At 33.1% G+C, this 72,089-nt stretch overlaps 1 protein-coding gene across 1 annotated transcript; it reads left to right on the top strand.

Moving 5' to 3' along the window:
- Positions 1 to 46,485: 46,485 nt before the first annotated feature.
- LOC128244057 (GTP-binding protein REM 1-like) lies at positions 46,486 to 50,534 on the top strand. Its single transcript, XM_052962073.1, has 5 exons — positions 46,486 to 46,562; positions 46,671 to 47,351; positions 48,482 to 48,570; positions 49,082 to 49,265; positions 50,245 to 50,534. The coding sequence occupies exons 2-5, from the start codon at positions 46,673 to 46,675 to the stop codon at positions 50,523 to 50,525; spliced, it is 1,233 nt and encodes a 410-aa protein (XP_052818033.1). The 5' UTR covers positions 46,486 to 46,562; positions 46,671 to 46,672; the 3' UTR covers positions 50,526 to 50,534.
- The last annotated feature ends 21,555 nt before the right edge of the window (positions 50,535 to 72,089 follow it).

Genomic DNA, 72,089 nt, shown 5'->3' with positions numbered 1-72,089 from the left:
ACGTAGTGTTCAAGGTGAGCTTTTCCAATCGCAAGCCGTCCGGCGTCCGTCGGCCGTCCTTCCGTCGTCCGTCAACAATTGTTTCAAAATGAATCGCCTCCTAAACCGATGAAATCTTACTGGGGTGTTTTCTTGGATAATACCCTTTCAAATTGTTCAAAGAAATTAATTCCATGCAAAACTTTGGTTGCCATAGCAAGTGCATGTTAACTCACAAAAACAATGAGACCAATGGCTTAGACATTTGGCCAAGACCCTTAATATTTTATATGCAGCACCATACAGTAGTCCTTAACAAAGTTTATTCATATTATGCCCCTGGGAACAGAACAGGCCACGTCTTGGGGTTCCCAAGTTTCCTATAGACATTTAGAATGAATTTTTCAAGAATCATCTTTTCTAAAACTGCTATGCCCAGACCCTTGATAATGTGTGTGTAGGATCATGTAGTGGTCCTCTTTCATGTTTGGTCAAATCGTGCCCCTGAGGTTAAAACTGGCCACGCCACTTTTGTACTATATCCTGTCTAAAACCGCTTGGCCCAGATCCTTGTTATTTTATATGTAGCATCATACAGTGGTCATCCATTTTGTTTGTTGCCATTGGGAACTAAACTGACCATGCTCTTAGGTTCAAAAGTGTCAAATAGACTTTTATAGGGAACTCATTGAAAAAAATCTGAAACCGCTTGGCCCAGACGTTCGATTTTTTGTATGCATCATCATAGAGTGGTCCTCTATCAAGTTTGTTCAAATCGTTCTCCGCGGGTCACAGGTTTTCTATTGCTATAGAACTATTTAAGAAAAGGTTAAAAAAATATTCTTGTCTGACACCGCCTGGCCGAGACCCTTGATAGTTTGTATGTAGCACCATGCAGTAGTCAAATACTTAGTTTGTTCAAATTATGCCAATGAGGACAAATATGACCACAACCTTGGGTTTACAAGTTTCCTGTAGACCTTAAAAGGATACTCTTTGATTTCTTTTTTCTTAGACCACATCGCACTGAGCCTGATATGTGTGATGTAGCAACATATGATGGCCCTCTTCCAAGTTTGGTCAAACTTACAATGACCAGGGAAACACGGGTACACTTTCAGTTGCGAGGATAAAGCGCAATCGTCTGCACATGTTTAAGTAACTGCACTGAGGAAGAGGTTGACTCAAGAAGAGTGATCCGGTATCGTAATATATCAATTAAAAGGATCCTGACCGGATTTGCTTTTCTAATGTTCAAGAACACTCTTTAAAATGAGACATGAGTTATCCCGTCGGACACACCTTCTTCCTCATTAACATTAGTTTTTTTTTTACATAAATGATCTTTCAACTTATTCAAGAGTTTCAAACACATCAGATATCATTTCATGACACAACACCATTTTCAGTGGCTTCTGTTGTTTCAATTGCAAAGGGAGCGTGTTTTTTTATGTATTTTCTACCATTACAAAATGTAAGCTTGATATGATATATGATTCAACTTTATAAATTATTTACTTTTATATTTTTAGCAGCAGTGACCTTAGCAATGTTAACCAATGCGCGTGCTTGCATGTAAAATGCTAGGAATTCAAACAGTTTCTTATTGTTTTAACATGGTTTCACACGCGATTAACAATTATGCTGATCTCTCCGAATTTAATCAAGGAAAACAGAACATTAAACAATATGATTATAAATATAATTAAAGAGCATCAATGTCATCACAAATTTTAACATTTGAAAAAATACCATGTGTCAGTACTCCGATAAAACTTGTAAACTGGCTACTGTTCATGATTAGCCCAATGATCATTCCTTAACAGGTCCGTTACCATTCAGTGCCAAAGTGGGACTATGAACACACAAAAATGACTAGATATTTGAGACTAATGAACCCTGCCAGATTTATCATAGCCAGACATAAAATACTAAGTTGCGAGACTGACTTCCAAGATTACGGAATACGTATAATTTGGCAAAATCATTTCAGTCTGTGTGCAACCCGGTCAATAACGCCAAAATTAATTCTTTATGATTAAAGTTTTGAATGTGCCTGCCCAACTTGTTTGAATTCCCTTTTCATAGTATTTATTTATTGCTTTAATTTAATCAAACACATCGTATATCAAGCAACAAGCTCGCATACAAAACCTTAGTACAATTGTTTAGCTATAATTATTTGTCTTAGCATTATTTCTGCATAGAATTAATTGCTCTGTTTCTAATGAAGGGAAATAAAACATAACGATGTGCTATCATTACAGCTGTTTGATTTACTTCCCTTTGGTAGTATGCATAAAGCATGCTTGATAAAGATAGCCAGCCATTTGAGCCTCCCCGGGTAAACCCTAGCAGATCATCTTACTCCGTTTTCTCGCAATCTGCGTTATATATATCATCTCATGAATAGTAACAACTTGTACATGTCGTTCTATACAAACTAGTCACATTACTTATCCCGTTCACGTTTTGAGTATTTCACCTTCAAAGTGGTCTGCATTAGGTTGCAATATATCTGATGAAATCCGACCCATGTAAGGTTACTTAAATTCTCGTTTCGAGCATGCATGGGAACTCCTCTAGGGGTAAATACCAAAAATATTATTTTCCACTAATGGAGGACGAATTTGGGAACTGGAGAAATGGCCGCGAAAAGCTTAAATAATGAAAAACCGCTGAAGACATAGCTTAAATAATGAAAAACCGCTGAAGAACATATGTCGTATTCATTGGTACTTGTTTAATAGTAACTTTAAGACCTGAGAGGAATTACGATTGTACCTTTAACAAATGAAAATGGTTTTTGTAATGTACCTGATCTTGTTGTAGCGATGACAAAAATAATTTTTGTTCCTGCATCATTGACATGCATGACTTCAAAATATTAGGGTAAATCAACTGTTTGCTCTAGTGTTATCTATATACAGGGTACGCACACTTTATTTGTTGATTTACGATATTGTCGTATTTTGACAATCAATTTTGAAACATTTGATGGATGTGTAACTGGGGTTAAAATGCCTAATGCTCATTTGCATCGCCTGTCTTGGTTGTTTCCCCTTTGTTTGAAGAGAGTGTCTAATTGTTCCTTCGAGCATTAACTTCACAAATTGTGATTACTTTTTGCACAGGTTCGAATATTTTTCTGCATTTCTTGAGTTAGTCCGTTAATGGCATTTGGCATCACCCGTTTTTACTAATATTTGAATATAATCGTTCATTAACAAAACGTCTGATATTAATATGTCCGTTTGTTTTAGTTTGAGGTTCCTTGTCTTCCTATTTATCTTTAGTTCTTACAACGTGTTTCAACTGGGCAATGCTTTGTTTGTTCACATTAAAGGTGATATTTCATTTATAGGCCGACTTGAACCCGTGATCTGTGACTTTTTCGACACTGTTTCATTCCTTAACTATATTGTAAGTGTGTCAAGTTAGAATAATTTTTTTCCGAGTAACTTACCTTATAGGGTATAGCTACTAATTGAACTGCTAAACGCAATCGGTATTTAGGTAAAACAAATAGTCCATAGGAAACGTATTGAACTGTTTGAACTGTGAAATGATAACATTTTATTGGTATCTGTTGTCTTGTCTTTTTGACCTTCGTATTTTCAATTTAATTGATAACAAAGTTGTTTTTTTATTCAAATAATTCATTTTAGCTTTTTTTATTTATTTAATTGCTATTCGTTTTTTCAATGTCCATTCATTTATGTATTAATTAAGTCATTTTTAACAAATTAATAAGTAACACTTGTTTTATAAAACAATCAGTCGTCGCCTTCACAGACGTCAGGCTGAAAATTACAGGAATTTCCAGCTTGTCCAAAGCTACATCGAGTGACCAGTAGAGACTCCCAACATTAAAAGCGTGGTTTTAACAATTAGACCACTCTGAGGATGTTATACCTTCATGTAAAAGGGGTTTTATCCTTGTAGAACGTCATGTTTTTTATTCATTTAATATATTAGAACAAGAGACTCCAATTACTTATTGATATAACAATTTGATGCTTGCTTGATCTGTTTGTGATGTTTGTACGTTTGTGCCTCTCGTTCAGTATCGGTTGGGCTTTTACATTGTGTCTCTAAACGGGGCTTAAAGCATCTTTTTAATACATGGATACTGAATTATAAGGATATTTCATGGCTGAGAGTGTAAGATATTTTCATACCGAAACGAGCGTAGGGTGTTTTGCGTAAACGAGGTTTACCAAATTTCCGCAGAACACCATGCGCGAGGGTTGGGATGAACCTATCTTACACGAGCGGTTATGATAGATGTTTTTTCTCCCACCTCACAGAAACAAAAAAAAGCAAAACTGTATTTTTTCACTGGAACTCTTTTGTGCGTAGTGAAAATAATGTGCGTATAGATATTTGACTATTCGTGGTTGTCATGGATGTGCGCGTAGTGATTCAGATTACGTTAAAAGTCAAATCGTTCTTTTAATTGTTCTGAGGAGAGTGCTGCAATATTTCATGAATGGAGAGTGAAAACCTTTTTATGGTGCAATTGGAAGCGATAAATAATTAATTTGGATTTTAATATTGCCACGATACAAAGTTTCCATGATGCTACAGACGACGGTCTTCAACAAGTGAGGTAATTGTGTTATGACAATACAAGTTCCATACGGGCACTTGTTTTATCTTTGCCCGTGGGCAAGATTAATAACATTTGTCATGTGTTTCCGTTCTGGATAGAAAATCCGACCAGGGGGTACCCGGTTGTGGGGGGGGGGGGGGGGGTGCCAGATGGAGTTTTCCAGCACGACTGAATTCACCGGAAATGCCTATCCGGTGTACTAGAAAAGAATTTCCAGCATGGTCAAATTACTTATCTGAGGTGGGAGAAAATTATGTCTTCCGAACGTTTATTTCTCAGGAAATGGAATCGAAATGCTGTGCGTCTCCAGTTTATACGTCCAATTCTCATCATTGTCCAATGTTACGTTCTACCACTTATCTTCACAAAATGGCTTATTTTTGTTTAATAATATTAGTCACATATGAGTGCATTCTAGTGTACGTTGACGTGTAGGTAAAAATGAAGAATTCTTGCTACATTTCCAAACGATTTCCCTACAACTGGTATTCGACTTTATCAACGTACATACCGGTTGCTTATTCTTCATTCAAATTTTTTCGCATCTGTAGCACTTAAAACACAGCGTTTTTTTTGCATAAAATCGCCTCAAAAACAATGCATTTTTATATGTTTTTGTGTAGATAAATGATGTAGTTGTGTCGTCAAAAAGCTAGTAAATTCACACATGATATTTGATTGTTTTCAGTTCCTTCTGAATTTGCTGCAGATTTAAAACAGTTTAAACGCTAAGTCCCACTTAAACAGAAACGACATTTGTGTTAACGACTTTATGGACTTGCATATTAAATTCGACAAAAAGTAAAGTAATATATTGAATTCCGTCACGGAGTTGAGTACGTTTTAAAAGCACTTCATGACCTAAACAGAAAATTGAAGTTTGGTGCCTTTTTAAAAGTCTTTTAATATTAAATTTTGATTGAAACCTGATGTTGACCACTGCTGCATAGGTATCCCGTCAAAAAGGAAACGAAAACTTAAATTTCATCATTACAGTTTTGGGCATCTTTTCCGTTTTAGTGTTTTTAATGGCACGTGTAAAGCAACGCTATCTAGTTATTTCGTAAGAAAGTGAATAAATGCTTTAAAATTAAGCATAATAATTTTACATTCCTTTTTTCAAAATTTGTTGCGCTTTAAAAGTTATGTTCTGCTTTAATACGTTCTTAGGAACAACCCTCCAAAACCTATTCATTTGTTATGCTATCGGATCCTCTGTTTGTGGTTTTGACAATTACAATGGCAGCAATAATGTTCATAAAGGTCTTACTTTTATCACATACCAACGCCACTATTGATAAGTTTCACCGGTGCGAATAATGTCCTAGCTCTTGCTTGTCTAGATTTACGGCATATGGAAACATAATGCTAATACATATTTTCGGAAGTTGAAAATAAGAATTATTTGTTAGCTTAATGGAGAATACGACACAAAGTATTTACCTACCTATAACTAATACTTATGCGGTCATTCTCCATTGCTTATCTTTCTTAAAATGCAATTTTCGTTAATCAATATTGTTCGGATGAAAAATGTCCGAAACACGCATCAAGATTTTGTTTACATATATTGTTTAACCACGTGGTATGTATACTATGGGCAGGCATCCGTTTACAAAAAAAAATGTGTATGTGTATTTTTTGAGTGGATATGTAAATTTCTTTGGTTCTGAGCATGTTCATTTTTCCACCTTTGAAAAAAAATTAAAAAAGTCAATGGGAATCCAGCAAATTATCTTTAATTTTATTGTATCATAGTAGTGTAAAGATTAGTATTTTTTCGTCCTTTGCACTAAACTCACGTTTTGACTGCCCTAAATGAAGTCATACCAATGAAATAACAGGTTTTATCCTTTTGGTATGATTGGAAAATCATCAAAGCGTGAATTGTGCGATAGAGTGTAACTTACGTCCTTATGATAGTTTCATATACATAAAAAGATCTTTACAGATTTGGTAAGAAAATATCAAGACTACTAAATGTTGATTTTTTTTTCAATATCGGCAGTAACAGAACGTTGACATAAGGTATTTGGCAAAATGATGGCTTCGTCTTGAAATGTTTGGAAGAGATTAAATAATGTGGTTGTCAGCAAGATGGAGTCAGATCTTTGCAGATGCTACCTTTACCCGATATGCTTATACAATCGGTTCTTGAACACTAATATTCCTTTAATATTTTATGGAAAGTGTGAATTACATATTGCTCAATGTACACGTTCAATGGATATTCTTCATTTTGAGAAGCCCTGAAAACAATTGTTGAAAATATAAACTAATTAAGCGAAGAGGTGTTTAAGAATGTTTTTAAATGATTCAAATTCTCAAGTGAAAAAATACTTTTTTCACACTATGCTGTTCTTGTCAGCCTATCTGAGGAGATCGCAATACAGACTATCTGATCTAAATACAGATATCAGCATTGTATGTCGAACTGTAAAATAATCCACCTATGACATTGATAATGATTTGTCTCTAGTCATTATTATATAAATCGCATTATAAAACACAACGTGCCGTAATTCCATATGCAAAACCAAGTTAATTGCTTTGTACTGTTTATTTTTTGTTTTAGAAGTTCAATTTAATACTTTTTTATATACAGTTCTATAGCTGTAAAATCTTAAAGGTATAGCAGCCGCACCTCACATATTTAAACCCTCAACAATGTAAAGGATGATTTGGGGAACACAAAATTTCAGAACAGTATATAAGGTCTTTTTAATATGCTGAACGTATCATTTATTTAGTAAACCTCGCATAGAGGTTTTATTTCCGATTATTTTTCTCTGAAGTCAGTTTTAATACCCATTGTTATGATACTTGCATTTCTATTTTAAAAACCATGGAAGTAAACCCATCAGATTCAATCAGGTCTGATCAGTGTTAGACTTTGATAGCGCTTTTGACAACACCGACAAGAGACATGTTAGAATTTGTCGCATGATTATATTTTATAAGAATATTGACATGAGCCAGAAAGGCCATCGACGCAAATAACTCATTGGATTTTGACACCTGAATGCATTATTTATAAGCTGAATTAAAAAAAAATAGACAGTAACCAGTCAAAGTTACATGATCATCCATTTTATCAGACTCATTTCCCAGGCACCATTATTCTCGTCACTAATTCAGGTGTATGTCTCAACACCCATACCAACGTATCATTTCAAGTTTAATTCTATGTTTTCATGCGTACACGCAGTATAAACGCTCGACAGCGATTTGCAAATCGAACAAAACGTGTAGAGCAAGCATATTTAGTTAGAACACTTGTAACCCTTGGTGTTGAGAAATGCCTCCTTTTATTATCCGCATGATAAATACTCGTAGTCCAGAAATGATTTGCAGATAATATAAATAATCGAATATCTTTTAGTCATGCGGTTGTTACTGCAAAATACGTGTTGGTAATAATGACTTTTGTTGTAATATGTTTGATTTAATCGCGATATTATCTAGATTTTCTACCTCTTATTTTAAATTTGCATGACCCTTGTGAGTGGGCATAAAATGTGGTCACTGTGATTTTATGGATAACTTTCAGTTCAAGGTCAAAATAGCGTCATATTTTTTTCTGTAGACGTATAATGAATTGCTAGTCTTCTCGAAATGACGAGTTTTAGACGATTATTCTTATTCGACAAAAACATGACACGTGGACAATTTCCAATCATTTCATGTATTTAAATGTATTTTTTATAATTCGATTTGCAAATTTTAAATGTTCTAATGTTATAATAGATACGATTATATCATTCTTTTGATCAGAAAATTCACATCGTCTTTATTTGACGTGTATTTTTTTTAAAACTGGACACATTTAAGTCATTTTATTATTTGTTTATGTGCATGTGTCGTGCTATATTTAGCAATAAAAAAGATCTTAGTAAGATCACTACGCACGGTGATTCGCCAGCGCCCGATCAGAGCGTTGCTTTCTTGCCAAACTCCGCCTACAAGGGTCACTAAAGATCGACCTGTTCATGCAAAATTAACTCATATTTTATCGTTTAGGAAATCAAATGCGAATGTTAGTATTGTCATGTATGCTCAAACTTAGGAAAATAACTAACTAACGGAAATAAATGACTTTCTGTTGGATTTTTTGTCACGACAATAACTAAGGCAGAATGCCACTTCATCAGACAGAGTACAAATATTACACAATTATATTACATGTTCGTCTGTTACAGGTGTTAACACATTCTCAAACAAGGCACAGTGTAAATGCACTAAACTGTTTTTTCCTTTAAGTAAGAATATAATCAGAAATAGCACGATCCACGTCTGGAATCAAGTACAAGTACCCTTATACTTCCGATAAAGTAAATACATTGTTTTTTTTCCTTGTAATACGATATAAATATGTAAAATTACATGTCTAATCAAAAGAAAAGAAAGAATACATTGTTATCAAGTATTTCCGATGCAAATTGCAAACTCCAACCGGAAATAAACCGATTTAATAAAATATTAAACAATGAAGGGTTGTTGAGGTCATTTTTTTTGGTGCATATTGGACCAGTGCACGCGAATCATGCGCCGCTAAAAGGTTATCACTGCCGTATTGATTTGTTATTAATAATTTATACCAAATAGTTTGGCAAAGGAAGAGTGAAGATATTGCTTTTGCGCCCAAATCGAATTAAAACTCAATGAAAATAGCATTTAAAGAAAGTAATCTAGTTGTATACGGTGTTTTTAAGTGATGTTTTACACAATCGAGGACGACGTGCATGAAGTTCTACAGATAGTATTATTGATTTATGCTAAAACGTTAAGTAAAACTAAAATCGCAGAGTATCCAGTTGGACCAAAGGCATACTAATAAATCCAAAGAAAAAAGAATATCTTGGATTTAAATCTCTATTCGATACAACCTCTTTTTGCTAGCCTTTTAATGACACATTTTTATCTGTTATCTTGTCAATAGAGACAAATCCTACTTGCGTTGCAATTAAATGGTTCTTGATAAATAACAGCATTTTGCTTAAACTATAAGTACTTAACGACATATTTAGGAAGTCTGTGGTTTTATGTCGTTACAATCAATTCTAATGTAATAATCATTTGCAGTCATTTTCTGAAAGCTCCATTATCTTTATTTTTTAATTTTTAAGTCGTGTGACCCAATATACAGCTAGTGTTATTTGAGTGTTATTGGCCTTCTAATAATTAATCAATATGTAATATAATATAACAACATGAACATACAACATACAGTACATTAAGTCTTTAAAAAAGTATAGTTCATTTAAAATCGGATGTTATTTACAATCCATGAGCGCCAATAGTTGTTGTTTATTATTATTTTTGCATTTTTCTTTCATTTTTATTGTTTGCACACCACGAAAGCCTTTCAAAGGATATCAAAACAAACAATTGGAACACCTCGGCCTTTTTCATCGAAAACAAAATTGGATGTATACGTACGGTTAACAATGTCAGAATTATCGTAGTAATTTCAATTACTATATAAATGTTCACTCTAACATGTATCATTAATGCAATTTATCACTTTACTGTGAATTATTTTGAACATTGTCATTCAAATTTAATTTCAAGATTCAAGATTCAAACATATTTATTAAGTAACGTAAACATATTGTTTCTTGTATCATGAAAAGTTTAATTTACATTATATACCACGTGGCATAATCATTTCAAGTAAAAACAATGTAACGTGTTAATTAATACCATTACTAAATTTACAAACTACCTCTACTGACGACCGGCATACATTTGAGTTTGTTTTAGATGGAAAATGGCCGAGGTATTCTGATTGCAAAACCATATGGGGTCACCATGCATGCTAAATGTACCGCACATTTTCATGTATAGGAAACTTAAAAAACGTACTTTTATTTAGACTTCATAAAACAGCTCAATATCTCCAAAAAAATCGATCAGTGAAGAAAATATGCATGGTAGCATGTTATGTTCATGATTTTCATTGCACATTCTTGTACAAGAAAACTACATGTTATACATACATACATACATCTTCTTAATATGTGTTTTGAATTTGAATCATCCAGACAGTATTTTCATTCCTTGCCTGTTTTAATTTGTCAACGAAGATCCGAAGATTCGTTCAAATTGGTTTTATTCCATTCTTTCATGGAACACATGGTCACTAGTTGTCTGTACTGACAGGTACATAATAATTATATACACGAATGTGTTCTCGGCAGGTCAATGCGTCTTGACAATTACTTGATGTCAATACAATAGCTTGATGCGTTTATTGTGCTGACACTTCACGAGTTGATCTGTTTTTTGTGTCATTTGATTCGAATATAGAAAATAAATTCTCTAAACACAAAATATGGTATTCACATCATAGATATCAAAAACATGTGTTGCACATCATCACCATCATAACGTGAGAACTGTATTCCATTTGACTATTTCTGCGATGAAGCACGTTTTCTTATATTGTTTCATGACGCATGTATATGCTACATTAATAAAAATAAAAATAAAAATATGAATACTGTATCCGTCTGATCAATGAATTGAGAATATATAAACAGCAATTTCCATCTCCAGAACAGCATGCTCATATAAATATGCGCATAATTTTGCAGATAATTGCATATCGTTACTCAACAACTCATTAAACCAATGATGCAAATCGGATGAATGTTTCCAAGACAAAAGTTCAATATTTTTCACATCGATTTGAGCTCTCGGATATGAATTTGACTTCTTTTTCTAAGCAAACATCATACACACAGACCTCCTTGATATATGGTTATGTATATATGTGACTTAAATTAAACACAACGACTTACATATTGAAAGATTTATATTTGATGCATAACAGTGCTTATGTTATAATTATATAAAATTGTCGTAGAAGCCATGGTTGGTCGATATGTTTACGTTTGTGTTGATGATCTTGTTCCGTTACACGTGTTGAACTCGTTTGACAGTAATATGTAAGTAAAGTAAAGGGAAATATGTTTAATGACAAAACTTGATACACAAGAATGTCAAATGCCACGTCGTCATTAACTGTGTTATCGTTTTTACCAATGTCTCATCGTTTATCTGCTGTAAAGTCATAGAAGCTGTAGTAGAGTATGAATTATAATATGATATTTGAAACTACCGGCACACTCGATTCTAATTAAATCATCCATAATAGTTAATAACAATTATCTCCGTTATACGCATTATGTTTAAGCTAATTACTAATTCCGAGCATGTTAATTGTAAAACACAAATGGCGGTACGCATGAGGCTTCCAAATACGATTTACCACGATTAATATATAATTGTTTTAATATACCAAAAAGGATGGATACATGTCGAAAACAATTAAAGATACTGTATTTAATTTGAAAGAAATATAAAGAATCACGAGATTTCTATTGTATGAGACGATATTTGATCGCAGTAAATCTTTTAGCATTCATCAATTATTTAATATTTTTTTTAATTTTCAGCTATTTAATACACGGGTACAATCTTGTTATCAGTAATTATTATTTTCAATAAATGCATTATTTAGTAATTATTTTAAGGCTTATCACCCAAATTAATGTTTGTTATACATGTGTAACCATATATTTTGAATAAGAGTGTCACTTTAATAATAACGGAAAACACGGAGCGATGAGTTAAGGAATATAAAATATAAACAAAATTGATCTTTATCGATTTAGGTAAGACTTATTTTGACTATGTCGGGTTACACATGAAAGCCGACTTGTAGAATATCCTTCTTTTAACATACGATCGGGTTTGAAATTTAACATTTAAAACGTATAACATTTACATTAACACTTCATTCCTTAACTATGGTTGTTGTTTATCAATTTCACATCATATCTGTATAAAGTGCAATGGTATTTCCAATCGAAATCGCGTGCGTTTGTTCGATCCCTCTGTCCTATCCTGGGCGCAATAATACTAATTGGCGGGAAATATTTACTACGGAACTATTTTTTTTCAATAAATTTGTAGTAAAATTATTGGCAACAAGCAAAACTGTAATCTGCAGTAAAGCAGTTTAAACAAAATATGCAACGATAATTTTATTGATTTTAACGTAAATAATTTCATGATGGATGGAACAGTTGAAGAAATATTAAATTACAATGATGACGACATATTTCGGAATATTGGAATTGACATTTGGTAAAAATAAAGCATCTGACAAAACATTTATTCGAGGAAATGAAACAATAACATATTGTAGTGCACCCAGCAACGTCCAGAAGAAAAAGCTCAGATCAACACCAAGTCTTTTCGCGTCCTCTGGCTCTTTGTGCGAAAACTCACGTTACCCCACCCACCGCCACTGCCGTTTCCACAAAGACGTTTCATCCTCTTTGAATGTTTACTTCCAAAGAAATGACAATCCACTTACTGATTTGTCCAACACCGTATTCCAACATGATTCATACACCAACTGATCCTCCAAAATAACGCTCAACAAGTAAATCGACCGGAATTTCTCTCCAATTTGAAAACTCGTGACTTAACAAACGCTAGGATTGGGTATTATCGCGAGATATAATGTGAACTTTGTAAGTGGCGAAATTTATGTTGTTTCTTCTTATTGTTAATTTTTCATAACTCAAGTTGTATTTTTTTGTTGTAATACAGTTATAATGCATATTTATAATAGAATTGACCTTGAATACATAGAAAATAAACATATAAATAAGGAACTATTTTTTCTGTGCATTCATTATTGTATAACATTAGGTTACGATAACTGTTCTAATTTACCCTGCGTTGAGAACAACGAGAGAAAGGAAAAAGAGAAAATGCCCTTGAATATTCAATTTATTTAAGCAGAAATGTAGATTTAAATAAATGTAAATATAAGTATTAAAATTCGACATGTTGTATTTTATTGGGGTATGGTATGGAAAGGCGCTGTTCAAAATGCTGGTGGAGTTCGGACTCCACCCATTTTGAACAGCACCTTGCATACCGTACCCCAATAAAATGCAACATGTCGAATTTTAATCCTTTATTATTGATCATGCATAGAGTAAAATAAAAACTCAGATGTGTAGTACAACGTGTTATTGTCGTTACTCTAGCACACGGCAAAGTTTACCATATTCTAGTTCAAACATATATAATACCAAAATACTATGAATACCACGCAGAACGGCTGCAATTGGCTGCTATTGTATCGTAATATTTTAGACCGTTTCCACAAATGTTGGTGGATCGTTTTTATTCACCCTCGATTTTATTTTTTCGATGTCCTTTATCATGCAAAAATTGCCTATATCCGCTTTGATGATTGCAGGATCAGTATAGCATGAATTTGGCCATATAACAATAAGCATGTCAGTCCTTATTGTGTCTTATTACATCAGATGTAAATTGAGGCTTTGGTGTTTGGCCCGACATTCATGAAGAATTCTGGTTGAGTTCCCTTTATTGCCAAACGTAAAGCCAATTCAAATTACAAAATGATGAATTCTAATAGAAATACTAGGCATATTATAATTGTATCGTAGAATACATTTTCTTAGTTCAGCAAGACGTGTAAAATATATCTCAAAATTCGAACAATGTATTAAACGAGAGAGAGAGACAGAGAGAGAGAGAGAGAGAGAGAGAGAGAGAGATTACTACGAATCTTTTATAAAAAAAGTCATTGGTTTTTATTCCCGTCAGGTTGACATCGATCTATAAGTTTGTCTTGTCAAAGAGTCCCATCTTTTAAAGTTATTCCCAATGCTGCATATTCACTGTATTTAATACGTCTTTATAAGCCCGTCCTCAACGCGTGTTATTTATGTATAATACACATGTTAGTATAAACATTTTTCTATAGAAATTCGTTCCCGCAATAATGATTATCGTCTCCGCCCGTGGGATTATCAGGGCGATTTTGGCATAACTGCGTGACGAAGACGAGAACGTGCACACTGACGTCATATTCACGAAAATAAAATGGCCGCCGTATACTTGGTAGGCAAACATTTAAACGTTAAAAGCTTTAAAAGGATTAAAATGGATCTATCGGTGCCAGAATAGTGAAATTAGTTTTACCAATAATGACACATTCTGTGTTTCAGTAACGAGTACTACCCGAAACCGTACCGGATGTTTACGTTCGGTAAAGGTCACAAAGCAGTAAGACAATGAAATGTTTTGTTGAAACGTTTATTTGTTTACTTTATTCGCTGAGAAATTTTAATTATTCCAGCGAATGGGTAGGGTCGACCCTAGCTGTGCTCACCTATTGGTATGAACATCACAATCACCCGACGGCGATGTATTTAACAGGAAATATTTGAAGAATGGAAAAATGCAGGCTTATTCTGTAAACGCGTACGAAAAGGTTTGCTATTTTGATTTTCAGTCTCTCGTTTTTTTTCGCAGCTAATGCAGTTCAAAACAGTTTTGTTACATCTCATTTTTAAGACATTCAGACAACATGCTAATTATATGACATATCCCTAATTATTCCACAAGATCATGTTTTTCAATCCATTTGAAATCATTGACAAATGACAAAACATATGTTGATATTTTGGTTGATAATTGCCACAGTGAAAATAATTGCCTAAGCCCTCGGGCAATTATTCCTTTGACATAGGCAATTATTAACCAAAAGCCATGGTCCACCATGTATTATTCTATAAGTAATTTATAGTTTATATATTAATAAAACTTTTAAGAGCAGTGACAAAATAATACCAACTCTACACTATTATTGTGATTTATCTGAAAGGGAAAGATTCTACCTTATAAAGGATTTAAAGCATTTCTTGAAATATTACATCATTGACTGATACGATGAAGTAAGTTTTCTGTATCATCCATACGTATAATAGAATGTCACTTCATCGATAAGCAGCCTATTATAATAATATTTATATTAAAACGCTCAATAATGTAAAGGATGATTTGGGGAACACAAAATTTCTCACTGAAAGTATATAAGGTCTTCTTCATATGCTGACTTTATCATTAATTTAGTAAACCTCGCGGAAATGTTCTATTTCCGGACATGTGTCTTTGAAGTCAGTTTTAACTCCAATATTTATGATTCATGCCTTTCTATTTAAACAAAAACATGGAAGTAAACCCATCAGATGCAGGTCTGATCGTTGTTGCATTTTGATTGCGCTTTTGACAACACTGACAAGAGACATGTTAGAATGTGTCGCATAATTCTATTTTATAAGAATAGTGACATTAGCCAGAAGGGCCATAGACGCAAATAACTCATTTTCTCTCGACACCTGAATGCATTATTTATAAGCTAAATTGAAATAAAATAGACAGTAAGCAGTAAAAGTTACATGATCATCCAGGATGCTTTTATAAGACACATTTACCCAGGCAGCAGTATTCTCGTCAATAATTCAGGTATATGTATCAACACCTATACGTACGTACCATTTAAGGTTTGATTCTCATTTTTCATGCATACCTGCAGAAGGAACGCTCGGCCGCGATTTTGCAAGTCCATTAAGCGAACAAAGCTTGTAGAGCATACATATGTGGATGAGCACTTGTCATCCTTGGTGTTGAGTAAGACCTTCTTTTATTATCCGCATGATAAATAGTGAAGAAATGATTTGCAGATAACATAATAAATCGAATATTTTTTGCAATAATTTGGTTGTTACTGATCTTTCAGTTCAAGGTAGGAAAGCGTCATATTGTTTTGTTTTTTTCTGTAAACGTTTTCCCACACAATGAAGTTTAGTGATGTACTAGTCTACTCGAATTGACGATTGTTAGACGATTGTTCTAACTCGAAAAAAGTTAATTGGTATGTAATTATGGGTTTTGATACATAGCTTATAGCAATATACATTTTACATACATTTACGAACGACCTTATATAAGAACAGGTAAAGCACTGGATAGATATGTCGCGAACGTCGTTCTTTCTGAAAATATTATAACGAATTTTCTAGATAAAAGGCGTTTTTGTTCTGACCTTTCCATGTACCATTGCCTTCTTTTATCATACCAATAACGACAATTCATGCTGTGTTCAATTTAAATAATTCAGGAACTGTGGCCACCTTAGGGCTTTGTCTTGAGAACTCCAACCTTTTCGAATTATTTCTAAATTTGGCAGTTGTGATCGAGTAATTTGCATGCCATGTTTCCGTACTTTGAATGACAAATCAAGAAGGCACGCGCACTTAACATATTCGAAGGCAAACCTATCATATAAAACAACACAATGACGAAATTGATGATTGATTCATGCATTTGTATAATTGTACTTTGTGTCATTTGTTTAAAAACTATATAAAAATTAATATGTAAAAAATATTATCCTGTAAACACTTAATATGTTTTGTGTATACTAATGTTTCAATCAATACAAGAAGTCAGAACATTTTTAAAAGAAAAAAAAGAAAATAACAATATCAGCATATACAATGTTTAAAATTATAAATTTCGAACACTTCTCGGCAGGTCAATGCGTCTTGACCATAACTTTAGGAATAGCTTAGTTTAAACAAATTAAATTTTACAACGATTGTGAAAGGAAATATTGCAATTTATATTAATCACTCTCGTTGGCACGATGTTGCGCGAAAGTTAAGGGAAAACCTACTTGTTCGGCTTGGTGACCGCTAACCAAACACATATGTGCCCAGGCTGGAAATCGAACACGGGTCGCCTTGGTGAGAAGCGAGTGCACTTGATGCGTTTCTTGTACTAACTCTTCATTATTTTAACAGCACAATAACGAGATGATCTGTTTTATTGTCATTTGATTTGAAAATAGAAAACAAATTCTTTAAACACAAAAATTTGGTACTCACATAATAGCAATGCAAATCATCACCATTATACCCTGAGAACTGAATTCCATTTGACTATTTCTGGGATAAATGAAGTATGATGACGACGAGCTCCATTGCTCTGTTGATTGATTAGGAAAAACTTATTCTAATTGATAAAAAACCCACATTTATTTTAATATATAACTTTACTCCATTACATTTAAATTTATTAAATAAAACAAACGTTTATATTGCGTACACACCCAATGTCTTCTTTTAAAATTAAGCCAATTAACCTTATTCGGCTAAATTTTAAAAAAATACTTTATTTTATTTGCGCAAAATTTTGCAGATAATTGCAGATAATTGCATATTGTTACTCAGCAACTCGTCCAATGATGCAAATCGGATGAATGTTTCCAAAAAAAAGTTGAATATTTTTCACATCTTTTGAGCTCTGTGATATGAATTTGACTTGATTTTAAGTTTCTGTTATTGACTGTCTTATGTATTTATTTTCTAAGCAAACACTATACACACAGACCTCCTTGATGTATGGTTATGCATATATGTGACTTAATATAAACACAACGACTTACATAATGAACTATTAATATTTGATGCATAACTATGCTTATGTTATAATTATATAAAATTGCCGTTGAAGCCACCGTTGGTCGATATGTTTACATGTGGTGTTGATGATCTTGTTCTGTTACACATGTTGGACTCGTCTGACAGTAATATGTAAGTAAAGTAAAATATGTTTAATGACAAAACTTGATAACACAAGAATGTAAAATTCCAAACTCCCACCACGTCGTCATAAATTGTGTTATCATTTTTACCAATGTCTTATCGTATCGTTTATTTGTTTATCTGCTGTTACGTTATAGAAGCTGTAGTAGAGTATGAATGATAATAAGACATTTGAAACTACCGGCACACTCGATTCTAATTAAATCATCCATAATAGTTAATAACAATTATCTCCGCTATTAGCATAATGTGTTAACATGTTTAAGCTAATAACTTATTCCCGAGCAAGTTAATTGTTTCAGTTTCAGTTTTTATTTACTCTCATCACATAATACAAATATGTGTTTTGAGGTCATCAACATGAATAATACAAAATGTTGTATATAAACATGTAAAATAATAATAATATATATTGACCAGGCTGTATGGTTAGTAATGTAGTACTAAGTAGGTTCAAACATTAAATTTTGAGTACATAAACAGATAGAACTATATATAAGGACAGTGGTTGCTAAAATTAGAGAAATAAAGTAATGTTGGTTAAAAGTTGCCAGGTGGGGTTTTAAAAGCTTGACATATAATTTTGACAAATTTGCTCAAGTTATTCAGCTTCAAAAGATCATTTTCACACATAACATTTTTGAAAGTAAATATATTAGTAGTATGCATGTTTACATAAGGTAAGTATCTTTTCCTATCATTAACAAACTATGGGCACAGTAAAAGATAGTGGAATTCATCACAATTTCATTTAGAGTACATAATTGACATTTTCTATCATTTCTGTCTATGCCGAGGCATCTTCCTTTTTCAATTGGTAAATGATTTTTACAAAGTCTAAAACTAATTAGAGATTGGACAAGGTTCTCATTATCTTTAAAGATAACACTTGTCAAGTTCCAATTCAATTTTATAAATTCTGTAATTGGTACATTTGGAGGAATTCAAGACATCACTATTCCAGGCTTTTTTGAACTGGTCCTTTAAACAAGTTTCGACTAGATTTAACAAAGATTGATTTGAAGCAATATAATCTTGGTTCTGCCATATATAGTTCAAACCACATTCATCAAGAATAGCTTTGACATTACTTAACCATCCATAATAATGTTCATGAGCAATAAAATCTTTCAATATAAATTTATACAAAATGGATGACATATTGTATTGGTTATGGGTCAGTTTCCTAAATCCTAATATGCGTTTTTTAATCATTATACTTAAAGGGTATCGGCCAAGATCACCATATAACATTATATGAGGGGTGCTTTTTTAACATTTAAAATATGTTTCATAAATCATCGTGCACCTCTTCTATTAAATTAAGGTCGCCGTAACCCCAAACTTCACAAGCATAGCGTAAAATAGGTGCAACAGTGCAATTGTAAAACACAAATGGTGGTACGCATAAAGCTCTTTATGATTCAAATAAAACTAAGTATTTTCTTTATTTTGCCGTTGACATAGACCTTGAAGACGAGAAACGGTAAACATATTTTCAATGCGGATGCCTTCTTAAAGATGCACTCTTACTCCCAAATACGATTTACCACGATTAATATTATTGTTTTAATATACAAAAAAAGGATGTATACATGTCGAAAAAAATTAAAGGTACTGTGTTTACTTTGAAGGAAAGATGCAGAAAACACGAGATTTCTACCTTATGAGACGATAGTAGATCGCAGTAAATCCTTTAGCATTAACCAATATTTAATATTTTTGCATTTTCAGCTATTAAATACACGGTTACAATCTTGTTATCAGTAATTATTATTTTCAATAAATGCATTATTTAGTAATTATTTTAAGGCTTATCACCCAAAACTAATGTTTGTTATACATGTGTATGTATAGATTTTGAATAAGAGGGTCGCTTTATTAATAACGGAAAACACAGAGCGATGAATTAATTAAGGAATATAAAATATAAACAGAATTGATCTTAATCGATTTGGGTAAGACTTATTTTGACAATGTCGGGCTACGCATGAAAGCCGACTTTTAGAATATCCTTCTTTTAACACACGATCGGGTTTGAAATTTTACATTTAAATCGTATATTATTGATCATGCATAGAGTAAAATCAAAAATCAGGTCAACACTTCTTAGTTCGCAAACCTAAGTTGTTGTTTGTATTATAACATGTTTTTGTCGTTAGTCAAGCAATCGGCAAAGTTTACCATATTCAAGTTCAAACATATATAATACCAAAATACTATGAATACCACGCAGAACGGCTGCAATTGCCTGCTATTGTATCGTTTTATATTAGACCGTTCCCACAAAGATCGTTTTTTATTCATCCTAGATTTTCTCTAATTGATGTCCTATATCATGTAATGACTATATCCGCTTTGATGATTGCAGGATCAGTATAGCATGAAGCTGGCCATATAACAATAAGCATGTCAGTCCTTAATGTGTCTTATTATATTAGTTGTAATTTGTGGCTTTAGTTTTTGGTCTGTTATTCACTAAGAAAGCTTAAGGTTGAGTTCCCGTTATTGCCAACCGTAACAAACTTCACTTATACCAAAATGATGACTTCTTGTAAAACTATCAGGCATATTATAGTTGTATCGTAGAATTCATTTTCTTAGCTCAGCAAGACGTGTAAAATAGTCTCGTTTACATTTTGGCATTCAATATTTCACTGAAACACGAAAAAATAATATTTCATTTCAAAAAACACTTTTTTTCTTTAAATATTGTTGAATTTAGACAATAAATACCTAGTTATAAGTCTACAGGAAAACACATTTAAAAATTTAGTGCAAGCACCTATATTGGCTGCGGATAGGTACGTTATATTACAGATAGGAATATTGTTTGGAAAATGTGTGATAACTATATTCCGAAATTCAAACAACTCATTATTTTTTACCAAATTAGGATTTTTTTAGTAATATTTTACCTTCCATAAGGATACTCTGTCTTGTATGCGAATTACATTTTTAATTTATTTTGCATTTGCCACGGTAACGTAATATTTTGCTTTTCTTAAACCTCACCTAAAGTAATATATACCTCATGTATACCAATTGCGTTACTTAGGCATTCCAAACTCGCATTAAACGTTTTCTTGGAGGTTGCAAACCTTCACAAACTTAGTTCTCAGACTTCAAATGAGTTGCCGTACTTGATATTGTCGGTTGTTCTGTCAGCGAAGTGGTCAGCGCATCAGAATAACTAGAATAACTTGTCCCGGATTTGGCGCATCTGGGTTTGGAAGGTGGTCACCAATCCGGAAAAGTGTGATTCCTCCAGGTACCCCGGTTCACATCACAGCATCATACCACACTCTCGGATAATATCGTACAAACAAGTAATAAAAAGTATAAATTTGTAACAACATATTAAACCATAATTATTATTTCATTCTATCAAACTGTCCATTGCGGTAAATATTCTTGTCAAGAAAGCCACTTCCTAGACAGTTCGTACTGTACATTAACATTATACTCAAAGAAATGATTTTTTCATCCGTATTAGTTTTTTTTAAAGTAACTCTTTTTTAGAAACGAAAAAAGACGAATGAGAGAAAAGCATTATTGGGTTCAATAACTATTTATAGTATAACAAGTATTACGATAAAGTGCTTATCAGATTTCGGTAATATGTAGCATAGCGCACTGTTCGATTGATATCATTTCGACAATTATTGTTATAAGGAAGTTCCAAGTCTTCGTTTCCCTTTCGGAATTCGTTTAAAATTATTATCGTGTTGATAGTTGAGGAAAGTTTGATTTGTTTTCCGAAATTGTGGCATCAATACTGTAGATTATCAATGGGTTTATATTCCGTCACTTTTTTATAGTTTATTTAACGAAACAAAGAAAAACAGTCTCCAAAGACTAAAATGGATTGTCCTAAAAACCACAAACAGACCAATTGATTTGCATGTACGTATTTATTAAATACTTAAACGTTTATTTTTTATTCTAAACGTATTTTCCTTGATCCAAGAAGTGTAAAAAAAATTCATGTAAGTTTACCAAGTTTGTCGTTAATGGAAGTTTACATGGGAAATAAAAAAGAATAATGCGCATGCTCACAACTCGGTTATTTCCGTATATTTCCGTTCCGGTCGACAATATTTTTGACAGAGAAAACTGAGTCAGCTTGATAACGAAAATTTCTGAAAGTTCCGATTTCTATCTATCCCATATTAAAATAAGCATAGCCAATGTCGTTGTTAACAATGAGTGTATATTGGTTATGACAAACGATTAATGCGCATGCGCACACACTTTGGTAGCCTAAGTATATTCCGTAACTTTCGACAGTATTTTCGACTGTACAAATAATCCCGCTAGGAGTACTTTTGATAAGAACTATCGACTAAATCTGTAGATTTTTTTTATTGCGAATGTAATTGAGGTTGCCCACTGTAGTTTTTTCAGTGTATTAAAATGATAACTTAAGGCGAGATATAAGGTAAATATAAGTTATATGCTTAACTCTCGTATTTATCAATTCGTTGAAAAACTAAAAAAAGGTGTTGCAAAATAGAAGATTAGCCTAAAATAATTCATATGAAGTTTGTAAAATTACTCCCTTGCTGTAGGTGACATTTTCTCAAAGGTCAATAATAAGTCTAGTGCATTGACGGCAGCACTGACAGGAGCTATATTCGTAGTTTTCTTAGCTAAACGTCGTAGCCCTGATTTTATCCAAATATATTACAGAGGAAAATAACGGCCCTGATACATTTTGTTCGTAAATCAAGATTACAAAAGTTCATGATAATTTGAAAATCATTTATCAGGCACTTTTAATCTTCCTCTATGAAATGGCACTTATTCTCTAATTCTAGAAAAAAGATGTGCCAGTTAATATTGTTCATGCAAATGAGAGAAAGAAGGAGGAAAGACAGACAAACAGAGAGAGAGAGAGAGAGAGAGAGAGAGAGAGAGAGAGAGAGAGGGAGGGGAGAGATAAAGAGAGAGGGAGAGAGAAAGAGAGAGAGAGAGAGAGAGAGAGAGAGAGAGAGAGAGAGAGAGAGAAATAGAGAGAATACTACGAATCTTTTATAAAAAAAGTCATTGGTTTTTATTCCCGTCTGGTTGACATCGATCTATTTATTTGTGTTGCCAATGAGTCCCATCTTTTAAACTTATTCCCATCGCTGCATATTCACTGAATTTAATACTTCATTATAAGCACGTCCTCAAAGCGTGTTATTTATGTATAATTTATAGTGTATATATTAATAAAACTGTTTAGAGCAATGACAAAATAATAACAACTCTACATTATTATTGTGATTGATATGAAATGGAAAGTTTCTAGCTTATGAAGGATTTAAAGCGTATCTTGAAATAAAACATCATTGATTGATGAAAAGAAGGTTTTTGAAGAAGAAGTTTTCTGTATCATCCATACGTATAAAAGAATGTCACTTCATCCATAAGCAGCCTATAATAATTGCACAATGTTCGATATTTAAAACAAGTTATTTTGACATACAATTTAACACATTCTATTACATATAAGGCTTAAATGTACTTAACTATAATTTCCAATAGAGTAAAATTGTAATCTGACAGAACTAGCTTTATCAACGTCTAGCAGCGAGTTGATTACAAGTGTTTAGATATATTTATCCCGCAAAAGCTGCTTATAATTGCATCCGATGAAGCCTTAAATCCGTATTCATGCCACAACTCTTTCAGATAAAAGGAATACTAACATTTGTCCCAGATTCTTTGTAACGTTCATGTGCTGCCGGGGCGACTTGAACAATACTACCAACTAGACTTTTAACTTGAACATTTTACCAAATAACACTTGCTTCGATGGTTTCTGAATTCATAACACACAATAAATTTAATCATAGGTTAACGTCGATTTTCTTATAATAACTATTAATTTAAGTGAGTTTGAATATTTTTGTAAGTCTATCTGTCATTTTTGTTTAATTTTCCTGATTTAAATATCATTTAAATAAATTATACATTAACATACTTTGAGATGGCGCGTTGTTGCACGTGACTCATCATCAGTAGCTGATGTAGGAGAATATCTTTCCGCATTCGTCACGTAACCGGAAACACAATGAACACATTTTCAGCAGTCCTTTTAAACTATTTTGTTGACATGCTAAAAGTAACGCAGTGGTTATAAATATATTCCATGACCGAGAGTGTAGGATAGGTTTAACCCGACCCGAGCGTATGGTGTTTTGCGGAAGCGAGGTTTAAAGAGTTTCCGTTGAACACGCTGCACGAGGGTTTGGATGCACCTGTCTTACACGAGTGGCCATGGTAGATGCTCTTTAACCTCTTCCGTTAAACAAAATATAGTAAAATGTATTTCAATATATATTTTACGTTATTATTATTTAAAACAGCAGCATCACATTACTAGAACGTCGCTAGTATTGCATTAATAAATTATAAATTCAATAAAGCTTTGATATGTAGGTATTATCACATACTTATAGTTAAATAGCTTTTTGGCCGAAGTTTTAAAATATTTGATCGTTTTGGCGATGTTTAGACGAAGTAAAAACGTGTTTGAGTGTATCGACATTTTTTTAGTACAAACTTATTGGAATTTTCAGAAAAATTATAGTCGTAGACTTATTTACTTGTTAACGTATTTTCTGGTTTTGTTTAAACCTATTGTATCGTTAATGCCATTTCCGGTCATTATATTGAATTTCTGTTCGCAGTATAATCTTTTGTTTTATAAAGGCAAAACCTGGTCATTGAATACACGTCTTTTATAGTTAAGCCAATTTCTGGTCGTAATATAAACTGGTTTGATTGTTTTAATCAACATACAGTATTTGAATTATCACACTGTGCTATACAACCATTCCATCTTACAATACATAGACTGGTTTTCATTCCTTTAGAGGAACGTCACATGAACATTTTTCTAGATTTAAGGTATTGTTTTTCTGAACTTTGAACGAACCATTCTCCTGTCAATAAAGACAGTTCATGTCGTCGATTTTTATAAATAATTCAGGAAAAGTTGATGCCCTAGAGAATCATCTTTGAGAACTTAACGATTTGTTTTGTACAAGGTCTGATTTATAGTTAAATGTCGTAACGGTTAATTGTAAAACATTTATTTTAGGTCCTCTTAAGCCGTCGTGTATTCCACTGTGGAAAACCCAAAAATTACAGTAGCACCGGGAGGCATCCCTGTCTGATCAAACAATGCCTTTGCTAAAGCAAAAGGTAACCTAGTTGTTAACTGTAGGGTTTGTTCGTTAATGTTTTGTTGGTTCAGATTTTAAACAACTGAAGTCAATTGTATTAGAATTGGATAAATTGTCCAAATCTTATCTTTGGGCAAAATGTAACATTTAAATGATTTGATTGGTTACTATTAATGTTTGGATACATATTGGCACAATAATACAATTGCCAACATTAACCAAACCCAAGACTTGACCAGTATTATTCAATAGGTTGCAGATGGATAATGGTCATGTTCATTATTTAACCCCGGCCATAGCTAACTTTGTCCACATGTTAGCAGTGCCCATGATTCTGGGTCACTTTTTACATCATATTGCTTTGCTCTTGTTCATCTTCCATCCTTATGTTATGTATGTATTTCTCCCTGATTGACTTAAAAGCATCCACTACCTGATTTTGGGATGAACCAACATCAACCTTTTCACTTATACCACCAACATGACGCAATTATTAAGCAATAATTTAAAACAATATAATAATAATAATAATTATTATGTAACACTATTGAGTTCTGTTTTGTTCTAATAAAAAAAACACCTTTTTGTCAAGCTTTGTATCTGGGGATTAATTGTTTGGCTTAAAAATGTTTAATGACTATTTTGCAGTATTCGATATATGTGTTTTGTTGATACACATATTATTTTGATGTCCAAAACAAGTGTTTGAGATTGAATGAACATATTAGATTATTGAATGGATATTTGGTTGCATTAAATACATTTTTCTATTTTACAATTACTATTTCACGGCATCGATTAAATATATAGGAATAATCAATACTTATCAACGGTATTTCTTAACAAAACAGACTGAATCAATTGACATGTCAAGATTAAAAACAAAATCATTTATAATGATGGAGGACTTAACACTAACACTACACTGAATGATTATAATTGTTCTGGTATATCTAGTGGAAGTTGCTACAGCCGTTGTATTATGATGTTACATTTACTGCTGGCAAACCACCCTTGACTGATTAGCATGTTGCTGTTGTGAAGGAGACAGAAGAAAACAAACTGGCGATACGTGATTTCAGGTATCGCTTATGAGGTAAAGATTTCCGATAGTACAAAAGTTATTACTCTTATTTAGAATTAAACAATTAAAAATCCCTTTCCTATTTTGCTTCAAAACTCATACAAATAAGGAGTTTATTTTGGGACACACAACAAATGAAAGTGTGCAAACACATTGACTATATTCACCAGAATGAGTAAGTACACATTTGTTCCCATATACTTATCCTAAAAACGAGATTTCGTGACTGATTTAGATAGTAAAGATTATATTATACGGACCTATATACTTGTATCTTAGCAATGATATTTATTGCAATGTTTTTGTATACATATACACATATACGGGAGAAATGAATGTGTAAATCAAATGATATTGACCTGTACAAAGTCAACACCAAGCAAATAGCGACAAACATTAAATTACAACCTTTGGCGTACTAGTTAAACACGATGACAACCTTTTGTTTGTCACATTGCACCTTGACCATGTTCAGATTGATAATTTTTAACAACTTCCGTGCAAACGTTTGTCAGTGAATTTAAAAAAAAATCCAAACCGTGTAACAAAGATGATTCCATCGTCGAATTATTCGTTTATGAACCGATTGTGACGTTATTTTCCAACTCATGGCAATGTGGCTGAATCAGACTTCTATGAAAATAGAAATTCAGAACTGTTTTGGTCCAGGCATGGAGCATCGGTAGGCTTGTTTTGACTATATCAAAATAAAAGTGGGTTAATTCATTTGTTATCCCGGATTGTTGTGCAGGCGAATTTCACACGGAATTCCAACTGGAAGCTGATCCATACACAATGGACTTCAGAAAAAGGTGGTCAGAGATTGGTAGCTCTTGCAAATACACGATATTGATTTGTACATGCTATCGAATGATTAATCGTATTTCCGTTTTCATGTTCTGTGTTCGTTCGTTCTTTTGTATGTTATTGAAATAAGTTGTTTTATAGAGTCTTTATTTAATGGCAGAAGTCTATTTTGCTGCTTAGTAATAGGAATATTCTTTCACGTTTCCACTTTTTATCCCAATATACCATTCTTTATAATAAATGCAACATAATGCTCAAATGTTTTGACTGTTCTATTTTTGCTCATACCTTCACAAACATTGGGAGACTCATTTGTATTAAGAACTTCGCAATTCATATTGATCCAAACCAATGTTTTTAAAATGAATGAGACAAAGATCATCTAGTTAAATTAGCCATACGAGCGATCCTGGAATTGTGTGTCACCGAAACAATACTTGGGAAAACCGAAATAAAGCACACTGTAGGTGTCATTTGATCTAATATTGTAAAGTTACTCAATCAAAATCTAATCATGACTGCTGCGTTGCGGACAACAATGACAGGAGTCATACTATTTCATAGAATAGACATTATCCAGAGGTTTTACCGAGACAAACAATTCACTTGGCAATGCCCTGAATTATGTTTAAGTGAAATGAGGATTTAGTCAGTCAAAATGTCATTATCATCCAAGATGAATTTATAATGCACATTTCATTCTGTCTTCTTAGACTTTAGCTCTCTGCAAAACAAATGTGCCGTCAATATGGTTCAGGCAAATTTGCATACAAAACTAAGATAGTTAAAGCAGCAGTAACCGTCAAAATCCATTGGCATAGTTCAAAGTTGAATAGAAAAACTGTTCTTTTCAAACGATGTGATATGTGTGTTTTTGTCATCAAATGCATATATCTTAGCAGTATATCAACTTTTAACGTAGGCTGAAAGACGTCATGTCGTTACGTCGTCCTTTGTGATAATTACTAGCTAAAATGCGAAATTATGAAATTTTCATTTAATTGAGCAATTTCTTTGAAACTGTTAATATTTATATAAAATACTACAGAAACAAACTCAGTAGCAAAAGGTTTAAACATAAGCCCCGTTTAATGGCACAGGGTAAACGCCAAAGACATAGAACACAAAAACAAAAAATCACAAACAAGAGACATGGAGCAACAACACAAAACTCCACAAACAACACAGTGTTAATCATTCAGAGATACATTAGAATGCCATTCATTACACAATAACAAAATGTGTTCAATTTGTACAATGTAAACACTATAACGTTGTTTTTGTTAATAGTAATGTGGACATTCATGTACAATTATGTGTACATGTCACAGCTGGAAAGTAATTCCCATTTAAAAGAGAACATTATCTGACAGAATTAGCACAATTCGCCTATTAAAGAAAGTTTAAAATATAAACGACATTTTCGATGAAACCTTAATTTCGGATTCATGTCATTCCTGTTTGATGCAAACGACACAACTACCTCAATACTAATTCTAGACCAGTATGTCGTCAAATAGGCTTCAAGCAAGGAGTTTCATCACCTTTTTTATATTGCAGTTTTGCTCAAACGCTTCAAGTGTTTTTGCATTTTTTGTTGTCGAATATTGTGGTCGGTGTAAATCAATGATAGTGATGCATGTATATGTTTGTTTGTTTACAAATAAGTATTAATAATACCTAAAATCTATGAGGTACAAGTGGTACGTGTTACTATGCAGGTTCAGTTTCATTGATGTTGACATACTGTACGCCATATCAATTTTTCTAAAGTGTTCTTATTTTTTTACCTAGCTAACTTGTGAAGTATACAATCTTTCAATTACACAGATACCCTTTTTAAAAAACATTATGGGGATGCCAGCAGTCGTTCAAACAAACGTTGTAAAGGTGATTTGGGAATGAAAGTGTGTAGTTTTAAATGTTTAGGCCAGTCGGTATACTGCCCTCGACCATTAACATTGAAAGCAATTAACATGGTTGCCAAAACTTGATTTCATAATATGAATTTAATGCATATACACACACAAACACACATATATACACCCATCTTCTAGAGCATACAGCATGCAGAAACAATAATACAATATAGCATACAAATTTAACAGTTAAAGTTGATCCAAAACAATCTTTTAAAAAACACCTAAAATATTATGTTCCTCTTTTTTTATTTCTTTAGCTAAGCTTTTTAAAATTGATACACTGTCTTGTAAATATTGGATGAAATGAAACATATATGCGAAATATGTATCTCTAGTATCTAATCGGCAAAACATCCACCTACACCAATTTAGAACTCCCAAAATGCACGATCAATGCAGAATGCATCTAATGATAAGGGAATTTGATATACATAGTGAGACCACAGTTGTCGAAGTGCATCTCGTCCACTTTCCTCAGCTTTTCATCCAATACATTTTATAATCCCTTGGGCCTAAAGACTGCATTTATTCGCACATTTCTCTTCAATCACCTTACATATCAAAAGGCATTAAGGTTCCCGGAGCAAGTCCGTAAGCTGATTCAAAGCAGAAAGTAATGAAACGTCTGTTCGAGCGTGCTCAACCAAAATGGCATTTGAACTTGTCACGATAAAATTGTATAGCTGTATTCAGTGGTGTTTTGTTGGTTTAATACAAAACCAGTATAGCAACTCAATTGCCGTTCATAGTTATAACTTCTAAAACAAATGAACTTCAAAACATGAAAAACATAAATATAGCTTTAGTTGCCAATCTGGATACTTATCAAAGGTATTAAACAATTATCTAAATTTGATTTTAATTGAGTAATAAAAATACATTGTGTAACTATACGGCTATAAATAATGACTTGAATAATAGGGTACACAAATAAGACAATGGCACTGAATAATCAATCAGTCAGCACCATTTATCAGCATCGCATTTTGTTTGTCTAAGAAAAGTGGCAGAATAACTACCCTTGAACAATTAATAGGTTTCAAGCCATATTTTCGAAGATAGTTTCCATAACAAAGAAAAAGCACTTTCTAGAAGGTGTGATAAACTAGAGATCTATGACCTGTTGCTTAACTCTCCAACACTCAATTTGCCAATATTTCTAAAAAACAACAACATTATCCTGGTATACAAACTGCATATGCGACAACTGATCAATCCACATAGTTTAAGTATTCGGACGATCAACTTGAAAACATACATACGTTTGCTGGATATATTGAGGACACCAACACAGTTTCATTAATGAGTGCGTCGACTAAAACCAATCGAGGTTTTAAAGAATCGATTTTTCCGTCGTCGGCTTATCCACCCTTCAAAACTGTTAAGGGTAATCACATGAAACCGAATGCCCATTGCACTAGTATAAAAACGCACGTGCGTTTACAATCGCATAACTTTTGGTTAAGCAAATATTTTTATTTTTTTCTTGTTTGTAGATAACTTGAATTGTGAGGTAAGTTGCGACAACTTAAACGCAATCAATTGAGTAAAAATCTATTTTGTTAATTTAGGCCAGGGAATATTGAACGGAAATATCGTATATAAGCAAAATACATATCAACCATTAAACATTTCATAGCGGTCATAAAGACATGCCATTTTTCCTGAAAGGAGCATGTTTCATGTACTGCAGTATATAATGTAAACGCGCATTAAGTTGATACAATTTGTATGTTTTTACACTTACGATTCAAAGTAGGTCATTGTTAAATTGTAAGTGGAAAAAACACAAATTTGACCCTATATACTAGATAAATCAATAAATGACAACTCAACGGTACGTTCTACAACTTGTCTTTAGACCTGTTTTGTTACCAATCGTTAAGAATTTTTAAATATATTTCACTATAAACATTTCCAGTTCTGTGGAAAAAATCATATTAACAAATTAAACAAAAACACTTTGATATTTGTAGTTATTAAATCAAAGTTAGAAAGTTCGTTTAATGTCGTAGTATTCGGTAATTTGTTGTCGAAATAAACCCCTTACTCAGTGGCGTACATCTCTAACAAATCTCAAGCAATATTAAAGTAGAATGAGCATTGTTATCACAATCGGATCATGCTCGGCAATCTCCACGAATCCGGAATGTAATCTTATAAGCTTGCTAAAGAAGGCCGGGTTGTAAAATTGTCAATGAGTTGGTGCTGGGAAGTTGGAATTAGATTGACTAGACCATTCCGTTAGCACAAGGCGCTAAATTCAATTTTCCGATAGCAACGCAACGTTTCAATAAGTTACTAAATCATCTTTTTCAATAAAACTTGTGTTTTTCTTTTTAAATAATATCAATGTATTTTTATCTTTTTTGTCAGTATACGAATGTTGTTTCGAAAGTTTGTTAAACCCGAGCATGAAACAACAAGTGAAGTTAAATATTAAAATTCATGGAAATGAAGTTTAATGCAATCCACATCGATGATAAAAAATGAGGTATTTTATGAAACGCGATATCTAGATGTATGGTATCCATGGCAACACGTATCCATCGTTTATTTCTTTTGTAACTACCTACCATGGTTTTGGAAAACTTCTATTGAAATAAGTTTTTCTTGAAGTAATGTTCAGAAATTCACCTATCCAAATCAAAGTCTTCGTGGTTTCTGGTTGTTTTTCTCTTTCTAATTTAATTTTATGTTTCATGGAGAGCAGGATCTTAATAACAGAAACTAGTCTTTATTTATGAGTTACGAAGGGGCAATACACTTGATAAAGGAACTGATAGTAAAGGCATAACTTTTGGTAAGCAAGTTCAATCATTCATCCGTAAAATTACCAAAACAACTAAAAATGCTTGGACAACAATATCCTTTTGTGTATGGGGACACGTGTCGATATATAATTGGCGAGAATATGAATACACAATATATTATAATATTATTTCATGTAAATAATCGACATTTGACCAAAATGTGTCGTTCTCCTCAAAATTCATTTTTTCTTGCAAGTTGTAATTTATTGCCGTAGTTCGTTTCATTAAGTAAATGTCAACATAATAAGCACACGACATTCAAATGTTGTAATACAGACACTTTTTCAAACATTGTTCTCATATGGTGTCAATACTGCTTACTTCATGTTTCGATATCAAGATAATTGACAATCTATTGTAAATTTTGATTCTGGATAACCTTTTTTTTTAAATAACTTTAAATGAGAACTGCTCTATTATGACATTGTAAACATCAATGTTATTGTTATAAGAAAACATAATTAATGAAACGATGATTTTGCAGATAAAACACCTATGATAAACGCAAACCAGAAGGAAAACTATTTTGATCGAGCTGAGCTGTAAAATGGGGAAACATTTTGGTGCACATTGTTTGGAAAAAGGTATGCTCTACACTAGGTACGTATACGAAACAATATATGTAGTTGATTATCCATCCGCACAGAACAAAGAAGATCAATATTAGCAGATGTGACAGGCTCATTATTTACGACATACTGGTCTACGTTAGAGGGACTACTTTCTTTACTTTCGTTTTAATATATTTATAGTTTGACCTTTATTGAACTCCAGGGCTTGGTATGCTTGCAAATGCAAGATTTGATTGGTCAGTTGTTTTAACCGCTTTCCTTTAATTTTCGTTCGTCATAAGGTTGACACAACTTTTTCACCTGTCAAACAATATAGATACATATATTTTACTATAAATAATAAAGGATCAGGGTTCTAAGGAATATAGGATTTTGGTAAGTCTTGTTGTTTTATTTGTTTGGGGTTGTCATTTCGTTGCTATTGTTTCTAAATCAGTTTGATGTGGTTTCCGATTGAAATTGGGTAATTGCTAATTGCAGTGTTGTACTCATTCTCGTTCACTAGAGCGATTAAGTAAATACTCGTTGATTTATCATTGTCAACCTCTGATAGATGAGAATGTGTGTTAATAATAACTTCTTAAATGGCAGTATTGGTTATTTCTTCTTATATATATGTTATCACTTTTCCATACTTCTGGGCACATGTTAATTTAACATTGCAGATACCGTTTAAACATAACCCCCACACGAGTGCTTGAGATCGAGTGTTAGAGACATATAGTGGAGCTCAGTACCACATACTGGTAAGACTGTCATAATGTTATGTCAGGTATGTTTGTAATGTTGTAATTATGTTTGTAAAATGTCTGTACTGTTTTATGTTGTTTCCATGTATGTTATTGTGTATTCATCCATGGTCATTACTGTAATATTTATATTCATGTGATTATATTATATTATATTATAACATGTAATTATAATATGTAACATGATTAATATTCAGATGTCATATATTTTGTATTTTGTATGCTTTCAGGGCTCACGCTCATATATTTCTATGAAGAAATAATAAACAATAAAACGAACCTATTACCTGCTTATCAAGTGATCATTTAACCCCAACGATAAGCGCCCGGTAACATTTGGCGCCCAACAAGGGACTTGTGTGGATGAGCATAAACACTATAATATACTAAATACTGTGACAATTTGGATTTTACACATTGGATTTTAATCAGCACTGGATTTTTGGAACATTACTTTTATTCCTACATCGGATTTAATATCTACATCACGCATGCTGTCAGGAGACAGTATCGGGAGGACGTTTCGACTCAGGACGCAGGAGGACGTTTCGGGATGGCAGTAACGTTTCCACCACAGGAGACGCTTGGACGTTAGGACGTGTGGACCCCAGAGGACGTTTGAAGTTCCCAGAAGAGATTTGGTGGAACATTATTTACATTGTGTCACTTGAACCATGGAATTTTAAGACATTTTAAAAGCTTTTAACATCAGGAGGTGCTACAGTGAAGATTAGGACTTCCATATACATTGTGTTTAACCACGGAATATTATAAATATACATTTGTACCTTTATCATTGTGACTAAGACACTTTTTGAGTGCTAGTGACCAAGAACATTCCATGTTGCAGTACCAATATCATTACCAGTCTACCAGTGAGTGAGTACATTTATTTTTGACTTGACAGATATTGCAGTGAAAGTTTAATATACAGTATATAAGTAATATTGTCCAGTGTCAAGGTTGTAATTACAATTTGCTGCAATTTTTGTTTTGTCATACAGTATACTGTGAGATATTTTGTAAAGGAGAGAAAAGAAATCACTTGCATGATTACACTTAACTTTCTGGTTTAGGGTTACTCAGTCTTTCTCTAAACTTATCTCTTTTAATATAAATCCTAACAGATTCTTTAAAAAAATCTGTCTACTGTATATCTTATTAATTAATCAAGAATAACATCATATTTCAAGGTATAATACTGCTATTTCTGAGGTTTATTTTGATTTATTTCTGATACTGCAATTAGCCTTGACCAATTTTACACTGTATTTGGATTTCACCTGATTTGTTTACATTTGTCATTTACATGTAGATTCTGATTCGAAATTGAGAAATTCAGTTGGCACTATTGTTCATTCGATTCAGTGAAATATTGCATTTATTTTGGGGTTTTCGGATTGGTTTTGGATTGATTTCCCTCCAAATTACTGTGATCTTAGTTTTGACAGTTGGGAACTATTTTCTTAGATTTGACAGGCCTGTTTACCTACGTACATGTCGTGACCTTGAATATTTTCCTACGCATCTGCTCGCCTGACATTACGGACATTTTCATTGGTTCTTGGACGTCACAGAGTGTAACGAGACTAAAAACGAGATTATGCAAATTAGCTCTCTAGTTTATTATTAGTTAACCTAGTTTATTAAAAAAAACAAAAAAACCCCCAGAAACCCAGTAGTTAGTTTACAAATTGTGTGTGGCGTGTAAAGTAGTTTATAGATTGATCTTAGTTAAATAACTACATACACACAGGCATATTTCAGTGATTAGTAACCGTAGTTTAGATTACAGTACATCAATACTAATTTTGTTGTGTAGTTAAAATCTTATTTGAGTTTGAACACATGTGATGAACTATTGTGCACTTCAAAATTAAGTGACCTCATTTCAGTTTATAGTTTATGTACATGTTGATAGTACAATTCTTTGTTTACATGCACTGTTAGGATCAGCTGATTTTTTCAGTGAAATAGTTTACTGCTTTGATACTTGCATTTATTAATGTAAACCTGCCAATTTTTTATTCAAAGTACAGTTTTCTGGTGATCAGCTTTATTGATTTGTTGCATTTGACATTTATTAGAAATAGTGTATTGAGTATATTGTAATAATTGTAGCTGATAGTGATTGGAAATTTATTGAATGATACTTTGATTTAAAGTTGCTCTTATTCTGTCACTAGGTGATAATATTATACATACAGGCAATTATTTGATACATAGAACTGTAATAAAACCATAGTAATATATTTAAAACAATTGTCATTGGATAAGATATACTGTACACTTGGTATTTTCAATTTTACTTGGTATTCAATGTTGATAGGAGACTTGACTTGAATTATTTTTGGTTTACAATTGTAATTTGACATTGAGAATTTGATTGCGGGTTTTGATGCCGTTGAAACTTAGGTTTTGATTTTTTGATGATGTACATGTAGTTATTGAAAATAGACTTGAAGGTTTAGAGTTTAGAATCAAGTGATTTGATTGATTATGATATTGATTGGTGTCAGTTGAAGCAAATGAGATGTTTGATGATTTAAGGATGATTGAAGTACAGTGATATATTATGTGGACAAATAGAAACTGATGAATGAGAATTACACTGGTATAGTAAGTAACTATTGTGTGTACATGAAGAAATAGACTGGTACTGTGTGTACATGAGAAACTATAAATTGACTTAGTGATATTGGAGATTGTATATGATGATCATTGAAAATTTATTTCATTGATGAACTTAAGTGTGTCACTACTGAATTAGTTGATTTAAATTTGAATTGATATTGTATTAGTGAACATAGACATTATGACACAGTCATTATAGTTGTTGGAAGATGAGATGGAAGAGAAAGAGGGAAAGGAAGATGTTAGTCATATTACAAATGAGGATGAGAAGTTGTTAAAAGCCTTTCATGCATTACCGGTTCAGCCGAAAGTTGAAAATCCAGGGGATTTTATGAAGTTTATGGAAATGTGTGGTAAACTCTGTATGAAGGATGAAACTGAACATGCAATGCCGGTACATGATAATAGTCAACACTCTTACCATTTTCCAAAGTTGCCAGCATTTTTTGGGGAATCAAGTAAAGGAGATGTCACTTGGTTAGCATTTAAGTATGAAATAGATAGCCTGCTCATAGACAATAAGTTTACTGAAGATCAGATTTTATATGGGATTAGGAGAGCACTTAGGGGTAAAGCTAGTGACCATTTGAGGAGAGCGGGTACTGGTTTGACATTAGATACAGCAATCAGAAAGTTAGAAAGTGAATTTGGGAGTATTGAAACGCCTGAGAGTGTGATGGAGAAGTTTTTTTCCGTGGAACAGAAATCTAAGGAAGATGTGTCAACTTACTCAGCAAGGGTAGAAGACTTGTTTGAATTAGCAGTGAAATTAGGCAGTATTCCTCAAGGCAATAAGGACACGCTTAGAAGAGTACTATACAAGGGCTTAAATAAAGAATTAAAGCAAAGGGCTGGGTATAAATTCGATATCATTCAAGATTATGATTCTTTCAAAATAGAGCTTAGGAAGATGGAAGTAGACATTAAACCCACAGAAGCAAGTAAAGGTTGTGGTGCCACCAATGTTGAAAAGAAGCCAGAGTTTAGTGAGGTAAAAGACATGTTTCAGCAGTTAAGTCAAAGAATTGAACGGTTAGAAAGACAAAAAAATGAGACAGATAGTAGTAATGGTGGTAGAAGTTATGCAACCTATAGGGGATACAGGGGAGCTTTTAGAGGTAATGGAGGATTTTCCAGAGGGTTTGATGGGAATAGAGGTAGTGTAGGTGGATTTTACAGAGGGTTTGATGGGAGTAGAGGTAGTGTAGGTGGATATTCCAGAGGGTTTGATGGGAATAGATGTAGTAGAGGTGGATTTGATAGAAGTGTTAGAGGTAGAGGTGAATTTAGAGGCAGAGGTAGTTATGGAACAAGAGGGCCAAGGGGGATGACCAATTTCAGACCAACATGCTATAATTGTGGGGAGGAAGGACACATTCAGACTAACTGCCCAAACGCGTAAGTGCCTCTGTAGTAGGGTCAGCTGAAGGCAAAAAGGCAAGAATAGACCCTAAATTGGTAGGTGAAACCACAGAAGTTAGAGTAAATTTAGATAGTCATGAAACTGTAGCATTACTAGACACAGGTAGTTGTGTTAGTGTCATATGTGAGTCATACTACAACAACAACTTGAATTATAAGCAAATCAAGCCTCTTAGTGATATCATTAAAGTAGAATGTGCGGATGGACAAGAACTTCCATACTTAGGGTACATGGAAACTGAACTTGAAATTAAAAATGGACTTCCAAAGTCCTCAGTTCATACATGTCTATTTCTTATAACTCCTGATACAAAATTTTCTGAAAGCACACCTATTATCATTGGAACAAACATTCTGAATGAATTATTGATTGAATGTAAGAATAATTTTGGAGAGCAGTACTTACAAAGAGCTAGTTTACACAATCCATGGTATTTGGCATTCAGGATGTTACACATTAGGGAGAAAGAGTTACGAAAGAATAAGAATAGGATTGCTTTAGTTAAGAGTGCAGAGGCAGACAAAATCATCTTAGGTCGAAATGAAAGTAGAAATATTATGGGTCACACAGATAAGGAAATTAACTGTGCTCAAACATATGCAATTGTTCATGAAACAGAAGATTCTATTCTACCAGATTATATAGATCTTACACCAACAGTCTTCACATATAAATCAGGAGAACACACACACGTCATGGTCAATGTTTCGAATTTAACAACCAATTCTGTAGTAATTGCACCAAAGGCAATACTTTGTGAACTTCAGCCAGTTGTTATTGAAGGGAATTTAGATAAAATGATTAAAGAAGATCAAACACAAGAAGCTATGAAGAAGATACATGCAGATAGAAGTAACAAGCTGAATTTGGAACAGAAAGAACAAATTAATGAATTATTAGACACACACAAGGACATCTTTTCAGTCTCAGATATTGATATTGGACTCTGTACAAGAATAAAACATTAGATTTAGAGTAGATTTATTACCAGAAGGACAAGTACCATTTAAACAACCACATCGACACATTTCCCCAGGTATGGTAGAAGAGGTTCGACAACATTTACAACAACTTTTAGATGCAGGCATTATTAGAAGATCTAGTTCACCTTGGACAAGCAACGTTGTATTAGTTAGAAACTGAAAATTACGCATGTGCGTGAATTATAGGATGTTGAACCAACGTAGTACAAAAGATGCATACGCTTTACCTAGGATAGAGGAGAATTTTGATTGTTTAGCTGGTAGTAAATATTTTTCAACAATAGACATGAAGGCCGGGTATCACCAGATTGAAGTAGAAGACTCTCACAAGGAAAGGACTGCGTTTACAGTAGGAAATCTCGGGTTCTACGAATTTGTTCGAATGCCTTTCGGTTTATCAAATTGTCCGGCCACCTATCAGAAACTAATCGAAGATTGCTTAGGAGATTATAATATGACCATATGTGTAGCCTTTTTGGATGATTTAATAATATTTGCTGATACATTTGAAGAACACTTAGAAAGATTGGACAAAGTTTTAACAAGGTTAAAGGAGAACAATTTGAAACTATCACCGGAGAAATGTTTTTTCATTGAAGAGAAATTGAGCTTCTTAGGGCATGTTGTTAGTGAGGAAGGATTAGAAACAGATCCCAGTAAAATTGAGAAATTTGAGAAATGGCCAACTCCACAGAATGCTGACGAATTAAGATCTTTTATAGCCTTTGCAGGATATTACCGACGTTTTATTAAGGACTTTTCTAAAATAACCAAACCACGGCAAGATTTATTACCAGGACAGAGCACGAAGAAGAAGGGAAAGCAGAAGGAACAGAAGGACTGGATATGGACAGAGAATGAAGATAAGGTATTTGAGAGTTTGAAGAAGATTTTAACACAACCACCAGTTTTGAGCTATCCAGATTTTACCAGAGAGTTTGAATTGCATACAGATGCATCTGGAAAGGGTTTAGGAGCTGTTTTATATCAAGACAAGAGACCAGTCGCATTTGCTAGCAGAGCATTGTCTAAATCTGAGAAGAATTATTCAGCATTTAAATGGGAATATTTAGCATTGAAGTGGGCTGTTACGGAGAAATTTAAAGATTATTTGGCATACAATCACTTCGTTGTCTATACGGACAACAATCCACTGACATATGTTTTATCATCTGCTAAATTGGATGCCACAGGACAGAGATGGGCTTCAGCTTTAGGGGAATTTGATTTCGACATATTTTACAGACAGGGATTTAAGAATACTGATGCTGATGCCATGAGTAGATACCCATTTGAGAGGATTACAGAAGAAGACAAAGATTTCATTAAGATTGAAGATAGTACTGTTAAAACCATTTGTAGAAGCATTGATGCCAATCCATATATAGAAGTAATACCTACAGCAAGCATAAACATTGTAGAAGCTACTGAAACTCCTGGAGCACCATTAGCTCAGATAGAATATAGGGAAATCAGAAGAAAACAAAGAGAAGACCCATTGATAGAGAGATGGAGGAGGACAGTCATAGATCAGGTTTACCAAGTCGGGAAGAATGTGACACAAAGGATGATATGACGATGAGGAGAAACTTTGACAATTTTAGGGTGATACGGGGAGTTTTGTATAGAGTGTGGAAGGAGAATGGAGATAGTAAGCAGGTCTTTCAATTAGTTTTACCAGAGGTTTATAAGAATGATGTATTGAAGGGACTTCATGATGAGATTGGACATCCCGGACGGGATAGAACAACGTCACTGCTAAGGGAAAGATATTTTTGGCCTGGAATGACGAATGATGTTGAGAAATGGGTTCAGAAATGTAAAAGATGTATTCAGAGAAAGTCAACAACAACAACAAGATCAGAACTAGTTAACATAGTAACAACATACCCATTAGAATTAGTATCCATGGATTATTTGAGTTTAGAATCTTCAAAAGGGTTTGGGAACATTTTAGTTATCACTGATCATTTTACAAAGTATGCGATTGCTATACCTACCAAGAATCAGACGGCAAAGACAACAGCCACAGCATTTTACGACAACTTCATAACACAGTATGGGATTCCGGACAAGATTAACACTGATCAAGGCACAAATTTTGAATCGGAGTTGATTAAAGAGTTATGTGAAACTATGGGTATGAAGAAAAGCAGGACAACACCATATCACCCGATGGGGAATGGTTGTACAGAAAGATGGAATAGAACTTTACTAGGTATGCTTGGAACACTACAGCCAGATCAGAAGCCAAACTGGAAGGATTATATTAAGCCTTTAGTTTATGCTTACAACTGTACAAAACATGAAAGTACTAAATTGTCACCATTTGAACTTATGTTCGGCAGGACACCGAAGTTACCTATAGATTCTGTATTTGAAGATGTAAGAGTGGAAACAGAAAGGACAACTCAATCTGATTACATAAGAGATCTGAAACAGAGAATGAAAGAAGCACAGGAAATAGCACAAAGACATAATGAGAAAGCTAGACTGAAACAGAAAGCAGTTTATGATAAGAAAGCTAAAGCTTCAAAGGTGTCAGTAGGAGATACTGTGTTGGTAAAAATACTTTCACATGGGGAAGGTAAACACAAATTAGCAGACAAGTATGAATTCAATGTTTACACAGTGATTGAACAGAAGAGACCAGAAATACCGGTGTTTAAAGTAAGATCAGAAACAGGAGTTGAAAAGACGATACATAGGAACCATCTGTTGCCAATAGAATCGGGTGTTGAAGAGACGGAAAAGAAGTTGGACAAGCCGATACCGAAACCCAGACTTCGGAAAAGAGGACACGTACCAACAGAAGATACAGTCGTAGAAAACAACAAAACGGTAGAGAGAAGTGAAGAAATTAGACAGACAATAGAAGATGAAGAATCAGATGATGATTGTGTAGCATGTACATATGGACTCGGGGACGCCCGCAGGAGATCTGAAAAGACTACAGAAGTAGTAGAAGGAAATAATAAAGATGCGCATAAGAGTAAAGAGAATACAGAGAATATTGAGAAAGTAGAGACAGAAGTTAAAGGTACTCAGGAAGAGAACCAGACTGATTTTGAAGTGGAGAATGATGAGGGAGCTGAGGTCGGTGAAGAAGTAGCCGAGATAAATATTCAGCAAGAAACTCACAAAGATGTAGTAGAATTACCGAGAGCAACAGATGTGAATGGCAGGAAAGAAACATAGATAGAACAGAATGAGAGAAACATTGGACCAAAACCTATTCAGAGAAGATCAACGAGACAGAAGAAGCCACCAGATAAATATGGTGACTACCACATGTACCAGATGGTAACAAGACCAAGAGATACGAAAGTAGATGCATTAAATACATTGATGTCGTCTGGAGTATTCAGCCAACTACATAGTGAGGTTGTTCATAAGATTATTCAGACTATAATGAAATAAAGTGATTAAGGTGAGCAATCACAAGTGTATGTTTTATTTTTTTGCCATGTATTAAAAATGTGTATGTTATAGTATGTAATTGACAAGACATGATTTAACACATTTTTATTTGTGAATCATTGTGATAATTGTATAATATTGTTTAGGATAGTATGAAAAGGAGAGTATTTAATATATTGAGTATTCGAGCTAAAGAAGTGGGATTAATGTTGAGTTTATTGTATTACTGTGTACAATTTTGAAATACTTGATATGCACGGTTTTGTATTTTATTGTTTTGTTTTTTTAATATTCATTTTTTTGTTTGATTGTGAGGGCACAATATTTTCAAAGTAGGGGAGTAGTAGTCAGGTTATAGTCAGTTAAAGTAGCTATGTGTTAAGAGATGCATAGAGGTAGAAAGTATTTAAAGCTGATAAGCGTGTAGGCTTTTCATGATAGTTTTGTATTGTTAAGTACATATGTATTAGTAGAGAAATATATATAACTATATAAATTGACAGACGATGACGAGACGTCATTTCTCAAAGTGGCGGAGTATGTGACAGGCTCATTATTTACGACATACTGGTTTACGTTAGAGGGACTACTTTCTTTACTTTCGTTTTAATATATTTATAGTTTGACCTTTATTGAACTCCAGGGCTTGGTATGCTTGCAAATGCAAGATTTGATTGGTCAGTTGTTTTAACCGCTTTCCTTTAATTTTCGTTCGTCATAAGGTTGACACAACTTTTTCACCTGTCAAACAATATAGACACATATATTTTACTATAAATAATAAAGGATCAGGGTTCTAAGGAATATAGGATTTTGGTAAGTCTTGTTGTTTTATTTGTTTGGGGTTGTCATTTCGTTGCTATTGTTTCTAAATCAGTTTGATGTGGTTTCCGATTGAAATTGGGTAATTTCTAATTGCAGTGTTGTACTCATTCTCGTTCACTAGAGCGATTAAGTAAATACTCGTTGATTTATCATTGTCAACCTCTGATAGATGAGAATGTGTTTTAATAATAACTTCTTAAATGGCAGTATTGGTTATTTCTTCTTATATATATGTTATCACTTTTCCATACTTCTGGGCACATGTTAATTTAACATTGCATATACCGTTTAAACATAACCCCCACACGAGTGCTTGAGATCGAGTGTTAGAGACATATAGTGGAGCTCAGTACCACATACTGGTTAGACTGTCATAATGTTATGTCAGGTATGTTTGTTATGTTGTAATTATGTTTGTAACATGTCTGTACTGTTTTATGTTGTTTCCATGTATGTTATTGTGTATTCATCCATTGTCATTACTGTACTACTTATATTCATGTGATTATATTATTATATTATAACATGCAATTATAATATGTAACATGATTAATATTCGGATGTCATATATTTTGTATTTTGTATGCTTTCAGGGCTCACGCTCATATATTTCTATGAAGAAATAATAAACAATAAAACGAACCTATTACCTGCTTATCAAGTGATCATTTAACCCCAACGATAAGCGCCCGGTGACACAGATATGTGTTGTCATACTGAAAAGATTACACGTTGTGTTGCCTGTATGATTCAAAGGTTTGCTAAAAACATTTCATCTGACACTTATCTTATGTTTTTTCTGTTTTTTATCCAAGGCTATTTTAAGCGATACAATTTTTTATGTTATGTTCTATATCTTTGGCGTTTACCCAGTGCCATTCAACCGGGTTTATGTTTAAAAGTTTTGCTACTGTGCTTGTTTCTGTAGTTTTCGCATTAATATTGTACATGTAATAAAAATGACGATGGAAATGACAAACATATACGAAATTGCATGTCTTTGATAAGGCTACTAATTGAAATATTATCACAACGTTAAATATCTTGAAAATAGCACAGATCGATTGAATTTGCATGCAGCGTGCGACGTGTTATACCAGTGTTGTTTGTTCGGTTTGTGTCCCTTTTTTATTGTTTATATAAATCTACGATGTCCTGTTAGACAAGCAGATGCTAGCGTTAGTCTTCATTGTGTAACCTCGTATTCTTCATGATCTCTGGCGTGAGACACCAGTGGCGTTTGTTTTCTTCCGTGAATCAGTCTCTGGTTTGATTAGAAATTATTAACAATTCGTTATTATATGCTGCAGCCAAATTGGTTCATCTTCTCTCGAATGTGTGGTCAATCTTTCTTGTGTGTCCGGGGTTTCGTTCAGTGTCTTTAGGGCCTTAGCCTTTTGCCTCTCAAGTAGGGTTTTGATAAAACGTTTAACTGCTTTGATAAAAGATCGTTTTAGCACTTACCCTGGCTGTACTATGCATTCCTTAAAAGATTATCTCCTTAACACCAGAGTTAGCTCGGTACGCCACAATTTTCGTAGCCATTATCAATCGGCTTGTGAACAAAGAAGGACAATATAAGTAGACATATGATGCTCTACGGAATCGATTTCATGTTGTCTTGTCCGTACGATTCATAGGTTTGCCGAGAACATGACTTCGATTAGAATATTAAGCTTTTTTCATCAGAAACTTATTAAAATGCATGTGTTTTCTGTGTTTTATCAAAGTTTAAGCGATACAATATTAATAGTTGCGTCAATTAAATGCAAATGATAAAACAACGATGAATCATAGATCTTTGGATAAGGATACCAATTAAAAATCATCGCAACGTTTAATTTCGTGCAAATGCATAGATCGTTTGAATTTGCATAAAGCAAATGTTTTTATTCCAAAGTTTTAAGTAGAAATGTCCCTGAATGTTTATAGAAGAGATATATTTTCTCCATACTCTTGAATTAAAGACTAATCGCTTTGCTAAGTGTTTGCATTTAAAAAAAAGGTAAACCCTTTTTTTATTAACGCTGTTTCTGACTTTCAGGTCTAAAAACAGACTGCGCATGCCCTTTATATATTTTTTTAATTGTTACATGTTTTGTGTTTGACAGCCGTATATTTCTATTATTCTCAAATGTATATTTGTATTAATTGTTTTCCATGCATCGCCAATTTATTTTCAAAGAAAAGGATGCTGCACTTTTCATGCATTCGGAGTATTGTCTCTTTTCTTAATCATTGCAAAATGAGAACTTTAAGTGATCGAAAATATTCAATTTTTTACAGACTATTTATTTGATTTAGGTCAAAATGACTAATGCTAAAAGTTTCGTTGAATAAACAATGATCACCTCGATAATATCTTAATGTGCAACTGTTTCTGAATTTTTTATAAAACAACAACAATTGATAAGAACTAAAACGTCATATTTCGATTTCATTTCAACCTGAATTACCCTATTCCAAATTCAGAATTATTGATAAAAAACGACATCACCTGGGAGACAAGAACAATCCTTTAGTTCATTTATTTTTCAACATTTAAGTAATGATATGGTTCTTGTCAAGTTTTTTACTAGTAATTAACATGAGCCTTTTTAAATCATTATGCCAAAAATCACATTTAATCTTCTTATTTTAAAATAATTAGAGTTTGAAATTCAAAACCTGGTATTTCAGGCGGGCTTGCATGTAGAAGCTAATATGCATATGTAGAAGTGTAATAAATAACTTTTTAATGAAGATACAATATAAACTTCAGTCAGATATTACCTAATGAAAACAAAGAAGAAGAAAACAACTACGTGTGCTTCATGATGGATTCGAACCTTAAAACCCTCGAAAAGATATGAAGTTCTGTGTTTAACAACATGGAATAAATATTAGAATTATTTTATTCGAAGGTTTTACTTGGGATGTGCTAGCTTTTAATACAAATTCAAATAAACATTTCGATAAAATGCATTTAACTAGACATGGATGGATGTGTTATACAATAATACAGAAGAATCATAACTATTAAACAAATTTATTCAAAAATGCTTATATTCACACAAAAAAACAGTGCAACAACTTCCTTTGATATATGCTACATTGTTATATTTAACGTGTATAAACAGTGTATTTTCCAAAAGTTCCAGAGGATGCTGTTTCTCCATATTTTCAAAAATTGCATTGTTCTAGTATATGCGTGGTTTTATTTTGTTGTTTGTACTATTTTTGTATCTTGTTCAGTTTATCTGTTCAACAATGGAGTATGAGAATATCAGCTAAAGAAACGAAACAGATGTTGTCGTTGACCCTCTGGATTGAGACACCAGTTATGTTAGTTTTGTTTTACCGCGAAGATATTTCTGGAGAAAATTGAATTAAGTATCAGTTTTTAGGTATTTAAACAAAAAGGGTTTTGGTCCTCTCGCATGTTTGGTCTGTGTATGTTGTTTATTCGTATTGTCTCTTTCTCTCTCTCCGTATCGTTTATGTTCTAGCGTTGTGCCTCTAAATAGCAATGTTTGAGTATTTTGCTTGTCCTTGTATTTTGATGGCAATACTGAGAAACCAGGCCTGTTTTTTATTCATAAAACAATCTCTTGAATAGTCTTAAGATCATTTCACTTCGTTACCATATATTCATTAAAACCGTGTATTGAATAAAGGGCCATATTTATACTGCATGCATACGGATGTATCGTATTTCGTTTATATATGATTTTCAACCACAATATGACACATTAATTTGCATAACATTTTAATGACAAATCCAAGTAAAATATAAGTTTGCTAATTTTCCACTCATGAACATCTTTCACATCCTAAACAACATTCATCTGCTATCTCGAGTATTGTGTATAAAAGCGATAAAACGTGCAATAATACTCAGCACCAAGTCGAACTGACTTGTCAAGAAAACCACGTGATCTCCAGAGAGCTGTAGAACATCTATACTTTCGATGCTGATCTGTCTGTTGGAATAAAGTCTTTGTTACGGCGCTACAACGAAGCTTTTATCGGAGAGGCTTCTAGTAGGAGTATCGATCTGAGAAATATCAGGTATACATTTTACTTGTAAGTGGTTAGAAGAGACATAAGATTGCCGTGTTTCCATGTGCGTTTTTTCACTTAATGATGCTGTAAATTGACTGAATGTATTGTTCATAGGAATGACAAAGAAAGCGATGAATGCAGATAAAAATGAGCGAAAACACAGTGTGCCTAAAATACGCCATGAAGTTTCAAACGACGTCAAAACAGACCACGAGGAGCGAACAGTTGCAGACAAAAACCAAAGAAAAATACAAATACTGGCATCGGAACAGGGTAGTCATAGCTCTTCCATATTAACACCAACAGCACATCATGGACGATCAAGCTCATTCCGTAGCCGACCCAGACCGAAACTGTTAAACGTTGACGGTGACCGACCAAGACGAAGCAGTTTACCATCACCTTCGGCGAACCTTCTCTCTGTATCTTTTGGCAATATTCCGAAACACAAGGAAACATCTGACGAACAGCCATTGCAAAGAGTAAGGTCATTTAAAACCACATCGAAAGGGGGCATTGTTAACAGAGGAGACTCTTTTAAACGGAGCTCTAATAGTATTAACTCAACCGGGAGTGCAATGCATAGCGAGCATGGGGGAGCTAGATCACATAACAACAGCAGACAACGAATTAACAGCACGCAATCCCGAGACAGTGATACCGCGGACAGTACGGGATCTTCTATGGATACAGTTATTCATAAAGTTGCCATGCTTGGAGACAAAGGAGTCGGAATAACGTCTTTGACCAATCAGTTTATGACATCGGAGTTTGTTGCATTTGAAACAGAGAACGGTAAGAAAATAATCGAAAATTATGTTTATAATTAAAACAAATATATAAGCAAATATTCAACATTATGATCTGTTAAGCTCTGCAATCAATATTTGCCGCCTAGGTCTTGTATCTGGCACTCATATGAGTTTTAGTTAATTGTCAATACGTCAACGATCAGGCTTAAAACACATGATTTTTCTTTATTGCTCATTCCATCGTTCCATTTGACTTCTAGTGAATAACACTTGAAATCTCATTGCAAACATTTCAACCGCGATGTATTTGATCTCGTCAAAGTAGGATACAATCACGCGTTTGTTAAAAACATAAAGAGTTTCCGGTGTTGTGTCAAATAGTTTTGAAATCCAAACTGATTCTGGAAATAAAAAGTAAGCTTGGAAATGTCAACGTTTTATGTTTATAGTGAAGAGCATTTCAATTAGGTATTCTCGTTTGAATCGGCCTATTTATACAGAGAAATGAGTTCTGGTATTTCCCCTCGTGATGCGTTTTATCTCCGGCTCTGCAAAATAACAAAAAAATAATAAAAGGTAATTATGAACAAGTTGAATATATGACATTTAATCGTTTGAGTGTGTAGAGTCAGTTCAACTGGTGCTTACTTTGGAATCGAACTATGTCATGAGTTGCGATTGAACAATAATCAGTGATATGTCCAATTTGACTTATTAACCTCATGTTCCTAAATCTAAAAGTTATCATGCATCTTCAGAAATAAACATATCATTCCGATCAAATGGTAATTCAGAGTATCCTTGTTAAAGTGTTTAATTTTATGAGAGCAACTTTGCAAAAGCTTTTCAAACGAATGTGAACGTGCGATAATATTTTATTTAAAATAGACAAAACGAAGAAAAAAACTGAACGTACTGATTGTAGACAAGTATTACCTGTGCAACATTTATACAAAAGAAATCTCAAGGTTTTACCTCGTTTTACTAAGAAAACATTTATCAGAAAAACACAATTCGCTTAACGAATTTAAGTCTTTCAGTTTGCTTGAATTAAGTCTGATATTTTTTATCGAATCAAACATCAGATCAAGTAAATTGCCCATGACTGCCTCTGTGCATACTAGTTAGTGTTAATGTACTTGTTTAATTACCAAGTATATATTCTTGTTTCAGATGACGATGAAACAGATCGTCACGTGACGGTTCTATTAAACTCCGAAGAGACAACACTAAAAATTGTTGACCGACCAATTAATTTAAAGGTAAAAAGACCAGGTTATTATCTACAATATTAATCCGCTTATGTGTATGAAATATTTTTTATACGTTTGTATGTTACTTTGATAACAGCTTTATTCTCATGAATTCCATACGAGCGGATAGAATAATTGCTTAGTATAGATTGTATCATTTCAAATTAAATATCCTTCTGGAAAATCATTTAATTTCCCGCATGCTATTCAAATGTCAAAGATCTAATATGCAGTAATTGTTATTTCTAAAAGGCATTAAATACGAAATGCTTTACAAATATTTTACAAAGTGAAATAACGGTTCACGTTGTACCGCACTTCAACAATGAAGAACGTATGTAGTTCTGTCCCTCACAAACAGATACTTTAGATACATGATTAGAGTTAGTTTGTTGATATTAATTCATACTTAATATCTTATAATTATTATAATTGGTACATTATTTTCAATTCAAACCCGATTTCTTGTATAGCAATAAGGCTTCAACAATTACCAACAATCACTATCTTCCATTTGCAGGAGATGTCCAGCCAATCGTTTGACGCATTTGCAGTTGTTTATTCAATCACAGATAGGGCGAGTTATCAGGCGGCTGTTGATATTTTGTACCTCATACGACATCAACTTGCAATTCAAGACAAACCTACTGTTCTAATCGCAAACAAAATCGACCTTGTGAGAAAAAGAAAAGTCACGAGAGAAGGTAATATCATGTTCTTCATATTGAAAGTTCACTTTGCCTCTTGCCTTGTTTCATTCCGGTATATTAAAACACACTTCATTAATCGATGTCTGTTTGATACCGAGGGCAAGTGATAAAGAGACAAACTGACATTGTTAATAGCTTTTAAGCTTTTGATGTTGCTCCACAATGTGTTTACGTTGCACACATGTTTTATTATGTAAAAGGAATGCATCATTATCACGAAGCAATCCACACGATCCACACAATGTTTGATTGGTCAATTTTTTTTGCTGTAATATTACGTATCGACCTTACACTCCGCTACGATCTTGTTACGACATCTATGAAAAAATTGATTTGATTTTCTGTTGTTTTTTTCGGAAGAAAATGTTTTATTAAAATGCAATTCTCCCAGTGTTCTCATCTTTATTCTTCAAACTGTTATGGTATATTTACATTCAGCCTAAACATTCTGGAAATACAATGCATTTTGAAAACACGCATAAGGTTTTGTCGCTGTTTCAATATGACGCTCAGATTGGATCAGTTTTACGTCATTTTAGCAATTATCAAACGAATATTTGATCACATTTTACCGAATGTTCATACTGTATGAGCAATGTAGTACACGCGTGCGCATTCCATGAATCGCGCTAGCAAGGAATTATGCATCATGGCGATCACTTATTATGAACACACGAAACAATGCGATAAATTCATAATGATTATTGTAACATTACTAACCGGTGTCGATATAAATTGGAACATAAGAGGAATGAAAAGAACATTTGGGATACTGTAATGCTTAAAACAAACCAATACATGAATATAATCTTAACAAATATATGTTCAATTGAGTGTTCAAAATCAAATCGTGTGCAATAATTTTTTTTTGGCAAATCAACAACTTATTGTATAACCTTGTGAATCCTGCTGCGTCGGGTTTTGCCATGTGTCAATGAAAATATACATGTACAAAATTGAACATACTTTTCAGAAGGAAGATCCGTAGCCAAGCAGTACACCTGTAAATACTGTGAAACATCAGCAGCTCTAAATCACCACGTAGATGAACTCCTGGTTGGAATACTGAGTCAAATCCGCCTGCACAAGACCCCGGGACTACAAAAGGATCCGCCCAACTTTGATGTTAGGCCAAGCCAAAACAAGGTTGCCAAATGTTCCATGCCTGGACCAAAACGCTTGCTTAATTTCATATTTCGTAAAAAGACAATGCAACCCTCTTGCCATGAATGTGAAAATCTATTTACATTATAGTTCATTGTCTTTAACACAGTGTTTCGAAATTTTCTACGTTTTGATACTTATTTTAACTATTTTCTCTACAGATTGGTGCTTGTGAAGATGAAAACTGCATACTGTTCATACTAAAATAAAATTTATGTTTAATAAATTATGTTAAATTATTTCTTATATATACTTTTTTCACGGCTTGCATGATATTGTTAACAAATCCGCTTAATGTTTGGATTAATAACATACCATATGATTTACATGTCCATAGGCTTAAATTACAATTTGTGTACACAGATTTTAATAAAGATCAATAATTTATGTTAATTCATGCTTACTTATTGCAATCCGTTAAGTGATGTTGAGTGATTTTTTTTTGAAGTTTTGGTTATTTAAGTATCAATGAGCAAATGCCGAGCAAAATTGGATTTCATTTGACATTTTGAAGCAAGCTGGCTTCTCATGAGATATGAAACCTGGTATTCAATTGTTAACCATAAGATAATAGTTGATGAAAAATGCTAATGAATACACCTTTGTTAATGTAAACGAGCGCAGCTTTTGATGTTCGTTTTTTTTTCCTACACCATATGATGTATCCTAATGAAATTAATTAAATCCTGACTTAAGGCGGATGTGACATATGCTCTATAAATTGTTTCACCTATTTAAAGTGTCCATATCATCACCATTGATGGCATCTGTTAAGTTCACAGACAATACTAAAGCATTTCAATATTGACCAGATGACAAACATTGCAATAAATATTGCTAGAGAAGACAAGATATGCAGTGTGAGATCAGTAAACTATCCTAAAAAACCTTTCCTAAATGATTTCCTCTAAATTGATAAGTGCTGTTACCTCGAGAAGCATTTCACTAGACTATCTTAGAAACACACATAACAATTCCAACACTTGTGTTTGTTTACTGTTTACATCCAATGCATAGAAGGAGCATTCCTCTAAGCACTTTTGGAAAAAATATATATCGCATGAGTGATATTTGGTCCAAACCTGATCTCCTCCTGGTGAACTTAGTAACGTATTGTACGATACCACCAACATCATTGCCAAATAAATCAATATAATGGCATTATTATATTTTCATAAGTTTTCTGTCACTGTTTCTTCACATTTGATATTAAACGGAAATCAGCCTTAAACGTCTAGGTATTTTTTGACGGCAGGTCAAAGCCTCGAATCACATTATTTAATAAAATTAAATCCTTAACGGCGAATCACACATCCAAATGGACATTATTCATTCTTTGCTGCAGTTCAAAGTTAAACTTTTTTGTATTTAGTATGTTTGCACTGAAAAAGCCGTATTTAAACAATTTGTCGATTTGTGACACATGAAGCACGGAAACTTTCGACGTTTCTATGATTGTTTTCTGGTGAAGTTATTTCAATTAGTTTTGATAATGTAAGCAACACGCAGGTTTACATGATAAAGACTTAAATATTTGACTTGGCGAATTTAGTACTTGATATCATTTTAAATGGCTATTTTATACAGATTCTATTTGACATTTTTTGTTACACAAAAAATCCAATGCGTTAAATTGATTCAACTAGAAGTTTTAATCTTGGATTCAAGAAGACCCCGGGAGAGCTCTAACTTTTCCCACGGACACATGTTATAAGATGAGGTGTTAGACGAGCTTCCTGGATCTCAGTCTTATTAAATGAAAAACAATCAAATTTGTCTTTGCATATTTGCAATTTTGCTATCTGATAGAACATCCAGCAACGCAAATCCAAAAAGTTTATCTTTTATAAAACTCCTTGAAAGAAGTCTCTTTGATGACATACTAATCTACACTTAATAAGGACGTAGTTTTCTCGCGTTGAAGAGACAATTAGTGACACAAATGAACAACAACCTGTCTTCGGGAAGTGATTTCATATTAGATATCCTTTACAGAATTAACCCCAAGTCACCTTTTGGTGTCAAGTGCTTTTTCTATATAATGATGTTTTTTTAAAGGAACTACATTTCAATTGCGTCTTACACATCCTTGTTAAAACATATACACTATTATATACCAAAAATACCACAGAATGACATTTTTGATTAATTAAAGCTTTGTGTTATGAGAAGATTGCAGTTAACTGCTGACAACTCTTTCTTCTGATATATTGTTCATACGTAAAGTTGATTTTTTTTCTACAAAATATTGCTCCATTGAATAGAATGTTATCATCACACATATTTATAACATAATCATCTTCATCGACGTTATCACAGTTTTTTTTTTGAACGTTTCCGTTGATAGATTGTTTCGAGACATGTATATTTGAACAAACATTTTAATACCATATCATAATAATTCAGCAAACACATTTCTTCCTTTGTATGAGTTTGAGATATGTTTGGGCTTTTATCGCTTTCCCCAGCTGTAATTACATTCCTTTACAAGCAATTTGGCCTAAACTGTATTGACATCATATCTTTCCCGTAGAGTAAAATATTCGTTTCCCATGACCCAGGATAAAATGTGCCAGATTAATGTACCTTTGATTATCATAAGACTTCTGCTGACTATATCTTAGCTAATACATAATTTACGACAATGTCTAGAGCAAGTGAATGATATTCTTCGGATAATGGCTATTCTATCAAAACGTTTAAGACCAATACGAACTTGTGTCTGTCATAATTGTCAGCAACGCTCAAGATATTATTAAAACCTCATGGGGTAACATGAAAACCTTAGAACGAATCATGCCTACAGTAAAGGTGCTATTTTCTTCCAAGTATAGTTTGGTTAAAACACCATTCAAGTGCTATTTTTTTTTTAAATTTAGCACGGGTTTCTTTAGCAGATGATGTTTGTCTCATTCGGTTTACTGGCTTTCATCACTTAAAACAACACCAGGACTGTGTATTAACCTATTGAAATACTTGCAAATAATGATTTTCCTGAGGAATAGACTCATGTGTTAACACTTCAACGCTTTAAACAACTTTTACCAAATTGAATCAGTGGAAATGGCCGTGCACTAAATGATGAAAACAAGACCTGTGTAACCTTAAATTTTCACACCAGTTAATGTTGTCATAAATTCTATCGTTGTTTTTTTATCTAAATAAAACTGTTAACCGAGGATAGCATGTGTTATAGCATCAACGGGATTTATTAAGGGCTACAGTAAACGTATAACACAACGGGAGAAAAAAACAATAAACGAAAACAACAACAACTATTACAGATTACTTACAGACAATAAAATGCCATTATGTAGGGTGTGTATGCGGTTTGTCTAGAAAATAGAGATTACTTTAAATTTCAGCTACAAAAGTATGACGAAAAAGTTAAATTATTCTAGAGCATTAACCGATTGTACGTTAAAGTATTGAATGTGTGTCATGGAAACTATAGATTGATTTATTCGAAAGGCTGAAGGCTATCCGAAAACGCATGTGTCTGATATCGAAATGGAAATGCTGTTTTTATAAGGCACATTGATGTTTATATTAGTTTTAATTTATTGATCAGACGGATAAAATATTCCGATATAATTTTATTTCTCATAATTAATAAGCGTGTCATATTCGCATGAAATGAGCTTTGTAAAATGATGTTTTTTTCACATTTGCTTTCAATCAATTTATCCTCGTATAAATCTCGTATAAATTTAAAGATACGTTTTTCAATAAATAAGAATAATACAAACAACGCATCAGATAAATATTTAAATTCATTCTAGAATATTGAAAATGCCAATGGTCTAATTGGTCGGAACACTAGCTCTTTGGAAGATATCATTCTCAACAATATCTGATGTGAATATCCTTTGTCTTGCTGAGTAGATTAAAGGAACGAATTACATTATTCATGTAAATGAAACAAAAGAATTATCTGAGACAATCAACCATACTGGTATGAAAAAATATTGATATAATGTTTTTCCATCAATACAAGTGTTAATGCGGCGCATTGTAATGCTAGAACGACAAAAACTGTAAATGACAATCCCCATCTCTATGTCAGTGAATCCATTTACGACTACATTGTTTAAACCAAACACAGATACATGTATATAAGGGCAGCGCAGACATATATGAATTATTTGAGCCTTATATGATAAGAAAAAAATAATACAAACAAACAGAATTCTTGTTAATTTAATGTTTATAGTGACAAACCACGAAAGAAAATATACGCTTAATAACACGGCACATTTATGGTAAGACACGAACATAATAAGACATAAAAATATGTATTCTGCATAACAATTACTTTTTAGACATCAAAATACAGTGTACACTTCTGCAATATAATAAATCGAAGAACAATAAGATTCTAATATATTATTGAATGGAATTTCCTTAACCTTTGTAATAAAAGGTTGAACTCTAAATGTTTTCGAGGAATTCGTTCATGGGTTAAATGCTTAAGACGTTTCATTTGAAACATAAATTCTACATCTCTTTCATATTTTGCATCATTAAACGAAAGACAAATACATACATTATTAAGTATGCATGAAGCTTTTCCAATACGGCTTTTTCTAATCAATCATCAAAACAACAGTACAATGAAAGTCGTCCTTCGCCCGCCTCCTCTTGGTATTGTCAAGAACACAAGAACAAATAGAAGGAAAGGTGTATACTAGAGCCGACACATAACACATTGTCAGCATTTTTGTACCATTGGAATGAAGTGAATACCATTTAAAAATGTTTATATTCTCCAAGCTGCTTTTATCAAACGATCATCACGTGATGGTGTTGTTTTAAAGAGTCAATTTTTGAACATTCGATCGAAACATTTGATGCAAATGCACAAAACTACAAAGAATTAAATGGCTTATATTGTACATTTAAAGACTGATACAAAAACATTTTACTACTCCTACTGTCGACAATGTATTAATTAAAGCTGAGTAATTTGAAAATAAATCAATAAATAGTTAAAAATTATATTTTATTAAAACATTGTTACAAAAGTTCCAGTATACATTTATTGAAAATTTAGTATATAAAAAGGTAGGCATTGTGTCTTACTATTTGCAGTGACAAAAATGCGCTAATGTGTGAATGAACAGTTTAGGATGGGAGTGGTCTAGCGGTGTAGGTATCAAACAGAAGTCTTCAACATTGTCTCATTTCTGGTTTCGACCAAGGAAACGGACTCAAGGGGGATTCTTTAAGTTTACAGGCTTCCTCAAATTCAGCTTAAGTATAAACTACTATTCTGCTGTCACACACATAATTCAGTCACTATTCCATTAAAATTTATCTTAAACCGTATACATCATTAATGACACAGCATTGTCGATGGATGCCCAATTATTAGTGATAACGTTAGACCACAGAGGCGTACACACTCAAAATGACTTGATTTAATTTTGATACGAGACAACCAATCTATTGTAGCCTTTGAAGTGGGTCTGTTGAAAGGTAAAAAAGGTCAAAAGAAAATGTAATAGCCTGTGTATCGAATAATTCCTGTGATAATTTTGTCCTTAAATCAACATTCTGTATAGCAAACAACTAAACTAAGTGTCTGTGCAAGTGACGGAGACAGACTAACATTGATTATGATTTTTCCACTATATATGATGCATTTAAAAGAATGTCTTGTAATCAAGAAACCAATTATAGAAATACGACTTATCGGTGATGTATTCGGCTACGACAATTTAACTACCAGCGATGATAGCTTTCTATCTTGATACCTGTCTTTCCATATATTTAATTTCTATCAAGGAGTTTCCTCGTTTTGCTGTCGCATTTTTGTAGTTTGGATTATAGTTGATATGTGAGATAATATTGAAATAATAATATGAATTATTTGATCTTTGTGGAAAACGACAATGTTATGCAATTTACTTCTTTGATTAATTCAATGTTACTTTGTACATACAAAATGGTAATACTAGCATTATCAGAGAGGTAAATTTCCAGGAAAGAAAATATTTTCTACGACATATAAAAAAATCTAACAGGTAATAGCTATTGAGAAGCATTCATGTGTGGTTTGAAATTAAAAGAATGACGTATAAGAACATTTAGTATTTCAATCTCAGAAAAGAGAATTACTATGGAATACTGAGCATCTATGATGTTTTGAAATAATGAAACAAAGAATGGTTGTGAGGAAACATTCCCTGTTAAGTATCAAATTAAAGAATGAACCTCTTGAATCCCTTTTAGTGTAAAAAAGTTGTCAAATTACGTTCAAAGATAGGATTGGGACTGTCCGGGTGAGTACATGTTTTGATATAACTTAGGACAAAGTAAGGACATTTCGTTATTGTTCAAAACATTGCCTTCATAAAGTCCATAATAAGAGTATCATTGTACAGACAGGACATTAACTGGAACATAATGATCGATTTGTGCTACTGAGTTGCCTTCAATTGGTTGTCGTAACAAGAATGAGTTTCGAATTCCATATACGAATGTTAAAGTTAGAGATCTGCAAATGACTCTTAAAATCTATTTTGCCGGAAAATTAAACAGAAACGAACAAAACGAAGTTAAAATTATTCAAGATAATACACAAGACTGTTGATGGTTTCTGGATTAGTTATATTATTCCAACGTGAAATGTCTCTGTTGACAAGAAACAGGAAGAGTATGATTCATTTAAAGGTCAGAAAACTTGAGGCTGCCATTTGTTGTATTTTTACATTATTATGAATAAGTTATGACGTTACTGCTTATTTTGCAAGACGACCTTTAACAATGAATGGAAACATTACATATTGTTTTCATTTATGAATTCTTACAAATAAGTAGACAACAGTCTTCTTTTCAGATTTTTTTTCGTCTTTAATTTAAAGACAACAATTTAATGTGCCTCTTGCCATGTGGTGGTCTATGCATCTAATTTAGTGTATGTATTGTTTGATTCTTGATCCTCGTGCTTAATTGTCATTGTATCAAGTATGTGTACTAAATGTTTTTACGCTGTCAAATATGTCATTGGTATTGTTAATATGGTAAGCTATGAATGTTTTAAATGATACACCACAAAGACATGAACAATGAATAAAACATGGTAGCTTTTAAAATTCTCACGCATATTATGTTACCTTCATTGTTTTTTTCAACGACTGGAAAACCAGTATAAGTTTACCACGTGATAAATTGCGTCATAAATGCTACCTCGGAAGACAATAATTTGCTTTGAATGAAGACTTTAAACAAATATTTCTTCACTAATCCGTCACTATTTAAAATAAAACACTGCGCAGTCAACACCGCTTACGGAGCTCCGCCTTCGGTCTTCTTTTAGTTTTTTAAACACTACGACAAGCCTTTCATAATACTGCCGTCTGACGGAGCACTGTCAAAACATTATTTTGAAAATAGGTTTGTCGAAGTGTTTGATGAAACTAGTCACCATACTGCGGTACCTGACAATCCTTGATAAACAATCATAGTTTTAACTATATATATATAATATGTACTGTGTTGTTTGTGGGGTTTGGTGCTGTTGTTCCATGTTTCTGGTTTATGCTTGTTTGTTCTTATGTGCTATGTCCTTGGTGTTGACCCCCTGCAATTAAAAGGGGTTAATGTTTAAACTTTCGACTACTTTGCGTGTTTCTGTAGTTGTCCATATACATATTAAAATTCCAAAACAGTGCAAAATATCAAAATGTGATTTTGCTGTTTAAAACGTGAAATGATAATATTTTCTGCAAAACCCTAGTATACTTATACGCGTAGCATTATAAAACAAAACAAAACTACTTCATCAGACTACTACATGTTAACACCAAAACCATTTTTTATGTTTTGTGTGCTTCATGCGTCACAAACGAAAAATTATTAATTATATACTTGTCTTTGGCAATCGGATTTATATTTAATCTAGCTTATTATATTTAGACAATAAACTAAATGCAAAATAACTATGAAAAGCCCAGGAAGAAGGAATACAATGAGACGCTTTATCCTTGTTGATGACTGTGGGATCTGTATGTCATCATTCTTGCTAAAAAGGGAAAACAATTTCGTTATAACTGTCTTTTATTAAATCAGATGTAAATAGAGGATTAGATATTTCGACAGAAATTTACCATGAAGATTAAAGTTTATATCGTTTTAATATCAAACGTGAAGAAGTAGTGATGTGAATATGATCATGCCATTATATTCAATCATTTGGCAGGTATTGGGATGTTTCGTTCAATATGTTGATTAAGTTCAGAAGGATTTCTAAAGATTTTGTCCTAATTACCCCTTGCAAAATTACTATTACTATGCAAAAAAAATGCAAAACATTTCAGTGAACTTTTTGTCGATCGTTATCATAAAACAAAATAAGTTTTACTCTTGGCGTATCTTACAATGACATTTGCAATCTATGTTGTAGATGTCAACTAGCCAATACAATGTTAAAGTGCAATGTACTTTTTGAAACTGTTTAGTAATATAACAATTTTAACGTATTGGTTTACAATAGCATAAGTTTCATATTCTTTGCTGTTTACGAAAAACACAGCATATGTTTTCACTGACAGTTCAAATACGTTATGCCAAACGTATATCAATAGATACATTCAATCCAGACTATTGATGAGTGTTGTGTATTTCCTATATTTGGTTGATGTGGCTTATATTTTTAAATTTGCTATAATTGATAAATGTTGGGTAACGTGTGAAGTTATGGCCATAAAAACTAGTTGAAACCTCCCATATAACCCTGAATGTTTTCGTGGATCGTTCAAAGGCCATACCTCGATATTTATCAAAGTACTGTTTGCTCATTTGAGTGTTTTCTTCTGTCTTTCGTTCTTCGTGACCGGTAACTTGTATAGTAATACCATACAGTAGTTATTGTTGGAAAACATGGCTATATGAATTGGTTTGCGCCCACAACGGACCAGTGTTCCAATGAACTCGGTTTTCACAGACCGTCCCAAGGCGGTAATCCAATTATCGGTAAGCCCATTTTGATGCGTGTGTGATCTATATGTGATGCTTGTATATGTGTATGTGGTGCAAAACCTGCCCATTTAACAAGATCAATGCATTTCTTCACTGTAATTACCACTGACCTTTTCCGTAGTTTGCAACGCTTTACCACCATATCTACTAATGCATATTCTAGCATAGTGCAATGCAAATGTATAATTTCCCTTTAGTTCGCAATGCTTATTCCCGTAGTTTACAGTTCTTAACCACCGTAGTTACCAATGCATATTCCAGCATAGTGCAATGCAAATGTATAATTCCCCTTTAGTTCGCAAAGCTTATTCCCGTAGTTTACAGTTCTTAACCACCGTAGTTACCAATGCATATTCCAGCATTGTGCAATGCAAATGTATAATACCCCTTTAGTTCGCAATGCTTATTCCCGTAGTTTACAGTTCTTAACCACCGTAGTTACCAATGCATATTCCAGCATAGTGCAATGCAAATGTATAATTCCCCTATAGTTCTCAATGTTTACCACTATCGCCTTCAACTGTAAATATAATCCTTCTCGCATACCAAATTAAATGAATTTACCCTACTGTTCAGCCACATTTGGAAACAAATGTATGCGGGATAGTTTGTAATAATAACTGATTTGGTACGGCATTGCATTTCCAAGACTATTGTTGTCTAATTACAAAGTCTGTTTAATTCAATAATTAAAGTTCTTTAAAAATCTAAACACATCATTTTATAGATGAATGCCAGGTCCTATGAGCTAAGATGTCGATATTTAATTTATAAGAAAATAAACATTGAGTCCTCTTGATAGATTCTGACTAAATATTCAAGCATCTTATCAAGTGTTTATCAATCAAGACGAGCACAAGGACGGAACATAAGCTTTTATATCGCACAATTCACACTATGACGATCTTGCAATCATTACAACGGATATAACCTGGCATTGCATTACTATAACTTAGTTTAGAGCAGACATAGCGTGGGTAAAGCGCAACGGTCGGAAAAATGTTCATTTTAACGCTTGTATGATCATGTAGCATAACTTACAATTCACTTTAAGACGCTTTGTTGGATTTTCATCGTCAACTTGTATTTATAAAAACTGATAAAAAAATAGGTATGATAAAGACTGACGATCAATATATATCAACTTATACTTATAGAAGTACACATCGACTTTATTCATTTTGTAAACGGATGTGTGTTTACGGAATATACAGCACAATGTAAAATATCATTTGTAAACTTAATTTCATTCGTGTTTCGGACATTGTTCTTTCGGACAAATTTAATTAACACAAATTGCTCTTCCCTTGAAATAAGCTATGAAACAAAAGCTAATCAGGTTCGCTGTATAAAGGTGTAGGTAGGTTAATCCATAACCAAATCTATTCAGTATTTAAGCGTGATCATGTGACAATTATATAACATTTTATAAACATTTGAATATATAAACCTGCTTGACCTTCATTCGCACTTGAGGCTAACAGATTCTTAATGAGCTTATGCAAACACATTACCAATCTTAGTGTGCGCTTGATTCTGAAGAATTTAAGCGAAATAAAGAAAAGCGAAAAACTAATGTCCATCAAAAAATAAGTCCAAACTATTTATAAAGTAATTATTGTTAAATGATGGGACAAGTGGGAGGCTAAGGCCATGCTTAGTAGTTAAAGCCTTCAGTAGACTTGAGTCCAATTAATTATTGTTTCACTGACCGTTCCAAGGCGATAATCCAATCATTTAACGTCAAAACAATTTAAGTTAGAGTATGGCTTGTTTAAGGTGATTGTTAATGGGTATGTGGTGATAGTTTTGTTTTATGTTTCTATCTGTGTATTTAATGTTAATATGTTATTGTCTATAGCTTATTGTCGTTTGAGCCCATGTCTGTGCCCCTGTTTAGGGTAACTTTCTTTTCGACAAGTGAACTACACCCTGCAGTTTTCATTGTGTTATTGATTGAATTGATAATATGTTTTTTTTAATTTGATGTCAACAGAATATAGATAGACCCATCCAGCTTGGGAAGCTTATGATTGCCTTGAAAATGACCGATGCCGCGGTTTCAAATGCGACGGCTTATTCATACCTTGTTCTATGTCATGATAACTAAAAAATAGGAACGTGATCGTAAACAGGTTGTGTTTGAACAGTTGGCGTCTAAAAACTCGAGTTATTATTCGCATCACTTGCTTTTATATAAACGGATTCTAATAACTAATTGAAGTTTCATAATTGTGTTTTACAGTTTGATCTTATAGAAAAAGAAATATTATCTAGTACATAGTTTGTTAAATATTCATTCATGACGAGTATTAGATGCTCCTCCTTTATGGATAAATTGATAAATGAGTTTAACATAAACATGCGTTAAAAGAACGTATGGTAGCAACAACTTAATAGTTGCAGCAGTCAAACTTAATAAATGATCGTCAACATTACGCGAACTATATTCCACCATGGCAACTTTAATGCGTGTGTGTGTATTAGTAATAAGCTTGCCATTGAAAATATGATATGGTAGGTAACTCGCTAATATCTATCACAAATTAATTTTAGCAGTGTCAAGGCGTAATGAGATAGATTATTACCATCAGTGCGCGTTATTGATAATTTAGCAGAAGATAAACAAGAAAACATATTATGTAAAAGCGAATTAACCGGCGAAAATAACATCAGTCAAACATACTAACAATAGAAATAATAACACTTACATAATTACGGCAAGCAACTTTCCTGAGGTAAAAACATAATGAAACCTGTCGGCTCTTACTCTTAAGACTTCTAAATGACGAGGGAATATCTTATTTATGGGACGGCATCAACGAACATAACAAGATGAGTAGAATTATAACATACAACGGCAAAAGCGACATCAACAACATAGACCAAAACTCTCATTAATTTTTACAATATTTTAGTGATAAGTCTACGATTATTATTAACATGTTCAAAAAATACACTTATTCATTTATAATCATTGACGTTTGGGCTTTTGCTGTGTTCCACTTAACGTGGTTTATTCATTAACTTTCGACAACTGAGCAAGGGCCAAAAACAAATGCACAAACGACAATGCACTAGAGACACAAACGTATAAACACCACATGCACAAACACATTACAATACAAATAACAAATTCAATTCAATGCTGTTTATATTTTGGCTGAACTAGATAATAAGGACGTTTAAGCTCCAAAAACACATGTTTTTGCAATGGTTTCTGCTTTAACATTATTTAAATGTGGTATTTTAATTTCCTAACAATTCCTTTGCTGTACAAAAGCCTTCATGGTCAATTTATTTTGGTTTAACCACCTAAATGTGTGCTGATAATAGTTCAACTACTTTTTGCATCTGAACTGAAACACATTTTACGAGCTTTTATAAATGAAAACAAACTGTGTGACAAATTAAACGTGAAATTCATGTAATTGATCAATTATTCTATTATTCATGACGTAAATTGTGTCTTTTGAAACGGTACATAGTTGTTTGTAGCGTTGGAATAGCTAAGGATACGAGAATGCTTATGATCCGAATAAAACTATTGACCTGTGTCTACCGGATTAATGGATTTGCTCTTTGCTTCAACAATTTTGAATTATAAATACATTTATTAATATGTCATAAGAGGTAATATTTCCATCTACTTTTTTCAAATTTAGATATTGCATTACTACGGGAGTATAAAAAAATGATTTTTTTAATAAATGATATAACATTTTGACTACAATTGGCCGGAAAATGAGATTTGTTTGTTTATACCAATATTACGTGTATCGCCAAGACATTTGTAAATCCATCAGAGTCTAGAAAAAAATATTAAGCTTGAAAATGGCAATGCCCTTTGCGTTCAGCCAGGGTCGAGTATTTTTCAATTTAGGCTGTTTTATCGGATGTTAAGTTTAGGTAAAAAGTGTCCTTTAATCTAGTAAACTGTCTTATCATCATGCATATTGTGATATGTTGTCTTAAACAAAACAGATAAACAAGAAAACAGCTGTTACATAATTAAAACATTGGAAATAAATGCTCGTGCCTTAATGACGAATAGAAGACGTGTGGAATGAATTTTTACGCTAGTAAATATTGTCATCAAACCTATTGTTTTTATTATTTATTTAAAACTCTAAACCGAGTACAGCATAAGCAAACGGCATAAACAGAGATAGCATGATCATCAAAGGCTAGAGAAAGCGTATCAAAAACGGCAGAAACAACAGCAAACAGCAACAACTATAACAGATAACTAACAGACAATAAAATGTCATTATGTAGGTTGTGTGTGCGGGTTGTTGAGGAGTTTCCGAATACGCATTTGTCTGCAGGAACATGCACATATAGAAATGAACACGCTGTTTTTGAAATGCAAATTGAGGTTTATATTAGTTTTAATTATTGATCGGACGGATGAAATATTCAGATATAATTTTATATTTTGTTATTTATAAGAGTGTTATATACGCTATACTTGGCCTGGTGGAACGAGAAATAAAAAGTAAAAAATAGTATTTCAATTTATCCTCTGTTCGTATTTCTCGTAGAATTTTAAAGATAAGTTTTGTCAATTAATACGATTAATACAACGCATTGGAGAAATATTTCAGTTCATTTTAGAATCTATCCTTATTGATTTATTGATAGGTTATAAAATATGTGCAATGTCAATTGCCTAATGGGTCGGAAAACGAACTCCCAGTGTTACTAGAGCCGACGCATAACACATTGTCTGTAATACTTTATATCATTGCAATGAAGTGAATACCATTTAAAAAAATGTTTATATTCTCCAAGCTGATTTTATCACGTGAAGGTGTTGTTGCAAAAGGTCTTCTCTTGAACATTCGACGGAACATTAGATTCAAATGTACAAAACTACTAATAATTTAATGGCTCATATTGTATATTTTTAGACTGACACGATATATTTTTATTACTTTCACTGACGACAATGTGTTAACTTAAGCTGAATAATACGAGCTTAAATAAAAAAAATATTGTAATTAAAGCATTTATACAAAAATTCCCGTTATCATTTATTGAAGATTTAGTATGTAAAAACTGTAGGCCTTGTGTCTTACTATTTGCAATGACAAACATGCGATTATGATTATATGAACAGCTTAAATAGAGGGTGGGCTAGTGGTGAAGGTGTCGAACAGGAGTTCTTCATCATTGTTTCATTCTTGGTTTCGACCCAGGACACGGACACGAGGGTGATTCTATAAGCGTACAGGCTTTGTCAAATCGAGCTAACGTATAAACTAATATACTATTGTCACACACATATTTCAGACACTATTCCATTAAAGATAATCTAACCGTATTCATCATTAATGGCACAGCATTGGCGACGGATGTCCAATTATTTATAATAACTCATAACGACTTGATTTAATTTGAAAAATATGAGAAAACCAATCTGTTGTCGCCTTTGCAGTGGTATGTTGAGAAGCAGAAAGGTCAAGAGCCAAATGTAATAGCCTGTGTATCGTATAATGTTTGTGATCATTTTGTCCTTAAATCAACATTCTGTACAGAAAACAACTAAGCTCAGTGTCTATGCAAGTGACGGAGACATACTAATTTTGATTATGATTTTTCAATACCATATGATGCATTTAAAAGGATGTCTTGTAATCAAGAATCCATTTACTCATATTTTTATTTGTAATATTAATTATAAGAATACGACTTATCGGTGATGTACTCGCCTACGACAATTTATCCACCAACAATGATGGCATTATATCTTAATACCTGTCTCTCCTGAAATATTTTTTCTATCGAAGAGTTCATTTTCCTCGTTAAGCTGTCGCCTTTTGGTAAGTTGGATAATGTTGAATATGTGAGATACTTTTTTCTCCCACCTCAGATAAGTAGATCCAATAATTTAACCATGCTAGAAATTCTTATCTTGCCCACGGGCGAAGATAAAATGCCCGTATGGAACTCCTTTTTACTGGTCACCACATTGTAATTACCTCCCTTGTTGAAGACTGTCGTCTGTAGCATCAAGGACACCTTGTCGTGTGGCAATATTTAGAACGCTAATAAATTATTTCTCGCTTCAAATGTCACCATAAAACAGTTTTCACGCACCTTTCAAGAAATAATGCTTCACTCTCCCTAGAACTATTTAAAGACCGGTTTGACTATTAACATAATCTGAATCACTGCGCGCATATCCACGACAACCACGTAATATCGCATATCCATACGCAATTATTTTCACTAAGCACAAAAGAGTTCCAGCAAAAAATACATTTTTACTTAATTTTGTTTAACTGAGGTGGGAGAAAAAGCATCTACCATAGCTGCTCTTGTAAGATAGGTTATCCCGACCCTCGCGCAGGGTGTTTTGCGGAAACTCGGTAAACCTCGTTTCCGCAAAACACTCCACGCTCGGATCGGAATGAACCTATCTTACACTCTCGGCCATGGAGGATACTTATACAAATAATGATATGAATTATTTTATCTTCGTGGGAAATGACAATGTTATGTAATGCACTTCGTTGAGTAATGCTTTGTAACGTTGTACATCCAGTAGTATCAGGGAAGTTAATTCCAAGAAAAGATTATAAGTATCTATCATGTGTTTCCGGTACGGATAGAAAAATCCGACCCGAGGGCACGTGCGTAAGCCGGTAACGAGGCTTGCCGAGTTAACGATCTCGCAGCGTTCCCGAGGGTCGGATTGTTTTAACCGGACCGGAAAACATTATTGATATTTTTTCTTGCATATCTAAATTTATCTATTTGTGGAAAAAATGACGTTGACAACGAACTTTTGTACAGTTACACCAAAAATCGCGTGCGACGTTGTTTACTGACGTCAAAGAGCGCAGTAATTTTGAATGACATTTTTTAACGATTATTTATGTTCAATATTAATTAAAAGTCTTGCAAACATATATACTTGATTGCGCTTTATTGAAATGGCATACTATATTTTTCATAAACCATACAATAAATGAAATAAGAAGTGGCGCGTTGTTGCGCGTGACTCATCTTACATTGGGTATGCAAGATGGGTTTTTCCAGCACTGGTCATATGACCGGAAACACGCGTCCGGTATGCAAGAATACAGCGTCTAAAATAATTTAAAAAAATCAAACAAGGAATAGCTATTGAGAAGCATTCAGAGGTGATTTGAAATGAAAAGAATTAAGTTCAATGACGTTTAGTATTGCAATGTCAGATAATTTAGAGCGTCTGAGATGTTTTAAAATAGTGAAACAAAGAATGGCTGGTAAGAAACATTCCCTGGTAAGTTTGAAATCAAATATTTAATAGATATTTTTTTTTTAATCCCTTGTAGTGTAATTTTGTTGTCAAAGTTGGGGTGGGGGCAATAGGCAGCAGTAATTTAGTTTCGTTTATTATTTATTTAAGTACGTCAGCCATCGGGTGTTTATGAACCATATAGTCTCTGTTTCCACGCCTTCATGTGTTTATTCTTTTGATATGATAGATATTTTTTATTATGTTATCTTAAATTAAAACATCTGAAATACAATGTATTTTAAAAAGTTAGTGGATGCATTTCTTCTTCTTCTTCTTCTTCTTCTTCTTCTTCTTCTTCTTCTTCTTCTTCTTCTTCTTCTTATTATTATTATTATTGTAATCATTAATATTTATGATGGAACTATTAAATATTGTGTTATTTGTGTTAATGAAATCGTACAAATAAGTAAAGCAACAGTTTGTATTTCAAAAACAGCTACGTAACTAATTATAGCTGCAAATAAAACATGAAAACCACGATTGAATGTGCCTGTTGCATTGTGGCGTTGTATGAATCTATTTCATTGTATGTTTTGTTTGATCCTTGATCCTCGTGCTTAATTGTCATTGTATCAATTATGTGTAGAACCTCAATTATCTTAAATCTGTATTGACGTCAAAAAAACAATGAATGTATTTCCTCAACTTTGTGTTTACTTTCAATGCTAACTAAAGTTTAATTTACACAGATATGTAGCAAAATAATGATACTATTACCTTAAGACACTTTCAATTTACCACCTAATACACAACGAAGGTAACATAATATACGTGACAATTTTTGAAGCTATCATGTGTTCGTCATTGTTCATATATTTGCGGTGTATCATTTAAAACAATCGAAGCTTACTACACTGATAAAACCAGCGTAAAAAGCTTTTTACTATTAAAATCCATCATTGGAACGACCTCCTGCAGCAAACGAATCTCAATTCAGCTGTGTTCCAGGCATGACAAATTTTCGGATTTAAAACCCAACAAGTTTTTTACCAGGTGGTGGTTTAGACCCCTTCTTGTTATATCTTTCCTACCAGTGCTAACAGATTAATTAATGGAAGCATTCGCTTCATTTATTTCGTTAGCGTTTAAGATATCCCCGGTTTGTTGTATGCAGTTTGAAACTAACATTTGTTCAATTTTATTTGATGCCTTAAAAGGATATAAAATGACATTTGATTATAGTTATACAGAAAAGGGCGCCAAATTGTCTGCAAAGGTAACGTCATTTCGGGAGTGATTCCAATACAGTTTAAACTAGTTTCAACCCCCATTACATTTACATTTTAATAACCGTTCCAAGTTCCAAATCCGTGTTGTTTGTGGAGATGTGTGCTGTTGTTCCATGTTTTTGGCTTATAATTGTTTGTTTCTGTGTTCGATGTCCTTGGCGTTGACATTGTGCCATTAAACGGGGTTAATGTTTTAACTTTTGACTACTCTGCTTGCTTCCTTGTTTTCCATATATACATATTAAAATTGCAAAACAGTAAAAAATATTAAATGGTGAAATAACAATAATTCTTGTAAAACCCTAGTATACTAGTAACATTTTAAAACCAAACAAAATTTACCTCATCAGACTGTTACATGTAAACATTAAAACCTGTTTGTGTTTTCTGTGCTACGTGAGTCACAGGCGAAAAGATCTTATTTTGACACCTGCCTTTGGCAATCGGATTAATATTAGCTTTCAAGACAATAAACTACATACAAAGTAGCTATGAAAAGCCCAGGAAGAAGGAATGCGTTGAGATGCTTTATCCATGTTGATGGCTGTGGGATCCGTATGTCATCATTCTTGCTAAAAAAACAAATAACTAGTCGTTATGACTGCCTTTAATTAAATTAGATGTAAATAGAGGCTTAGATATTTCGACAGAAGTTTACCAAGAAGATTAAGGTTGATTTCCTTTTAATATCAAACGTGAAGAAGTATTGATGAGAATATGAGCATGCCATTATATTGAATCATTTGGCAGGGATTGGGATGTCTCGTACAAAATGTTGATTAAGTTCAGAAGGATTTCGTCCTAATTACCCCTGGCAAGATAAATTTTACTTTGCAAAAAAAGAGTTGATTTCAGTGAACCTTTTGTCGATCGTTATCATAGAACAAAAGAATTTTCACTTGGCGTATCTTACAATGACCTCGGTTTTCACAGACCGTCCCATGGCGGTAATCCAAAGAATTATCGGTAAGGCCATTTTGATGCGTGTGTGATCTATATGTGATGCTTGTATTTGTGTATGTGGTGCAAAACCTGTCCATTTAACAAGATCAATGCATTTCTTCACTGTAGGTACCACTGACTTTTTCCGTAGTTACCAATGCATATTCCACCAGCATAGTGCAATGCAAATGTATAAATCCCCTTTAGTTCTCAATGCTTACTCCCGTTGTTTACAATGCTTTACCACCGTAGCTACCAATGCTTATTCCAGCATTGTGAAATGCAAATGCATATTTCCCCTAAAGTTACCAATGCCTTTTCGTGTAGTTTACAATGCTTTACCACCGTAGTTACCAATGCTTATACCAGCATTGTAAAATGCAAATGCATATTTCCCCTAAAGTTACCAATGCCTTTTCGTGTAGTTTGCAATGCTTTATCACCGTAATAACCAAAGCCATTTTCCGTAGTAACGAATATTTTGATAGAAACCAATTGGTGTTAAATGATATGGTTGAGACTCAATAAAGTTCTTTAAGCGCGATTTTGACAATATGTGCAAGCTTTTAGAATTACTCTCGAATGCTTTTACTTGGTAGAAACTAATACAAGTATCGATTTGTAGGGTCTAAGAAAGACTAGTATCTTAGGATCGAACCATCAACCTCCTGGATAATGCGGAAAAGTATACAACCAGACCACTCTCAATTACAAATGTAATATTTAGGACCTTCTCGCTTACCAAATTGAATAAATAAAGCCTTAGGTTATCGTTTTGGCACATTTCGAGAAAATGTTTGCGGGATATTTTAAAAAAATGATTCGTCACGCAAATGTCTTTCACAAGCTAGTGTTGCCTAAATACAAAGTCTGTTTAAATCTACAATCAAAGTTCTGTTCAAATCTTAACGCATCATTTTATAGCTAAATGCCAGGTCATATGAGCTAAGATCCTAAGGTCTTATGAGCTTGAGTAGTATTGTTCTCTTATCTATAGTAGCAGTAACATAAATGAATTTTAATTTGGTTTTGTATTGTAATGTTGTTCACATGTGGTGTTTATTCGTTTGTGTCTCTAGTTCATTGTCATTCATGCCCTTGTCTTTTGCCTCTTGCCCTGTTGTAGAAAGTTAAAAAATAAACAATGCTAAGAGGAACAAGGCAATGACCCTAACGACAATGTACAAAAATAAATACACGTAAAGTTTATAAAAATAACAATACTAATCGAAGACTTAACAATAAAATATTGCGAAAACTAATTATTGTTTTGGTTAAAGTAGTTGATGTTGCTTTTACCGTTTCACCTCATGGTACAATTGCTGCTAATTTCGTTATATTCGTTTATACCGTTCCATAAATATTATATTCCGTTGACATTTCGACATGAGAGAGTAAGAAGTGACATATTTTATTGTGATTTGAACGTCAAGAAAGTTTATAGCCATAGTTATTTAAGTGTTATTAATCTTTGTGGCTGGATGTTGGACTGTTGTTATCTTCATCAGATAATTCGCTTTGGCATAATATGTTTTCTTGTTTACTGTCTGCTAAGTATCAACAATGCGCACGTACTCAAACGAATGGTAATGATCTATGTCATTACTCATTGACACTGCTAGAATGAATTTGTGATACATATTGGCGAGTTACGTACAACATTATGTATTTCAATGGCAAAGCTTACTACTACACACACAAAAGCCTTGAAGTTGCCATGGTGGAATATGGTTCGCTAAATGATGATCATTTTTTATTAAGTTTGACTGCTGCAACTGTCTTAGTTGTTGTTACCGTACGTTCTTTTAACCTTTTTTTAATGTCAAACTCATTTTCAATTTATTTATAAAGGAAGAGCATCTAATATTCTTTATGAATGAATGTTTTAGAAACTATGTTCTAGATTATATTCCTTTTTTAGTTAGATCATTCTGTGGAATGCAATTATAGAACATCAATTAGTTAAAAGAATCCGTTTAGATGAAGGCATAGTTAATAATAACGAAAAGGAAGTGGTTCGTATAATTTTGGGAGTATCAAGTATCAACCTTACCTTTAATGGTTGTTCACATCAGTGAACAGGTTTCTGATTAAAATGTGGATGACTTTAAAACCGACATTTCAGACGCTAACTATTCAATTAAAAACAAAACAAAAACATGTTAACGATCAAGTTACCATATCTTGATTATGATATACAGCGCTTCACAAAGAAAATATCAGGACAAAGACAAAAGGTATGAATAAGCCGTCGCATTTAAAACTGCTGCATCCGTTATTGGCATGATTATTATAAACTTCCCGGGCTTGGTGGGTTTACAAAACTATTACTCAATATTTGTAGCGCTTTATGTTATACATACTTGTTGCGGGTGCTCTTTAAAATATATGTTACAGAGGATAAAAAATGCTTGGAGATAACATTCACATTACGGGGGAAATGATGAAAATGTGAAAAGGTTATTTAATTTTGAAGAAATACATCGCATATACATTCGTCAATATTTGGACTATGTAATGAAAAAATAACTGTTGACATTAAATACAGGGAGAAGCCCAGCTGTCGAAATTAATAAAAAATATCCCTGTTAAGGGGCAAAGGTCATGGGCAATAAACAAAAACATATAAACATCACATACACACATATATTAACCTCAAAGAAACCATATCCTCATCAAAATTGTTTTACCATTAAATGATTGGTTAACCGCCTTTGAACGGTCAGTTAAACAAAAAATCACTGGAACTCGAGTCTACTGGGGGCTAACACTATTAAGCAAGGCCATAACCTCACACGTGCTCCATTATTCATCAATAATTGCTAACTTAATATTTTGCACATATTTTTGACGGACATTAGTGTTTTCACTTATTATTTTTTTTTTTAAAAATGACCAATGCTACAAAATCAAGTTCACAATGAGGTTGGGAAATATATGTATGCAAAAGCTCAATGAGGATTATTTGAAGCTTTAAGTGAGAATGAGGGTAAGGCAGGTAATATATTAAAGTGTATACATTTAGTTGTATATTTGTCACACGTTCACGCTTAAATACTGAATAAATTGGATTGCTAGTAATGCTACATGATAATACAAGGGATAAGATCAACACTTTTCCGACTGTTGCGCTTTACTCACGCTATGTCTGCTCTAAACTAAGTTATAGTTATGCAATGACAAGTTATATCCGTTGTTATGATTGCAAAA

The sequence above is a fragment of the Mya arenaria genome, chromosome 8, assembly GCF_026914265.1.
Source record: "Mya arenaria isolate MELC-2E11 chromosome 8, ASM2691426v1".
Taxonomy (NCBI): Eukaryota; Metazoa; Mollusca; class Bivalvia; order Myida; family Myidae; genus Mya; species Mya arenaria.
This window is presented reverse-complemented; position numbering and strand designations above follow the sequence as displayed.

Excerpts from the sequence above, each read along its gene's own strand:
- LOC128244057 (XM_052962073.1), top strand. The coding sequence starts at position 46,673 with ATGACAAAGAAAGCGATGAATGCAGATAAAAATGAGCGAAAACACAGT. Across the intron at positions 47,352-48,481 it reads TGCATTTGAAACAGAGAACG|ATGACGATGAAACAGATCGT; the intron begins GTAAGAAAATAA and ends TTCTTGTTTCAG. Across the intron at positions 48,571-49,081 it reads ACCGACCAATTAATTTAAAG|GAGATGTCCAGCCAATCGTT; the intron begins GTAAAAAGACCA and ends TTCCATTTGCAG.